This window comes from Nelumbo nucifera, chromosome 3 (assembly GCF_055504915.1).
Source record: "Nelumbo nucifera cultivar China Antique chromosome 3, China Antique-T2T, whole genome shotgun sequence".
Taxonomy (NCBI): domain Eukaryota; kingdom Viridiplantae; phylum Streptophyta; class Magnoliopsida; order Proteales; family Nelumbonaceae; genus Nelumbo; species Nelumbo nucifera.
Genome location: NC_142651.1, coordinates 21,412,983 through 21,464,277, shown reverse-complemented (window position 1 = coordinate 21,464,277; position 51,295 = coordinate 21,412,983). Strand labels below are relative to the sequence as shown.

The window sequence follows — 51,295 nt, the reverse complement described above, 5'->3', positions numbered from 1 at the left end:
GTACAGGATATTGATGGGAAGGGGAAAGGGCCGTTTGCCAAAAATGTAGGAAATACTTTATTTATTGTAGCAAGGGTGGTACGGGTCATTTGAGCAGACATCTGCTCACACATGAGTGAGAGGAAGATGAAGGGAGAGAAACAACCTGAACATAGATTGGGAGGGGGACTAGTTTTGGTACTTTTAGATATTCACAAGAAAAAATGAGACAAGAACTTGCTAAGTATATTGTACATGCAGAACAACCATTTATATTAGCTGAAGATCCAAAGCTAGAAAAATGGTTGCGTAGTTCTGTAAACCCACAATATAAAAAAGTTTCTAGGAATACTATAAGAATTGATGCTTAAAATTTTTTTTTATTCATATAAACAAAATTTAATTTCTTTGTTATCAAATCTTAATTCTAAAGTTGCAATTACTTCGGATGTTTGGACATCCAAATTTAATATTAGTTATATTTGTATTATCGGCCATTTCATTGATGAAAATTGACTTTTGAATAAAAGAATTTTAAGTTTTACTATGATTGAATGGCCACATAGTGGTCCAGCTATTGCTGCAAGTATTTTAAATACTTTGCATGCTTATGGAGTTTTGATAATGCCAGCATTAATGATTATGCAATAAATATTTTAAAATCTCAATTAAAACCATGCTTAAATGGTAAATTATTTCATATTAGATGTGCATGTCACATCTTAAATTTATGTATTCAAGATGCCTTGAATATTATTTCTACTTATATTTCAAAAAGTAGAAATTGTGTTATATATATAAAAAGTTCAGGGGCAAGAAAACAAGAATTTAAATATTTATGCTAAAATTATGGTTTAAAATATAAACATTTTATATTTGATGTAAATCATAGGTGGAATTCTACCTATGCTATGTTAGAAAGTTGTATATCTCATAAACAAATTCTTTCTGATTTTTATAATTTAAAAATGCCTAATGATATGAAATTTGAGCAAGATTGGGAAATGACAGTTTGTATAAGAGATTTTTAAAACATTTTTATGATGCAAAAAATGAATTACTTAGAATTTATTATCCAACTAGTTCTAATTTACCATATCAATTAATGGTAATTTGTGATTGTTTTGTAAAATATAGAAATAATCCAGAATTTCAATGTATTGTTGAAATTAGGGAAAATAGATTTAAAAAATATTGGGAGAACATTTCTCCCTTTTATTGTTTAGCTACAATATTAGACCTTAAGATTAGGAAAGATGGTTTAGATACTTTGCTTGAATCATATTGTGAAAACATGAATATTGATATAGGAAATAAAAAAGAAAAAATAATAATTTGTTATTTGAAATGTACAGTTTGTATGAATATGAAGTTGTAGGAAATATTCCTACAATTTGTTCATCATCTTCTTCTACTTATGACCTTGAGCCCAATAGTAGAAGATAAAAACTTTTCTATTTAATAAGTAGAAGGCATAAATCTGCTAGTTCTACAACAAGTTCATTTACTGAACTTAATTTTTATTTACAAGCAAATTTTTCTAATTTAGGTGAAGGATCAAATAATTTTGATATTTTAGCCTGGTGGAGTGAACTTTCAAAAAATTATCCGGTTCTCGCCGCCATGGCACGTGATCTAGTAACTCCTCCGGTGTCTATAGTTCCATCGGAGTCTTGTTTTAGTGTAGGTACCAGGGTGCTGGATGAGCTGCATGAACGATGTAATTTTGTATTTTCAATTTGTAACCATATTGTATTTTTTATATTTTAGTAATTTATTCCATTTTTATATTTCATTCATCTAAGTATGCAATGATCCAATCATTGTATTTGTAATTCACTAATTTGTACCATTCAAATTTAAATGAAATAAAATTCCTATTTTTCTTCCAATTTGTTATTCCATCATTCTTGTTTCAATTTGTTTAAGTATTTTTTTATTTATGTGTTTAATAACTTAGATTTCTCATTTCTTAAATTTTTAAATAGTTCCCAATTCCCAAAGTTCATAGGAAAGTTAAATATTTCAGTTTTACAATTTTACTTAGAAAAGAAATCAAAATTTTCAAACAAAAAAAAAAAACAAAAAAAAAAAACTGAAAAAAAAACAGTGCAACCCGATTTGGCCTAGGCCCAAGGCTCGCCCTATGGCCAAGCCCGACACGGCCCAAGCCCACGGCATGGCCAGAAGCCCGGCCCGGTCCAGGCCTGCGTGCCGACACAGCATGGCATGGTCCCGCCTGGGCCTGTGCCCTAGACTGTGTCGGGCCGACCCCCAAAATTTCCATCGAGGAGGATGGCATGGCCCGTGGCGGCCTGCGGGCCAGCACGACACGACCCACTTTACACCTCTATTTATGCTGATATGGCAATTTATGTTAAGAAACATTAACAATGCACTAACAGAAGGTGAGTTTTGGAAAATAAAACTCATATGACATGGTAAGTTTTGGATGTTTTGAAAAGTTGTGGTGAGTAAGAGAATTCATAAGAAGTGATGGTGGGTTTTGGACAATTTCCCTTAATTAAAAGAGAAAATTTCAAATTAGTAGTATCTTGTACTTTGGGCCTAGTGTCACTTTGGTCACAGAACTTTAAAATGTGTCAATCCGTTCCTAAATTTTCAAAATGTGCCAATTTAGTACCTACCATTAACTAGCCGTCAGTTATGTGTATCACATGACATCACATGCATGTGACTTAAAACTTTTGGAAATATCAAAATTGCCTTTCAAAATAAAACACTATTCATCATCTTTTCAAACAAAAAACATTACGAACCAGTGGAATTACTACTGAAATTAAGGCCTCGCTCGCATTTCGGTAAGTTACTTACCTGGGTAAATGCACTTACCCATGTAATTGTTTCTGAAGAAAGATTTACCTGGGTAAGTGCATTTACCCATGTTCTTTTATTTTCCATGTAAATAAGGCAATGACCATTTTATTCATAAAAATCTATTATTACAAGGGGCATTTTTGTCCCTTTCAAGTGTTGGCAACTTTTCCCCAAAGTGGGAATGTTATTTATCCACCTTGGAGATGGGTATCACTGATACCCGAGTAAGTGATACCCAGGAAAATAAACTTTGTCCCCACATATATCTGAAAAAAGAACATGTGATTTTTGGTAAATGGGAATCAAAATCTCATTGGCCAACTTTCCCCCCTCTCAAAATCCAGAAAAAGAACACCCCTAAAGCTCTTCACCGGAAAATGCAGAGAGTGGCTGGCATGATAACCATTCTTGACGATGTCAAAGCACGAATCCAAAGAGTACAACTAGCTGACAGGAAAAGGCAAGCTTGGCTACGGGAAGGAGAAGGAGATAATGGCAGCAGAGCTTGCTCGACATTCGACAGGTTCAGCAGTTGAATGGCATGGAAGAACATCTGAATGATCTCAAAGTATACAGAACGAGCAGTTGAATGACTTGTGCTTGCAAGCACAAAGTGAAGCCATGCGAAACAAAAGACACAAAGAGTAGCACCATGCAAATCTCCATTCTTTTGAGTCCATGAGGAGTTCTCTGCTTATCATCCAATAGAAGTTTATCAGGTTTATTTTAAGCGATTAATCTGATCCAGCAGTACTTCTATTGTCTCTTAGTTCGAAACAGAACTAGTTCTCTCTCTCTCTCTCGATTCATCAACTAAGAGCTCGTCATTGGCTCTTGTTTGTCTTTTCCAAGGTTTCCAAAACTGGAGCGGATTGGACGGTCAGACCAGAAAAACTGGGAACCGATCCGTTTTTCCTCAAAACTGGAATTTTCCCAAAAACCGTGGATTTTGGTTAGCAAACCGCTGACCTGGGCGGTTAACTGTTCAAACCATTCGAACGGTTTTGTCCGCTTTTATTTTTTAAATTTTAATTTTTTTAACTTTTTTGTTAGAACGGGCCGACCGTTCTACCTGAGAACCGGACCCCTGACCAATTCGTTCTCCGAGTCGGTTTTAACAACCTTGGTCTTTTCTAGTCCTGATGCTTCCCTTCTAAGACATTTGAGCAGATGGTTGATAAAGAAAATTAGATGATACTCGAAGGACATTTTTGTCTTTTCATATGCCACTTAATGGCTGATTAACGGTAGGTACTAAGTTGGCCTATTTTGAAAGTTTAGGTACTATATTGACATGCTTTGAAGTTTTGGGATCAAAGTGACACTAGGCCCAAAGTATAGGGTACTAATATGAAATTTTCCCTAATTAAAAAGACTGGATTAACAATGGCATGTGCGCAGACCCACTAGCATTCACTACATGAAAAGCTTGCCAACCCGCACTTCCCCAAAGAGGAACTTGGATCTGCTACCCACAAGATACTACAGCTATACATTGGAAACATCTCTCGCGAATGACGATCTACAAATCCTGATGTGCAGCTGTAGAGATCAAATCAGCCCCCACAAGAGGGCACCCCACATCACATCCCTGTCGTGTATTGGGGACACCTGCCAATGATAGTACCAGAAATTATGAGGTATCATCGGAAGATGTTCCTAATTCACGACAGGGATGTGCTGTGGGACGTTGTGGGGCACCCCTTTGTGGGAGGTTGATTTGAACTCACAGATGTAATGCCTCATGGGTAACAAATCCCAACTTATTGAGAAGGAGGAGTGCTGAGTAACCAACTGAACTATTGAAAAGTTCAATTTTTGTAATAAAAGCGCTTCATCTCCAAGTTCTCATTAGCATTGATCATTTGGAAAAGTATGGACATGCTCATTGCAGATTTCTGAATTCCACTGCAGACCTATACATCAACACCCAGTTCAGATTCGGTGCATTTGTATTCGAAGGGATTTTTTCTTCGAGTCCATCAATGTTTTGACACGTCATTCAGTGTTTAATTGACCATCACTTACAACCAATTGAAAAATTATTACTAATAAAAATATTTTTAAATAAAAATTGATGAGTTAAGCTAATGTTGAGAGAAAATTCCAATGCCCTCGTTTTCAGATAGAAACAGAGGTTAGGATGCCTATCATGGCAGAAAATAGAGTGACCGATGTAGGCGAAGTAATCGGGATTAACACTGCTGGCACATACGAGGTCATAGAGGATGATGCGGTAGTGCTGAGAAAAATAGGGTAGTATGCATTGCCAAGCTGATTGATCGGTGCCAAAGCCGTAGGCGAGGACGAAGATCTTCTCGCCGGTACTGGCGACCCTAACATTGAGGGCTTCTAAGAGAGTGTTTTTGTTGAATGGGACCCTCTATGACTACGATTCTTCTTCTTCCCCATCTACCTCTCTACGGCGCTCCTCCTCTTTTGAGTTAGGCTTCTTCCCCTCTTCTCTTGTAGCAGAAGAAACAATTAGGGTTTAATCCCCTTTCGTCACGACCAGTTACAATTAGGGAGCCTAGGTACAGGGTTTATGCCTCTCCCTCTCTCTCTCTCCCCCCCAAGGAAGACAATGAAGAGAAGTCTCTCTCCATGGTGAATGATTTCTCCAGTTTATTGAATGGAAGAATATTAATTAATCAAGGGAGGGTTTCGCACGATCTTCCGCTTATGCTTATGAAAAAGGAGAGAAACCTTTCTCCTTTCAACAAAGATTGCCCGCCGAAGTGAAAGAAGAAGAATTCTCGCTTCTTTCTTATTTAATCCCTCTTCAATTTTTTTTTTTTGTTTAATGGTATAGAGTTATGGAAGAGGGAATTCATCGTGCCAACTAGTTCCCCTTCTCTTACTTTTGATGTGTCACAAAATGGTTGGAATCGAAGGGAAAATCTCTTCGAATCCAAATGCACCGAATCCGAATTGACCTACACTCGCTTGCGAATTGTCATCAATTATGAGCTGGCACCTACCCAATTGTACTTTGGGCCTAAAAGTTTCTGACCCTAGGCTGAACCGTCACTCTCCCTTGATCATTTTGCCATTAGTCTCTTATCACATTAATGTGAGTGACCTCTACATCCATAAAGACTGTTTAGAGATGCAACTTAGGTCTTAGGTCGGATTGGAGTGAGATTTTTTTTAGGGATAAGTGGACTACAATCCACCTCAGAAATTTGAATTACAGTCCCCTCCTAGTCTCCTAGTAGCCCCCCTATAAATCTCATCATGCCCGTGAATTTGACATCAATTCACGGACAGGATTTAGTCCACCCCTAGAAATCTTAGCTCCACCTTAGGGGTGGACTGAACTATAAAACCCCCTTTTTTTTTTAAATTATTAATAGACCCAGATTTTAACCTGATCCAGTGTTGTAAGACTTGGTCCAAACCGGATGGTTAAGCCATAAAAACCAAGGCTATGTTGGGTTCCAGTTGAATGACAGTTTTAGTGGGGTTGCAAATGGATCGGATCATGATCGATCCGATTTGAGACCCAATCCTATTTAGTTGAATTTGGATCACCCCTATTTGGATCTTTGGATTAGATAAGATGATAGGATTCGATTAGAAAATCGGATCGGATTCAGATCAACCCCATATCCTATCCGATATATACTATATATTTATAAATATAAATATATAATACATATATATATGTTATTTATTTATTTATAAATTTTTTATATTATTTATTTTTTATAAAAACATATATATATATATATTATATGATGAAAATAATTAAGAATACTTATACTTTTTGTTTTTACTTTATTTAAATTTTCTTTTAATAATTTATTAATTTTTAAAGAAAACAAGTCAGATTGGATCAGATCCGAAGATCCCACTTACCAATAGGATTTGGATTCAAATAAGGGATGGCAATTTTATGGGAATTTTCGAGTATTCGACCTATCCCAACCCTAATAGGATCTGTTTATCAAAACCCTATAGGGCTTGGGATTTTAGATTAAAACCTTATAGGATTTAGGATGGGTTTGGGTTTTGACTTTAGGGTATCCGATACTTGATACCTTGGATGCATAAATATGAACCTATTATATTATATATCAATGCATAAATTTATAAATTTTAAGTACTAAGATAATTATTCTATTATTAATATTTTATTTTTATAAATTTCTTGTGATTAAAATCATCATTTGATTTAAATTTGGATTTGATAGATTGTTTGTTGCATTTAGTTATAAAATGTTAATTTTAAATACTTTTTCTTTTAATTTTTAGTTAAAATTGTTAATCATATAAATGTATTGATGAAGGCAAAAATTAATAAAATTTATTTTATTTCATTAAATAATACAAAAGGTAAGATGGCTTAGTGATTTAAAGTAATACTAAGAGATTTTGGGCTATTATTAATTGATCCAGGTTAAAGTCACACTATAAGTATTAAGAAACATTTTATTAGTAGAAAACGTTGGTAAAGGGGTTTAACGGGTTTGGGACGGAATGGGTTTAAAAAATTGAAAGGAAAAATTATACGGATTTGAAACATATTTAAAATCAGGGATATATACATGAATTTAAAAATGAATGTGACAATTTGCACAAATACGCTATTCCCATTTCTATCCACAATCTTATTCACTCTGTAAGGATGACAAAACCATAATCCAGTTCAGCATGTTTGGCTGTTATCAAACGGCCCTAAGTGTATTTCTCATGGTTGGTGGCAGATAGCACAAGACTGTGCCTACCATTGTTTAGTAATTAGTAGTAGCAAAACTAGACGAAGCTGGAACTAGGTTTTTTTTTTCATTTTCTGTCCTAGGTGTTGGGTGGTGGTTGGTAAGCGTCAACGTCTTATCTCCCTCTACATTGACAGGAGAAATAAATGAAAAGAAAAGAACATAGTAGGAGAGTATACTATATTGACACGACACACAGCCACACAGGAATAAACAAGAGAAGCCCTGTTTAGAAACTACTTCAGTTGGACAGAGATGGAGATGTCTCATCTTCCACACCACAACAATTGACATTGAGTTATGTCTCATTTCTTCTCTGTTCCACCATGCAAGATATAAATGCTGCTGCTGGCGATTTTTGTTGCTCCAAGCATTCAACATCTCAACTACAAGTCATAGGAAGCAGGTTTAATTAGGGATAAAGAGTAGTCAATAGGAGGAGGGGGGAAGAAACATTAATGAAGTAATGATCAAGGTTGCCCCATTGCTTGCGGAAAATACACAACTGAGCATTAGGAGTAGAAATTCATCAACCATGCTGGGATTGGTTTAATCTGGAATTAGTTATGGTTGTGAATGATGTCGAATTCGAATTGGTTCTGTTAAGGGTGATGTGAGTTCAATCTGTTTATAATTGATTTAATTCGGTTTCATTTAAATATTTAGGATCCATTTGATTTACAGTCGAAATTAGACTGAGAATAATCTATTTCCCTCATTTATTTGGTTTAGATTGGAATTGAAGTTGGAATCGAAATCAAGAATGATTTCATTTTTAGGGAGGGGGAGGGAATGACTATTTCAACAGAAATGAGAATAGGATTCTGATTCTATCCAACCAAAACGTTGGATAATCAGAATGGACCATTCCCATTCATTCTGAACCCCTATTCTTACAAATCAAACGGATCCTTATATTATATACACTTAAAATTTTATATTTTATCTATTAGTGAAATTAATCTGAATAATGTTATATATTCAATAGAGATTCTTCACTTGAATATAAAAAAAATTAGAACTAAGTATAACAGATAGTAAAATGGCAGTTTTGCTAGGTTAAAATTAAATATTTGGTTCCACACTTCCTTTCGAACTTTATCAATTAGTTACATTACATTTAATGGGTTTTCCTCCTAAATTTACAAGACCTTGGCGCAATTAGAACTTGTGAAGTTGTGATTAGTGGAAATCTATTCTACTATGCACACATTCTTCGCTATAACAAGATAGAGATTTTGGTCATCTTTAGTTATTTAGATTGAGTGATAGTAGCTACCTATCCAACACGTGGTGGGAAAGAGAGGCTTTTACTTGTGGGATTCAAGTATTACATTTTCTAAATCTATTGGAGGATCAACTTTGTGCTTATGGGTTTGGTACGTTTGGTAAGAGTGGAAAAAAATAAGTGTAAATTTAGTCAAAAAGTAGGAATATAAACTGATCCAGTTTTACATTAATAAAATTTTATTGTGATGGATAGAGGGCAAAACTTGGCAAAAGGTTGATTCAACTCGCGAATTGACCCAATCTAACCCAACCAAAAAAATAATAGGGTTAGGGTCTCATATTTAATTACTTGAATTTGAGAATGATCTGATTGGATCTTGATGATGCGCAATCCGGTCGGCCTTAGCTGTCAGCGATTTTGCCTCTGAACTGAGTAGCAGAGAACCTAAAACGGAGGAGATGAGGAAGCTCCGGGGAGAACCCTGTGTAAAGGCTCCGAAGCTTAAGTTAGAATCCTTCAAAGGCAAGATAAACCAGATAGCGCGCAGTTTGCATACCTCCTCTTTGGGGGTGGAGAGCCTTTTATAACCACCTCGCGCACTCACTCCTAGACTCCTGTCAGGTCGGGAATGAGTATTTCCGTGCTTCTGCCAGTTCGGGCGTCATCGCCTCTGCTGGGGCAGAACCGTCACTGCTCCTTTTGTCGGAACCGTCTCTGTAACTGGATGTAGTGGTGACAGGTGACGGTGGCAGGTGGCCGTTTGAAATGCGACCGTCTAGCTTCAGATCCCAAGTCAGTCAGGTGCGTCGCCCCTGGATACGGACTCCTTCGGTGTCAGGTACGGCGCGGTTCGTCCAGTTCAATGTTCCGGAAGCGAAGTGCCTGGAGCGGTGCATGAGGCGAAGTCTTGAGTTCGGATAAGGGGGGCCCCGAACTGTCATAAGACGGGCCAGTTTGGGTCTCTGCTTTGTGTGACTCGGGATCAAAGGGAGAGTTCGGGCTCCTCGCAGGGAGTTCGACCACTAAGTAGGGAGTTTGGGCACCTTGCAGGGAGTTCGAGCTCTAAGTAGGGAGTTCGGACCCCTTGCTAGAGAGTTCGCGTTCCTTGTAGGGAGTTCGAGCTCTAAGTAGGGAGTTCGGACCTGCTGGTCCCTTCCCTTTGGCGTTTGTACCCTCGGTACACTGTTTTAAGTGCCGAGCTACTTGCTTTTTTGCCACGTGCTGTGATTTGCGAGGTCGGGTCAAATCTTCCTTCATCAATTGCCCCCCACTCCTCGTGCTAAGGGTCTTGCCCTGGTGCGGGGAGTTCGCAAGGTGTCAGGTAGATTTGTCCTGCACTTTGAATCTTGGTTCTGCAGGCGCGAAGTGCGTTGTCAGGGTTTCTTGGGCTTCTTCAAGTGTCCATTTATGCGGAAAGCGCGTCGGCCTGTCTAAATGCTGATAGATGTGGCGGCGCACGCGTTGCTTCAAAATTTCAAAAAAAAGCGCACCACTTGGGGGCGCAAAAGCGAGCGTTTTTTCAAATTTGAAAAAGATGTGCCGTTGCCGTTTTTCTGAGGAGACATGCGCTGGCGTTCCGTCAGTTTCGAAAAGATGCGCGCTAGCGCTGTCAGTTTCAGAAAGACGTGCACCAATCACGTCTCGGTCTCGGGGGACGTGCGGTCAGTGCGGCCGTAGGCCGTCAGATTAGCTTTGATCTAAGCCGTTGCCTTCCGGTCACTGTGAGCATAAATAGCGGGGGGGGGGGGGACCCCAGTTGTTGTCACTTCTGTATTTCTCTCGAGCTCGCGTCTGAGTTTCAGCTCGCCTCCAATTCGCGTCCAGGTTTTTTCAGTTCGCGCTCAAGGTCTTCCGTTTGTCCGAGCTCCTGTGGTCTACAGCTTTTGTCCGGGTGAGTACTTTCCTGGGTCTCGTCACTCCCAATGTCTAGCTTGGATGGCTCAGATAGTCATTTCAGCGGGTCTGATGCAGGTTCTATGAACCAAGTTGCATCCCCCGATAGCCTTAGCGAGCTGGAGGTAGAGCTCGAGGAAGAGTTCGAGCCTGTAGGCCGTGGCGCTTCGGGTAGTTTGGCGTCCACCTCTCACCGGGGTCGGATGTTAGACAAGTTCGGCCCTTCGACCATGACGCCCGAGGTGCTCCAATCCCTCATTACTTACTATAACTTGCCCGGGGAGTATGCTTATTTTATACCTTCGGGTGGCTTTCCTTGGGAACACGGTCCTGATGAGATCGTAATATTCCGGGAGCAGCTCGCCGCGGGGCTGCGATTGCCTTTCCACCCCCTCTTCGTCGAAGTTTTGAACCACTTCGGCGTGACAGTCGGCCAGCTTCACCCGAATTCCATTCGAAACTTGGTGGGGACAATCTCCCTTTTCTGTGATGAGAGCTTTCCGTTGGACTTGGAGATTTTTTCTTCAATCTTGATGCTTAAGAAGCAAGCGGGTCCTCTCCCCGAGCGCAGGCGGGCTTACTACCTGTCTCCTCGCCCGGGTTTTAAGCTTTTACACGAGCTCCCCAACAAGGTCCCAGCATGGAAGCGAGACTATTTCGGGGTGCGAAGTGTGCTGGGGTGGCCTTTTCAGACTGGGTGGGGGATGGCCGCTCCTCCGGGGTTACGCTTGACAAGGACACGGCGAAGGGCCTCCGGCAATGGGCGCGGCTTGGGCTGAAGTGTCAACAGTATCTGACGGAGGCCAAGCTCATTGCGGCCGGCTTGAGCTCGGGTAGGTTCTTCACTTAGAGACTCTTATCTTGCTGTCTTTCTTGCTTTTTACTGATGGCGAACTTCTTTTCGCAGGTGTGATGGATTCGCGAGGGACCCGGGGTGGGCACTTGTTTCAAGGTATGAAGAGGAGAAAGCGGGTTGCCAAGAGAACTCGTGCCGAGGTGCCGGGCTACCAGCCAGAAGATCCGCCCAGGGGGCCCGAGATGGTCCCTCCGATGCAGGAGCCGACGGGGGGCCCTTATGCTGAGACTACATACACAGGGGCTCCTACATACTCTGGGTCTCCTGCTTACTCTGGGTCTGCTCATACGCGAGCTGGGCCCTCGGGCTCGGGGGCCCCGGGGGATTTCAGGAGTGTGTTGACGCCGACCCATGCTCTTCAAACGAGCAAAGAGGCTATCTTCCCCGAGGAGGTCGCGGCGTGGACTGATCTCCCTCTGCATCAAGTGGCCTGCCTTGCCGTTACCCATGCCATGGTGGTAAGTGTTCTCATTTTTTAGAGTTCTTTGGCTTTTGTTTTGTGGGTTCTTTTGATCATTCGGTCTCTTTTGGTAGGTGAATTCTTCCATTCACGCCTTGGCGGCTCAGGTGGAAAGGAGCTCGAGGCAGGCGCGAGCTGCTGAAGAGGCTCGTCGTGCTGTTGAAGAGACTGCTTGTTTGTCCCGGATCAGGCAGGCGAGGTCTCAGAGAGATGCCGAGGCCATGGGAGTGGTGGTGAAGCACATGGCGGACTTGAGGCTGGATCTGCAGCATCAGGTCTAGTATCTTCAGGAGGATATTAGGGAGAGGACGCAGATCTTTTCTCAAGGTATCGAAGATGCCAAGAAGAAGGTCGTCGATGAGTACACCGCTTCGCCGGGTTTTGATGATCTGATGGTGGATTCATATAGGAGGGGTTTTAAACTAAGCCGGTGGATGATCTGGAATACGTACCCCGAGCTCGATGTTAGCGCCATATCCACTTCACGTATAGCTCAGGAGGTGGCTAATGCTGCTGACGCCGATCCAGACTCCGAGGGCGAGGCGGGGCCTTCGGGTTTTGTCGAAGTGCCTTCTGATGATGAAGAAATAGCTCTTGGCTTGTAAATTTTTTTTTTTTTTTGTACTACCCTACTCTTGGAATGGAATGATTTGTTTAAGTGTTGGTTATTCTCTCCCGAGCTGAGCATATTTGCCGAACTAAATGTATTTTTCGAACTGACTATACGTCCGGTTTGTTTTCTGCTCGAGTTACCGCACTCGCGCGGTCTTTCTCCCAAACTGAGCATATTTGCCGAACTAATCATACGTCCGATCTGTTTCCTGTCCGGGCTACGCACTCGCGCGGCCTGTTTTGGTGGTGATTTTATCCACTTTGCTTGGCGGTCTATAGGTAGTATCGCCTTAGGTTGACAATGTTCCATGCTCGGGGTACTTGTTTTCCCTCTAGGGTTTCGAGCTCGTATGCCCCCCCGAGTGCTTTCTTTACTCTGTAGGGTCCTTCCGAATTTGGTCCAAGTTTTCCTACGCCGGGTTTGGGTACCATGACCTTACGGAGAACCAGGTCGCTGACGCGGAAGTTCCTCTTCTTTACTCGCGCGTTATAGTACCGAGCTACCTTTTGCTGGTAGGCCGTAGTTCGGATGTGCGCGAGGTCTCTCACCTCATCTAGTAGGTCGAGGTTGGTGCGTAACTCGTCTTCGTTTGTCTGCTCGTCATATGCTTCTAGTCGCAACGTAGGTACTTCGATTTCCGCCGGGATTACCGCTTCGGTGCTGTAGGTGAGGTTAAAGGGGGTCTCCCCTGTGGCGGTTTTTTCCGTGGTTCGGTGAGCCCATAGAACACTTGGTAGCTCGTCCGCCCACAACCCTTTAGCTCGGTCTAGTCGTGCTTTCAGTCCGCGGAGGTTGGCTCTGTTCATTACTTCTGTTTGGCCGTTTGCCTGCGGGTGTGCGACCGACGTGAAGTTCTGACTAATTCCCATACTTTGGCACCATTTTTGGAACTTGATATCCTCGAACTGTTTGCTGTTGTGGGAGATCAGTACCCGAGGTAGCCCGAAGCGACATACTATGTTCTTCCAAAAGAAGTTCTATATGTTTCGGGCTGTAACCGTTGCCTGAGGTTCAGCTTCTATCCACTTTGTGAAGTAATCTACTGCCACCACTAGGAATTTTCTCCCACCTGTCGCTGGTGGGAATGGCCCCAGAAGGTGGATAACCGGCCTTAGCTGTCAGCGATCTTGCCTCTTAACCGAGTAGCAGAGAACCTGAAACGGAGGAGATGAGGAAGCTCTGGGGAGAACCCGGTGTAAAGGCTCCGAAACTTAAGTTAGAATCCTTTAAAGGCAAGATAAACCAGATAGCGCGCAGTTTGCATACCTCCTCTTTGGGGGTGGAGAGCCTTTTATAACCACCTCGCGCACTCACTCCTAGACTCCTGTCAGGTCGGGAATGAGTATTTCCGTGCTTCTGCCAGTTCGGGCGTCATCGCCTCTGCTGGGGCAGAACCGTCACTGCTCCTTTTGTCGGAGCCGTCTCTGTAACTGGATGTAGTGGTGACAGGTGACGGTGGCAGGTGGCCGTTTGAAATGCGACCGTCTAGCTTCAGATCCCAAGTCAGTCAGGTGCGTCGCCCCTGGATACGGACTCCTTCGGTGTCAGGTACGGCGCGGTTCGTCCAGTTCAATGTTCCGGAAGCGAAGTGCCTGGAGCGGTGCATGAGGCGAAGTCTTGAGTTCGGATAAGGGGGGCCCCGAACTGTCATAAGACGGGCCAGTTTGGGTCTCTGCTTTGTGTGACTCGGGATCAAAGGGAGAGTTCGGGCTCCTCGCAGGGAGTTCGATCACTAAGTAGGGAGTTTGGGCACCTTGCAGGGAGTTCGAGCTCTAAGTAGGGAGTTCGGGCCCCTTGCTAGAGAGTTCGGACCTGCTGGTCCCTTCCCTTTGGCGTTTGTACCCTCGATACGCTGTTTTAAGTGCCGAGCTATTTGCTTTTTTGCCACGTGCCGTGATTTGCGAGATCGGGCCAAATCTTCCTTCGTTAGATCTAATTCGAAAAAAAACTGAATTGGGTTGGGTTGGGTCATAGATCAACCTATTGATCCAATTGTCAGGTTTAATTAGGACTATTTGTGTATTGTTAGATGTTTCTACTCTTTAATTTTTACTATTTATTATTTATTCTTTGAATTGTTAAATATTCAAGTTTATTTTATTTTATGGGGTAAATTACCAAAACCTCCTTGTACCGTGAGGTCTGTGATAAAGTCCCTCCTATACTTTTTTTTTTATCCTCCTAAATTCCTAAACTTTAGCCATTAGACAAAAACCTCCTTGTACCGGTTAATGCAGGAGCCGGAGAAAAAGTTCCCCTGCAAATATAAATTGTTGAAGTCCGTATATGCGGCTAGATCGGACGGCAATGGACCGGTGAGAGCATTAAGCCGTAGGATAAGCGTGTGGAGCTGCATCAGATTTCCAAAGACTCCTACGGGGATTTGGCCGATGAGTCCATTGCCAGGAAGACGCAAGACGGTGACTCGGTTGTTCTCGCAAGTAATGCCTTGACACCGACAAGGACTTTGCTAGGTCGTATTCCACAAGAGCGACCTTCCACCGACAGCCAACCGGAGGGCGACGACCGCCGTCTGTTCCGCTGCAAGATCTGATTTTCCGACAGTTGTGTTCCACAAGAGCGACCTTCCACCAACAGCCAACCGGCGGGCAACGAGCGTCGTCCGTTCCGCTGCAAGATCTGATTTTCCGAGAGGAAAGAAAACCAGCGACGAGTGCCGTCGTTCCGTTGCAAGATACTTCATGCTTCGCCTGATCTCTACTACAACCACAATCAGACGCTTTCCGCATCCATCAATATCCCGCCGTATAGATAGGCAAAGCACGCCAGGCCATTAGAGGGAGAGGCTCTTCATTTTCCTCTCAGAGACCGGAACACGAGTCAGAACTCACAATGTCGAGTGAGTGATGGGAACGCCATAAAGATTAAAGCTTAAAAGGACAGTGGTGAACGGAAAATACCTTCTGCTTCGCTCGAGCCGTGCCCGTCTGATAGAGCGCAACAAGCGGCTGGATCCCACCTCTCACCAACAATCCTCTGTTCCGTACACTGTCCGCGCATAGTTGCAGAAGCGTCAGTACCGCGAACTCTTTCCCTTTCACCGACCCGTCTTCGATCGCTTCAACCAAAACTGCAATCCCTCCTTCGACTATGGCAGTTCTGCCCTCTGGAATTGCAGCTAAGTTGCTCAGAACCACCATCGCCTTCTCCGTCAAACCGCTCCCCTGCTCTGAAATCAAGTCCACCAGCGGTTTCACGGCTCCTGCATTAACAGCCCTCTCTTTGTTCTGTTTCGTAGAACAGAGCTTGTAGAGCGTCGTAAGCGCGTCTTTCTTCCCTCGAATTCACTCGCCCAAACCCACTCGCGAGGATCTTCACTTTGTTCCATGTTCAGGTCTAATTTCAAGCTTTGATCACTATGTTGTTTGTTTTGTCTATTTCTACTTGTAGAGAGACTGTGATTCTTCAAAACATGTGCTGTTGTAATCTCACCATTTTTGTATGTATAATGTTATGTCAGATTACTATAACTGACTTCATGGTTAAATTTCATTTTGGTATTCATTTATTTTTCAAAAAAAAAAAATGAAAATTTCCCATCTCAACAGAAAATATTTGTTGATATGCTTCATTTCTGTTAATCATGAATTCATTTAATAAAATTACAATTTTTTTTTTATAAGAATAACTTTACAATTAGTTTCAGTCTTTCAGACCGTTTTAATGTCTTGGAATTCAATCCTATGTTCTAGTATTGGTGTTTCTAAGTTTTTTTTTTTTTTTTTTTTTTCTGGGTTTTTAGTCTACATTTTCTAAATTCTGTTTTATTTTTGGTCTGGGAATAATTGTCATTTGGGTCCTTTCCTTTTTGCTTTGTTTTCGTTTTTTCTCTCCTTTAAAAGCTTACCTGCTTGGTGATCACGGCATGGTTCCAGTAAATTGTCACTCAGGAATCAGTATCTAGCCTTCAAAATGAACTTCACCTCATTAAGATATTAATCCAATTTGAGGATACTGATAGTCTTTCACAAAGAGTGGGCTGTTAATGCAGGAGCAAAGAGACCAACGGCGGGATCGCTCTGCAAGCACCGATTGCATCTTGTCTTCGTTTAACGAGAGGTTGAGTAGAGCACATGCTGCGTTTTACTTCGACGTTGTGGAACTGGTCATTCGATTTTTCCATGATTTGTGGAATTGTTATTTTGGTCAGGGGGTTTCTGTCGAAAAGACGAGAAAGGAGTTAAATAAGCTCCGGGGTGAGCCAGCAAGGGCACCGGAGTCTTCTTGTACATGGCCAGAAAAAAAGGATAAGAAAAAGAAAATAGAAAAAGTTAATAGGGTATTTTGGTAATTTAACTTTTTCTGTCATCTTATTTAACGGTCAAGGGGGTCTTTGTCGCAAAAAAAAAAGTACAGGGGAGACTTTATCCCTGACCCCATAGTAAAAGGGGGTCTTTGTAATTTACTCTATTTTATTTTTGGAAATTTAAAGTTAATTCCTTTAATATTAGCATTTTTCATGTATTTATACTTAAAATTTCAGTTATTTTTTGAAATGACCCGAATTGACGCATGGGTAAATCCTAACCTGAACATGTAGGGTTGGGAACTTAAGGTCTAGCATTTGACAACCCAACCTAAAATTCAACCTGACCCAAAATCAATCCAAAGTGTTTTGACCCAATCCGAACCCAATTGCTAAGTCTAGGCCTAATGTATGAGCTCTCGTCAATACAGGGCTTGGAGAGGGATAGATGTGTACAGCCTTATTCCTACACGAATTTTGTTGTGATGGATACGAACATGAATTTCAATTTTTGAAATGTATCCTTTTTTTCTTCTACAATGGCCAACTTTAGTATAAAACTATAAAAGTTTGAATGTAACAACGTTAGAAAAAACAAATTTACTTTCGTTTTCGGTATAAAAACTACTCTTACCAAACAATAGCAAAATCAAACCTGAATACAACTTCTAAATATGTATTCTTCCCAAATGCAACATTACAAGTGAAAGGTTATTGGCTTAATTTCTTTACCACTGGGAAACACCTGTCACACATGAAATGGAAGTATAGGAAATAGCTGGCGTAGATGGAGCAGCCGGTCAATATGATAAACAGCAGCATTCATCAGACAAAACAACATATATCCATCCAACCATGACGCAGTATCAGCGAGTCGGGTTAACTGGTAAAACCGCCTAACCCAACCGTATCAAGCTAGGGTCTTATTTATCGAGTATGAATTGAATTGAAATCTGTATGAAACCCGACCCGTTGACATCCTTATTAGTGACATCGTTCAAAGAGTAAGATCATGTTTCAAAACAATTGGGTTCTATGAGTATTGAGTTAGTATGGATAGAACGTCGTCTATGGACACCTCCTTAGACGAGTCTTCCGGCACGGTTGGTTGTATGTACCCCAGTGGTTCTCTGATGTTTTTTACCATGATTTTCAAATCGTCACTGACCCAGACAGTCAGACCATTTAACCTGAAAATTATTCAAGCAACCGATTCTGTTTTTCCCCTAACCGGAACTTTATAAAAAATGTTGACTTGGGCGGATGACCTGTGGATCCATTCAACTTAGACAATTGTTTTGGCTATTCTTTATTTTAATTATTATTATTTTTTTTATTTTCTTAAAATTGTAACGGGCTACTATTCTAAATTGATTAAGACCTGAAACAATTATATTGTTAATAATATATAGAGAGGTATATATCCTGTAATTTTAGTTATATTTTATGTCTAAAGTGTAACTTTAATAAACAATATATGATAAATTTGGCTAAAAACACTTGTTTTATCAATATATAAACAGTTTAGTATTTTAGTGTCAATTTTATTAAGGTAAATATTATCAAAAATTAAGTTCTAAGCTGTCATTATCATTATAAATTTAAATACAATTAGATAAGACCCGATTTCTTATGATCCTGATTAATAATTGGTTAATGTCCTCCCCCCCGCACCTATTGACAGCTATGGTTGTGAACAAACTTTGAAAGTCTAAAACCAATTTATCTTACATGGTACTTAACCAATATGTCCACTCAGAGTGAAAGAAATAAATCAAACTTTATCAACCTTTTTCCCTTTTATTTAACCCTATGTATTCTTGATTATTCGATGGGTTTGATCAAACATATATATATATATATATATATATATATATATATATACACCGGAACCAACGCATATTATGGTGTCCGGATCTGGTATACATGGATCCATCCTGACCCCGACCCCTTGACACTCTTTTGTATGTTGTATATACAAACTTGTTCAACTGGTATTTAGGTTAGAGCATGATGTGACCGATATGGAGTAGATGTAGATCCATGAATGGATCCAGCTTGATGCCTCTCCTTGAGCAAAGCTATTTGCAGACTGTTCCATAGAATCAAGAACTGATTGACAAGTCTATCACATTCCTAATAGATTAGAGAGAGAGAGAGATTATCCTTGTTACATCCAATGTAGCATTCAGATAATTAAATGATCATTTTTATTTTCTGTTGATTGAACTTTCTCTAATTCCATACACTCAAGAGCAGATTAGCAAGTTTTTTGATTGTGTTTTTAGCATTTGATTCAAAGAAACTGTTAAACCTAACAGCTTAAGTTGGTATATCAGATTCTGGACTAATATTTTTATTATCTAACAATTTGTTGATGCACAACTGAATTGTTTTATTGTCTGAAAAAATATTTTGTCCATTAATAAAAATTGAATTATAATTTTAACTAGTTTTATCACCTCCTTTGAGAAAATGAAGAAATTATTGTCATTTAAGCCTTGTCCCAATTACATGGGATCCGCTACATGAATCCCACTTTGTTATTCTGTTTAGTTCAGTATCATATTCATTGTTAAATTATGAACGTTTAGATCATTTCTTATTACTTATCCACATCCTTTTTGGTTTGCCCCTAACTCTTCTAGCCCCTTTTAATTTGTAAAAGTTCGTCTAAGTGCTGCAAATGATATAAATGAAGCAAATCCGGGTGAAATCAACCTCTGGTATATCAAGAGAGCAATTAATATGCCCATCCATGAAGAACAAACTGGATTAACCGCACCACCCATGCTTGTTATTCTTATCTACCTCTCACCTCTGGCACTGAATAAAAACTAGACCTTGTGGTTTCACCATGTAGTGATCTTCTCTGGTGTTTGGTGCAAGATGAATATAACGGGTCAAATCAGGAAACAGGTTGCAGTTTCATCTACTCCTCTCCGCCCCACTCCCCCCCATAAGGGAGAAAAGCCAAACAAAAGACGCAGTAGGTGGGATAAGATTAATGAAGAGAAGGGAAGGTTTCAAGTGTATTATTGATCTTGTTGCTCCAAATCCAGCCTATATATTTCTTCACAATAATTGACCACAAACTATAACAAATAAAGAAAATTTCAGTTACCTCATTTAACAAATTTTTATTTATTTATTTTTTAAAAACCTCCACGCAAGATATAGTATCCCCTTTGGCTTTTTATTGTATCGTATCCTCCACTTATCACTGTTTCTAATTATAGAAATAGTGTTTTATATAACCATCAAGGAACCCATGCATGTTATCTTATTCCTTGACAAATAAAAAATAACACACACACACAAAAAAAAAAAAGGAAGAGTATAAATAATTAAAAAGAAAGAAAGAGGAAAGAAGCCAAGAGTAACCATGAAGTATTTGCGACAAAGAACTATCCTGTATTTTGAACGTTATAACATTTAGGTCCTCCAATCATTTGTGGACATCTCCTCATAAAATTTGTCCTGGTACTATATCGTACATTTGACTTGGTTTTCAAAGATATAAATGCAAATACATAGAGTAGGGGTGATAATTTTTCACCCAATTCGTCCATTTAAATGGGTTGGGTTGTAGATAACCGTTGAGTTAACTAGTATTAATTTTTTAGCCTTTTTTTATTTTCTTTCATTTGAATTAAATAATTTATAATTAATGCATTAATTCTTTATTAATTATTGATTAAATTTAGTTTTGTCTTAAATCAACATACTTCACCCAACATAAATCCAAATTAATTTGACCCAAGTCCAGATTAGTTCAACGCGGTCTGACTCGATCCAACATATACCGATCCGATTCGACCCGAATCCGAAATAGACCTCGAATGGGATGGCTTGGTACCACTTGCTTTGTCGTCTGGTCCAACCATTATTCACACAGTCCGACTCAACCCGGTACAAGCTAATCCGGGTTGATCCAAATCCAAAACAGGTCGACCGGGTGGGGCCTGAACCCTAAACCGCCTCGCTTGCTTTGCCTAGTGTGGCCCATATCTGTACACTTGACCCGAATCCGGCATGGTCCAATTTACTTCTTTTGACCTACTTCGGGCCAATCAGTTCGGCCCCAAACCCGTGCACAAACCCGATATGAGTCGACCCAAGTTAATCCACCATTTGACTGCCTGGTCCAGTTTGGTCTAACCGCATTGAACCGTCCCGGTTGGGGTATGGCACGACAGAATTGAACTGGTCTGGTCGGGGTCAGGCTCGACTGAATTGAACCGGTTTGGGCGGGGTCTAGTCCGACCAGACTGATCCGAATCTAAATGGTTCAACCACTCTTAAACTTGATGTGATTACCTTGAAGACAATCCAATTAGATAGTTCAAATTGGTTTGACCGGTTTGAACCTATGTGGTTCATCAAATCCGAAACCTGAACATAGTTAAATGGCTTTGTTGCTTGTATAAAAATAACATGCATGTAATGTGATTTAAACCTTCACCACTTGTGTAAATAACTACTATTACTACTAAGTTATGACTAACTTATTTGCTAAAAAAGAATTAGTTTTTTGTTTTAAGTACATAAATATAAGATTAATGGGTTTGGGTGGATTTGATTAGGTTAAAGCGGGTTTGAATTGAACCTAACCCATTTAATTTTATATAACTGGGTCATTAACGGGTTGGCGGGTTAAAATTCAACCCAAACCCAACCCAACCCAACCCAATCCGTCCAATTACCACCACCACCGTAGAGTGTAAAACCTCATATTTTGTATCATTTTCTATATATTTGCATTGTACTTGCTGTATTTAAACTCCTTCCAAACTGAGCCTTTTGAAACATCTCCACACTTACATAATAAGGGTTCGAGTCTGAAAATGATAATTAACTTTGTCCAAAAAAAATAAATTCTAAAGGTTAGGACTGTATCTGGTCCATCCCTCGAAAGACCCAATAATAGCTGTACTAGATCCGGACTCACGGACATGGTAGGGAAAATGCCCCTTTCAACATGCATCCCATTTCAGCAGGCCATCAAGAAAAAACTGGAAGATGGTGTGATCCAGCTCTGCACGTCGCAGGGTAACGATAAGGTCTCTGTAGCTTCATTGTTGGAGTTGAAATTAGCCCCACAAGATAATTTCTCATAACGTTCCATAGCTTATTCTCGCCGTGTATTAAGAACATCTCCCGATAATATTTCATATGATCCGGACATGTTTTCAATACACCGCAGGGATATACTGTGGCATATTGTGGGGGGCTGATTTGAACTGTCATTATTGTTTATTAGTTATATAAATAATAGTTTTATGGCGGCTAGTGATCAAGATTCAGATTTGTCTGAACTACCGACTGTCCTGTGCAAATGTAAAAGTAGGAGCGGTAGGTGGTAAACAGGCGAGACGGTCAGTGCAAACCCCATTCGAGCAGGCTTTATAGTGTTCCATGGAGAATATCTCCTCATGGAATAAGTAAGATGAATTCCTAATGCAAAACTGCAAAAGCTGTTCGAACGAAGTTTGTTGTAGGTGAAACCCGTGAACGTGAGTAGGTAAACAACAGCACACTTTCGCTTCTTACAGTCAACAACCCTATAAAAGACTACGATCTTCACTTTACTCCGTATAATTATTGTATTATTAGTTGAATGGATAACGAGGAGCCTGCGGTTGTAATTAGACCTGTTTATGGGTCGGGCTGGGTTGGGTTTTGACTCTTTATTAATAGAAAAATGTTAGGCTCGAGTCTGAGTTCGGACCGATCAACGGGCCTACAATTTGGGCCCGAGCCCGGCCCTGATAAAAAGCTTGAAGCCCGATTTAATAAAAGAAATTCAAAATTTTCTCTATTCAAATGGACATTTTCTATTTTAATTTAGATGTTTTTTCCCCTATTTAAATGAACAATGGGCCTACAAGTAAATCAACAACATTCTCAAATCAAAAAATTTATTCAAATGAACATCACATAGGGTTTTTACTTAGGTTTAACTATAGGTCGGGCCGGGTTTACTTAGGTTTAACTATAGGTCGGGTCGGGCCGGGCTATTTTGGCAAAGCCCAAGCCTGGCTCGAATTTTATACGGGTTGGACTTTTTGGCCCGAGATTAAGCCCGTGAGTTAAAAAGACTGTTCAAACCCGTCTGGGAATCAGGCCAGACCGGGCCGACCCGTCGGGCCACCCAGCCTATGAACTAGTCGACTTGTAACAAAGAAAATATATATATATATATATATATATATATAAGGAAAACTGAACTATTTCGCAGAACCCTTCATTTGATTGTTTTGGTGGGTTTCGACCCAACTACCATGATTTAATAGTACAGATGATAGTTAATGAAGATAGGTATTTTCATTAGGAGAGTCAAACAAAGTGCGGCTCCCATGAATTTGGTTCTCTGTTTCAAGCCAATTGAGTTGATAATTGGCGTGATCATGCACATAGCTCTTTTGAAAATTTTCTATTCATTTTGGTTTTTAACTCCTTGTTGAATTTGTTTGACATGATTAAATATAAAGTAGGTGGTTGGATGGGTCATTACAGTGAAGTCAATTCCTATTACTTTTCTTTCAACAGCTTTAAATAAAGGGATGACCATGTTATAAATACTTTTCTTTCAAACGCCCCCTCCCCCCGGATCTCTAAATCCTCCACATGAGCACAACCCGTGTTTTATTTGTATGCCTTCCTCTCAAGTGATGGTCGTCAGATGGGAGCACTTAATTGCAGGTCTGGATCTCCTGCACTTTCTTCCTACACATCCGTTCAATCTGTGGCAGGTGTTCCATTATTTAGACCCCATATGGTGAGAAAGCACAACCGAGAAGCTTCATATAGGTGAGGAGTTGGTTAAGAAAAGATGCCCTTAGTAAATTACCGTTTCACAAGCTTCATTTCATTGTTTGGAGCCAGTCAGCGTAAGGAACATTTTGTGCATATTTTGATTTGAAAAATAAAAATATATATATGATACAAATTTATATATATATATATATATATATATATATGTGTGTGTGTGTGTGTGTATGTGTGTGTTAAAAGAAATTGTGGCAAGAGCCTTAGGCCATCTTTGGGAGTTCTTATTAATTGGGCTGGGATTACATCATTAAGTACTTATTGGTATTTGGGAAATAAGCCTGAAATAAGTGTTTATTTTAAAAATAAGGGCTTATTTTTTAAGCCCAAATTTCTAACTTTTTTTAAGTGCTTATACAATAAGCACTTATTTAATGTTTTTTTTTTCAAAATTATCCCTAGTTGAATTTTAAAATACCACTTATAAAATTATCCCCGGTTGAATTTTATAAAAGTACTTTTAAAAAAGGGTTTTTGTAAAAGTGCTTTCATAAAAATGCTTTTATAAAAGTATGCCTGTAAAAGTACTTTCATAAAAGTGATTTTATAAAAGTGTGACCAGAAAAGTACTTTTATAAGGGTAATTTTAAAAATTTGAAAGAAAATGAAGGACAAAATAGTCACAAATGCTCATTTAAGTGCTTATTGGAGAAAAAAGACTACCAAACACCCAATAATTTAAAATAAGCACTTAAAAAGTTGGGTGTCAAATGCAAATAAGTGCTTATTCGAATAAGCACTTATTTTTAACATAAACACTCCCAAACGTGGCCTTATGACAATATCAATTGGGCCAAGTGGTACCAACTCTATCCGTCTTAGCATTATTCTTGGATTATGTACAGTCAAATAAATTAAAAAAAACAAAAATCTAGAAGGGATTAGGGAGAGGGAGGATCACTCTTTTATTAACTTAAATTCAAAAAATTATTGATTTTAATTAAATTATATTGTTATTAATTTGTACCAATTTTAATTAATATTTTTTTGAGTTTGTTAACAATTTTTATTGTTTCTAGTTATGCTAATTTTTTATTAATTATTTAAATTTTATTTTATTATAAAGTTTATAAAATTAATTTTGCTAATTTTAGAGTATGTTAATAAAAATAAGTTATTTAATCTATTCTAATTAATAAGTTAATCCTGTAAAGTATGTAGCTGATTTTTAATTTTCCCTTATTTATATTTTCTAATTTTTAATATTTCCTCAATAAATATTATTTTTATTATACTATTTTTTCTCTTATTTTATTATTTAATTTTAAAAAAAATAAGTATAATTTTTTTTTTTATTTTAGAAAAAAAACCCTTATTTTATTGGTTTTTTGTTAATTAAAAAAATTGTTAATAATTTTCTATATTATCTTCCTATATTTTTTTATCTTTTTATATTTTCTAATTAATAAAATTATTTTAATGAAAATTTATCTCATTTGCTCTTTTGTTTTCAAATTTGCATAATTGGGTCAAATTGGCCAAACCCTATCAATTTAGTATATGAAATGGTAATTGAAACTGGCCAAACCATTTCTTGTTTTGCTAGTTTCCTCAATTTCCTAGGAATTTGGCAAAGTTGAAGGTACAACACAACAACCTAATCCATTTGATCCTACCACTCAATGATTCCAAAAGTTAAGTTCATCGCAATGGCATTATAAGACAAAAGAGACAATTCAAGTTCATAGAAAATTAGCAGTGAAATTTTCACATAATTTATAGAAAAAATTAGTGATTTTTCATAGATTTTTTTTTTGAAAATATAAAAAAAATATTTTTATTCAAAATTTGATTAATAGTGAAATGAATATTTTAACAAAAACATGTTAATTAATAGTGTTTCTAATATTTATTTTCAAGACATTTTTTTTTAAAATTTATATAGCAGATTTGGCAAGTCAAACTAGATCATTCAAGATCTATTCAAATTGGCAAGTAAAAATTTATATCTTCTTGTTGTATTGTTTACCAAATTTCAACATCAATACAAACAATGATGCATGGGGCCCAAAACATCCCATGGAGAGAGAGAGAGAGAGATTTTATAATGATAGTATTAAATTATTAGTTATAATTATAATAATATTTTAATTAATTGTTAAATTTTATGAATTCTAGATTTTTTACTCATATTATTTGAATAATTAAGTTTTAACTTGAAGGATTTTCAAAAATATATATTTAACTTAAACATTATTATTTTAATACATTGATGAAAAATTAAAATGCATGTATTTGGAAGATGGAGAGAGATAGAAATAAATGGAGAGTGAGAGATAGGGGAGGGAAAGAAAAATTAGAATTGGATGAATTATTGGGCATGTGAAATAGACTAATAACCTGGTGACTTGGCTTAGTAGGAGAGTTGGGAAAGGGGAATGTTGGAAGAATAAAGAGTAAAGGAGGAAATAAAAAAGGGGGAAAAAGAGAAAGGGGAGCAAGGGTGATGTGGACAACCTTTCTTTATATATATAGCATAGCTATTATAAAAATCTAGTCGGAGACCTCATCTAACAATTTGAATTTTTTGGTTGAATATTTCTTTGAAAATTTTTAATATTAGAAAACATTAATATATTTGATACTATAAATCATATTTCAAAATAAATCAAAACATCTTATATCATGACATCATATTTTTAAATTGTTTTTAGAATCCTTATTATCATCTTTGTCCCAGGGTGGAATTAAATTTTAAAATATTGCATTTTCATACGTATTGAAAGTTGGGAATACTAAAATAGATTTAGAGGTAAAGATTATCACAAACAGTACATTTTCGAAAAAATTTCATTCATAATTTACCATCAGATAATAACATTAAAAGGCAACCGGATCTCCTGGCCACACTGACAACATAATAATTTACCATCACAAACAGCCGGGCATTGGGAACATCTGCACATGAATGACAATATACAAGTGTCGGAGATATTCCCAATGCACGGCCACCTTAATTACCGAGGGATTCACCACCAATGTTCCAAGTCTCAAAGAAATCCATGTGAGAGGATTCTGATTTCAAACTACCGCTTGTGGGTGAGAGTGCAGATATGGTTAAGGTGTTGTTTGGTTTCATTTAATTTTTAATTAAGTTGTCCTTCTATTCCCTGGGAGCACTGTCCATGAGAACGACTTAAACAAGACCTCACAAAATCTTTATGTCTGCGTTCAGCTTTCCTCTCGTTTTTTAAATCATACGTATTTTGTCAACGTCATTCATAGAAATGATTTGATTATAAAATAAGCCCATCTTATGATTTTGTGGGAGATAATAATGAAACGGGGATTTATTTAATTAAAGAAACAATGTTAAGTACGAAATTGTTATTTAATTTTGAGAGTTTCAAGTTTCAACACAAATTCTTTTTTATTTCCCTGTGATGAGTGTAATGACTTCGTTTGAGCAACCCTTCTGCTTTTTATTTCATTGAAAATTGGATCATCAGGATTTAAATGCTCTAAGGCCCTGTTTGTATTTTGATAAGTTATTTATCTGGATGAATGCAGTTATTTAGATAAATTTTTTTTTTAAGAAATACTTATCTGAGTAAGTGCATTTATCAATGTTCTTTTATTTCTCATATAAATAAAGTAATGATCATTTTGGTCATAAAAATCTATTATTAAAAAGAATTTTTTTATCCCATTCAAGTATTGGTTAAGGGAGTAAAGTTATTTACCCACTTAAGAAATACCTAGTAAAATAAACTTTATTTGATCACCACATAAATCTGAAAAAAAGAAAAAAGAATTTTTGATCAATGAAAACTAAAATCCTATTAACTAAAATTTTCCCTTCTCAAAATCTGAAAAAAAAAAACGCCCTTAAAAAACAAACTAATGAAAAATACACTGTAGCCCACATTAAAATTTTTAAATCATAACTCCCCATAATCTATTAGTAGCCCCTTCCTATAAATCGTATCCTGCCCACCGTCACGATGGATTAAGAAATCTGAGGTGAGAGCTTCATTCTTACAAAGATAAAATATCACGTCAATATCTGACTCGGATTAAAGCACTGGCGTGTTTAAAACTTATTGAGGTCTCGGATATATATATATATATATATATATATATATATTTTTCCCTGAATCGGGGCCGCAGGAAATGTCTTCTCTGATGGCTGCGATTGTTATGACTACAAATGTCTATCATCACATGACTGTACTTGTCCTTGCACTATTATTTGATATTCTATACTATAAGGATGATGAACAGTTTCGATTCGATTCACCGGAGCAATGATAAAATATTAGGCTGACAAGTGTGAAAAACATATATTTAAGTACCAAAAGATCACTTTGATGCCTATGTTTTTAGGATTAAATATATTTTATACAAATATGTTTATAATATTGTTAAACGCATGCACATGCCAAAATACAAATATATATTTTAAATTTTAAATATAAAATTAAAGTTCCAATTTTTTAAGCCTATGTTTTTCAAGATCCAGCCTATTCATCTATTAGGTTTTTTTTTTTCTGAATTAATTATTCATGCAGTTTTAAAATATTGTAATTTGAGGCATTTTCTTTATAAAAAAGAAGACATGTATTTAAATGTGCTAACTACATATCAACGTTTCTAAAAATGGATCGGACAGGTGACCGTTTTGGGTCTGGAACAGTCGGATTGTATGATCCGAACGGATGGCCTGCTCTGAAAAAGAAAAAAAAGAAAACAGTAACTAAAAACCGTTGTCTGAGTCAATGATTCAATAATTTGACTGTCCGGGTTAGCGATTCATTGACCTAATCAACAGTTTTTAGCAAAAGAAAGCGATGTTGGGAATGAAACGGAACCGGTTATGAGCAAGAACAAATTTTTGTTCAAATGATGATTCTTTCTGAAGCTTAATTAACTATTCCAAAAAGGGAAAAAACTCGTATATTTCTTTGTCTGAAGGTTCCATTTGTTGATCTTAATCTAATACAGAGTCACTCCCAAGATATGTATAGACAAACCCATTCTTATTGTCAATGACTTTCTGTAGTCTAGGTTGTATTTGGTATCATTGACGTTAATACTGAAGGTGGATTGATAAATACAATGTTTTTGAACTGTTATTGACCTGGACGGTTGAAATGTTCGGCCCGGAAACAAGCAACCGGTTCCATTTCACCCCTAACTCATTCTTAAGTAAAAAACTGTTGATTTTATCAAAAAACCGCTGACCTGGACGGTCGAATTGTCGACTTGTTTGACCCGGACAGCGATTCACAGTATAAAGTTGCAGGAGAGAATTTGTGTCTTAGATCTGAGGAAGAAGAAGAAGATCTGAGAACTCAGAGTCTGTTGCCACCGCTTCGCCATTGGCATTATTGTCGTTGGTGAGCATCGAACCACCCTCCTCTTCCTTCTTCTTCCCTCCTTCCTTTCCTTTCTCTTCTTTTCTTTTTTCCTCTCCTTTTTTTTTCTCTTTCTTTTCTTCTTTCTTTTCTTCTTTCTTTTTTTCTTTCTCAGCGACAACATCACTTTTTCTCCTTACTCAAATCCCTAACTCATAAAATATTTTCCCTAGTAGAAAACCGTTTGACCCAGAAACTGATAGCTAGAACGGTTCCGTTTTCACATCGATTTTTAAAACCTTGGATGAATATAAATGGGTGAAAAGTATATTTGTCACATCACATACGAGAGCCATTTCAGCTGGAAAATGTATATATGAGACTAATCATGCATTGGAATTAGCTAAAAAAAAAATAAACATTTGAAATATAGTTGAATTGTTTAAATTGACATGCCAAGTAAGCTTAGTTTGGAAAGAATGCAAATACAAATACGTACCCTACAAATATTTGTATTATACATATTTATAGTTGCACTCCTCCCAAACCGAGCTGTAGAAATAGTAATTTGAATTAAACAACCCAAAGCTTTGGATAAAAACAAAAAAGATACCAATCACAACCTAGAGTTAGTTGGCATCCCTCCCTTTATGAAGGCACTGGTTAAAACTTGTGGATTTTGGTCCTATCCAGTCCAATCCAATATAAGTCCATTATAGATGGATTAGGTCCAATTCAATCCAATGAGAATTTTCGACTATTTTGAACCAGTCTAATTCAATATTTGGATCATACAGTCTATTTAAATCGGTTTTAATTTAGATTGGTTTCAACTCAAATCTAGTCCATTGACACCTATATTCTTATCTTTTTATCAATGGACCAGATATTGATTTAATCTGACCCAATTCAGTATAAATTTATTATAGATGGACCAAGGTCCAATCCAATCCAATAAATACTTTGGACCATTAAATATGGACTGTTCCAATTTGATTTTCCATACTGGTCCATCCAGTCTTTACAAATTGATTTTGATTTGGACAGGGTCCAACACAAAACCAGTCCATTGACACTCCTACTTTCTACGATGCTGTGGGTGGGCCAAAGCTGCATCACTCACACATACACACATACAAAATCCCTTTCTTGTTCTACAAAATCTAATAATAAATTAAAAAAAAAATAATATAGCCCAAATTATATAAAAGTTTTACAAATTATTTTTCCTCCCTATTAGACATGAAATTATATATGCTAGAAAATATTTAAATACCCACATTCATAATGTCTAATTCACGACCACCCATTTTCTTCTTCCACACTTCAAGTGATTTATTTTTTAAATAAATTTCACCATGTTAATAATATCTTAACAAAGCTTATGTGTGTATGCCGTGTATATAACATTGACAAATGAAAACACGGGTTTGAATCTTAAAACACTGAGCCTTTGGAAAAAAATGCCTAAGGTTAGATTTTTGTATCCAACGCACTCGTGGCAAGCCTCCAGATAACTGAGAATATAGCATTAGGTAATGGCATTTAGATATACATCGTTTTCTTTCATGCATCATCATCTCTAGACCTACTACTACTACTGATGAAATTAGCATAGTCAACATTTTTCAACCTGCTTTCACACATACCCACTTCAATTCAAAATATTAATTGATTGAAATAAAAATTACAATCTCTTGTATTTTGCATTGACTCTCAAACAAAAAAAAAAACAAAAAACAAAAACGGGGCAGAAATTTCATGGTTTGATGTTTATCTGCCAACCTAATTCATTAATTAATTAATTTATTTGTTTGATGTGTCTACACAATGGAGATTTATATTCATGATAATTTTTTTACTCTTATAGTCGCAAATTATAATTTAATAACCTTAGATCTAGCTGGAGTAAAATTCCAATACAAGCTAGGATATATGGATACTGAAGACAGGGGAAGCAGACTAGCATAAGACATTCAAGAAATAATATAAATTTTTTATTGATCTTTTGAATATATAAAAATAATATGAATTTATTACAGACATATTTTTTAATTGTCTATTTCTATCTTTATTGTTTTTTGACAATTATCTAAAATATCCCTTATGTTAACTTTGTAAAACAATAAAAAAACAGTAACAGATATAAAGTGCAAATATAAATTTCTTCAAATACACATTTCCTCGATAGAAACAGTAACACTTGAGCACAACCTTGAAATTCACATTTCTTCAAATGCCTTAAAAATGCTCATTACCTATTTAATTCTTACCTATATTTTGGTCCCCCTACCCCTTCTTTGTTAACTTTTCTGGCCCTCTTTCCATATTTACTAATTTTTGGCCTCTTTTAAGAAAAAAATCCTAGCTCTGCCCTCGTATACATCCATTTATGAATATGGCATAGTGCTTTATGCACTATGTATGTATGTATGTCGTATACTCCTATTACATATAATAATGTTAAAACGTAATTGACCTTCAACCCTTGAGTCTATTTCCTAGAACACTTGGAAAAAGTAGAGAATTCAAGTCAACCCGAGCACAATCCAACGTGGAAAGGCCGAAAATGGTGGGTTATGGTTTAAAGTACTGATACATCTCCATACACTCACTGGCAAGGTGTTTCGATATTTTTTTTCCCTATGTGTTTTTTTTTTTTTCCAATTTCTTTTCAAAATTTCAGTTTTATATATTTTAATATTATTTAATAAATAAAACATGGTTTCCTGAAAATACCTTGAACCTTGTGGTGATCATTTCAGCACGTTACATGATATATATGATACAGGATGTATCATATGATACTTTGAAACTTGTGGTGGGTTGGATTAGGATTAGGGTTGAGCTCAATCCGACCTAACCAGGCCCAACTCCCCCCCCAAGGGGTGATCATTTCAGCCCGGCCCGGCCTGGAAAATCCAGGCTTGGGCCTAGTTTTTTATTAAAGCCTGGGCCCACATTAGGCCTAAAAAATTTAGGGCCAGGCTTGGGCCTAATTTTTTAGGCCCAGCCTAGATATTTATAAATAATATTATATATATATATATATATCTTTATGCATATATGTTATTTAAGAATATTTAATAATTGATGTTTTATATATTAAATAGATATTAATAGAGATTTGTAGGAGAAAGGTTTTAATCATGCGGTCTTAGATCTTACCAAATTCTAATATAGTATTTAATGAAATATAAAAATTCATAAAAAAAATTACTAAACCCTAATCTTCTTGCCTCTCTTTCTCTAACCAATTTCACAAAACCACTGTCGCCCAATCTCTCTCCAAAAGATGAATCTTCTAGTGATGAAGATAAATCTGAAGTTTAGAGTGGTTGCAAGTTTTTGGTAAAATTGAAACCATTATCAATATTTTATTATTTATTTATTTACATTAATTTGAATTATTTTTTCTTACTTTGCTAATATCTTATTTATTTCACTTTTTATTTGTAGGAGTTGAATGGAAGATGGAGCCCCTTATAGAGATGTTTAAAGTTGTTTTGTGGAAATTATATGACATGGATGATTATTTTTTGATAGATATTATATGTTCTAGGTTGATTTTTTGTTGATAGAAAATTTGGTTTGTTAAAATTATCATTTTTAGCATACTAACGACCAATTGAAACTTATAAATTACAAGGTATAATTATTTACTTTCTTTTATTTAGAATCTTTTATCTTGATATTAAGTTTAAAGTTTCTTAGGGTTACTATAGTCTCCACAGCAATAAATGAAAAAAAAAGTACAATTATTTAATTTTGGAACCGAATACAATAATTGGGTTTGGAATCTTAGGCCTGCCCAACCCTTATTTTTTTAGGCTCATAATGCAGGCTGGGCCGAGCCCAGGTCTAACCTAAGCCTGTTGTTATGAAGGCAAAACCCGGCCTGGCCCCGCACATGATCACCCCTACCCCCCCAACCCAATCGTCACATTCAGGCCCCGTTTGGTTCGTTGCCTAGTTCTGCCATAACTTGGCTGCCCATGAACTCAAGCCCCAATTCCTATCTACCAATCTTCGGATCCAAATAAGGTCAGACCCGAATCCACTCAAACCATCAGAGCACATCCATTGCCCCCATTTAAGAGCAAAACATTCCAAGTCAGTAGGGTAACAAAACATTAATTATTTAATTTGTCTCCTAGCAGTCTAACAAATATTATATGTATATTCGTTGTTTTACGTTGGTCAACGATATGGTGATGTTTGGTATCGTTTAGGTTTATTCAGTTTATTGATGGTGTCGCATAGGTGCTATTTCATTACTTTCTTGTTTTGTATCGTACATTGAAAATGTAAAAAAATGAATTTTGGTTTATATATATATCAATGTATAAAAATTATTTTTTGAAGTTTTTACAAACGATTAGATATTTATTCATTATTTCGTTGAAGTGATACTTAGTGGTGCCTACTGATACTCAATTGTCATAAACGATTATAATTATTGAATTTTTTTATTTTACTAACAAATAAAATATAAATATTTATTTAATAAACATAAACTGAACCAAACACATAAAAGATAACATCCTCCGTCCCCTCCCTATCACTACCAATGCACAATATAGCTCTGAGTCTTATATTCCTGGTGATCGTAAATTTATTGGGTTAACCGGGATTTAATGTTAATTAATTAAATAAATTACTTAACACTTAATTACTGGCCAAATAGTGTGTAAATTATATATTAACTAGGTTTTAGACATAAAATAATCCTTGATATTTACATTTCTTTGATAGCCATTGCAAATTGCTGATTACAGTTGAATGTTAACTAAATGTAGGAAGCGGCCACGTGCAGATGGAGGATCCACCATTAATGAACTCTTGCAGGTGAGAGTGAAGTAACTTAGGCCCTTTTCGGTGCCTCTGATCTCTTAACACTGAAGTGGTTTCGTATCACTTTGTGTTGGGAGCCTAATGATAGCCCAAGAAGTATAAATGAATCACGTCATGGATTTTAGCCCCTTTAGTGCTCAATAACTTATAACATCTCATATGAAGGCCCATGGGACCCACCACCAATTTTTTTCCCATAATATTATTATAATGTAATATTATAATATGCTATAATATTCATATTATACTATTATAATAATAGTTTATTAACTATATTATTCATTATTGTCTTATAGGGCTATTAATAATTGCTTATTTTAATTATTATAGCTAATTAATTATTTAAAATATTATTTACCAATTATAATATTATAATGAAACCAAGAATTATTTATATTAAATAGTATTATAAATTATGAATAGTAATAATAATAAACTATTATTATTATTGAAATACTATTAATATAATATTCATAATACTAATATTATAATATTCATTATAATATGTTATAGTAATATTCTAATAGAAAATAATTAATTACAATCATATAGTTTCATTAATTAATAATAATAATAATTCATAATTAAGTAATAATTATTCAATCAATCAATCATTATTAATAGTGGTTAATTAATTATTAATAATAGTTATTCATTAATTGATCAATCAATTATTATTAATAATAGTTATTCATTAATTGATCAATCAATTATTATTAATAATAGTTAATGAATCATTAATAGTATGTATTATTTAATCATAAAAATATTAATTATTAATTAATGAATTATTAATAATATTTCATTAATTAGTTAATAATAGTAATAATTAATTATTATTACTTATTATTAATTAATTAATCAATTATTGTTAATAATAAATATTAATTAATAATAATAAGTATTAATTAATCATAAAATAATTAATTAATAATTAATGAGTAATCATTAATTTATTGTTAATTATTAATAGTTATTATTAGTTATTGTTAATTAATTACTAATAGTAATTATTAATCATTAATATTTTTTATAATATTTTTAGTATTGTTTATTTATTGAATTATATATATATATATATATATATATAAATAAAAATTCTGTTATATGAGGTTAAATTAAACATTTAACATTAGAATTCGGAGCAACATTATCTACATTCAGAGTTTAGAGGAAATAAAAGTTCACTAATACCAATATACCTCTTAATGTAATTATTACACTTTCAGATGTAAAACTTCAAAGCAAACGAACTAGCCTTAGGGTGAGAGTCAAAAGCTGTGCGCCCCTGTTTTTTAGGGCAGCAGGAAAATTCTAATAGTAACTTAGGGTATTATAGGAAATTCATGTGCCCATTTAATCCTAATTATAATTACTTTTTTTACCTAATATCCATGCTGACGTCAAGGTACCATGCAAGCCCATGAGTTGTCATTGGACAATAAGGATTTGTAGGCACATTTGCCATCTAGGTCTGAACCTATAGCTATGTGACGGTCACGTGTGAACCATCGGAATAGTGTACCCTGTCTTACTTTTATATATATATATATCAGAGTGAGAGGCTGCTTTCAAGATTTAAATTCTGATGACCCAAGTTGCAATGGATGAATCCAACCTTTGTGCCAAGGCCCACCCTTCTTATATACTTAAAACCCAGATACCTTATGCTGTTTGGTAAGAAAGCAAAAAGCATATGTATCATTTTTTTTTATAAGGCTGCGCAACCAGCGGTTCCAGGATTCCAAATCGGCATCTATACTGGAAGAATCCAGCTAAACTGAATTGGTTGGTGACTACGGATTTGATCCCAAGTCTATTTTACAACCAATATAGAGAACTTTATCAACTAAACCATGGTTGCGAAAAGCACAATGCAAATGTAAATTTGGTCAGAAAGTGAGAATGTAATGGTTTTATTGTATTTGGTTGTGATGAATATAAACACGAATGTCAAGACCAAAATCTACCTTTTCTATATTAACAATTTTGAGTGCCAAGATTTGCTTCCCTTTCTTGAAAGCAAACATTTGCTATCATTTTGAATGCAAAAAATTCAGGAAAAAAAAAACAGATTTACTTTCATTTTTGGTACAACGATGAATTTTTACCCAATATAATTGAAAATCAAACTGGAATACAAATTAACCCCAAATTACATAATTGGTATGGGTCTTATACAAATGTATTAAAAAATAAAAGAAAAAGAAAAAATGATCCCAAGTTTCCAACATAACTATAATCGGGGCAGAAAATTCATAATTAGAAGTTTAGAACCAACATAATCGGTTTGGTCTTATTACTAGACCCGATCCATTAACTGCTATGATTCTTCTCCTTGAGGAACGAACGAACGAGGACAAATGAATTCACTTTTGGTAAGATATATGGTGTCGTAGCGCAGAACTAAATGTATTGCTACGACTAATATGTGGTTTGAACTTTGAAGCACATTTGCCATCATGTCCGGACTTGGTGGGTTTGTGGACTCGGAGCATTTATCGTGTTGAGCGGTGTGTTGTCCATCTACAAGTCCAAAGTCCAAAAGTGGGTTGAGGAGGAATAAGAATCTAGAAGCACATTTTACATCTTGTCTAGACCTGATGGGTTACACACTTACATGGACTCGGAGCATTTGTCGAGTGGACCCGGACGGACACGAGGTTGGGCCGGTGTGGGGTTATGGTGTCGTCGTTCATCTACAAGTCCAAAGTCCAAAACCCAAAAGCAAGACCCACACCCTCGCCACGACGCCACCTACCCTTCATTCCAGAGAATGGGGTTGAATTGGGGGCTATCTACAACAAACATTTGAGGCATAAACACTACTAATAATCCCTTACGTTTATCGGGGGTAGAGTTAAGAGTTAAGTGTAGACTGTTCGGTCGTGTTCTTCAGCCCTTCGCCCTCTGGGGGTTAGCTTAGATTCAAAGCCATCATCTAATTCCCTCCGTCTCTCGGACTCTCGCCTTTATTTATTCTCTCACTCTCTCCTTCTCGTCACCCTCATCCAGATCTCCTTGTCTCCTTCTGTGTCTTTCTCTCTCTCTCTCTCTCTCTCTCTCTCTCTCTCTCTCTCTCTCTCTCTTTCTTCTAGTCTCTTACGTACGAGAAGTAGAAGCTAGCAGACTGGAGGAGTGAGTGGACCAAGGAGAGAGAGGGGGTGTTTCAGATAAAAACCCTTTTTATTTTTCTTGATAAAACTTATAAGCTTCGTTTTCCTTCTCAACCAACAGTAGACATTAGCGCAAGAACAACAAAAAAAAAAACAAAAATGGCCGAGAGTTTCCCAGCAGAGAAGATGGCTAAGGTCTGCCCGGAAGAGCTGGCAGAGAATGGCCCGGCAGAAAAGATGGCCAGGATTTGCCCTGAAGAAGAGGTGACCGAGAGCTTCCCAGAGAAAAAGATGGCCAGGGTTTGCCCAGAAGAAGAGGTGACCGAGAGCTCCACAGCTGAGAAAAAGATGCCCAAGGCTGACTGTACTCGAACACTCATTATCGGTGCCACCGGTTTCATCGGTGGCTTCATCGCCGAAGCTTGCCTCGCCTCCAGCAGACCCACCTATATTCTCGTCCGTCCCGGTTCCAACTCCCCTTCCAAGGCCAAAGCTATCAGAGCTTTGCAAGACAAAGGAGCCATCATTCTTCACGTACATCTCTCTCTCTCTCTCTGTCTAAGAATCTCAGTTTGTCTGACCATGCAAACTTCCATCTGATGTATTAACTTTTCAGGGGAGCATCGGCGACCAAAATTTGATGGAGAAGATACTGAAGGAGCACAAGATCGATGTGGTGATATCAGCTATAGGTGGCGACAAAATTTTAGCCCAGCTTACCCTCATCGACGCCATGAAATCGGTCGGAACCATCAAGGTAACAGTGCAAAACACAAAGCTCACCTCGCTAAACTCCATAGTCCATACTCCACACAGCTAACGTACGCAATGTGCGTAGATTCGCTACCTGTCGTCGTTGTCGAACGACGGAATAACAACTTATTTATTTTTTCTTATTTTTTTTTCGGGTGGGAAATAAATTAATATTAATCGTGCTATTTATTATGTGGGACAGAGATTTTTGCCATCGGAATTCGGGCATGACATTGATAGAGCTGATCCCGTAGAACCAGGGCTCACCCTCTACAACGTCAAACGCCGTGTTCGACGGATGACAGAAGCCGCCAGCATACCTTTCACCTACATCTGCTGCAACTCCATCGCCGCTTGGCCCTACTACAACAACACTCACCCTTCCGAGGTTCTTCCTCCGTTGGATCACTTCCAGATCTACGGTGATGGAACCGTCAAAGGTATTGTATCTCCTTAGTAAGTCCCTACGAACACATAATTATGATTATAATTATTTTATTGTTGTTTCCACATCACATCAGGATCAAAAGGTTCTAATCAAACGGTCTAGAGTCTTTACATAAACAAGTGTGTCCCCTCAAATCCACGGATCTTCTCGCCTCTTCCTGCCTTTGAAAAAGTGGAGTCTGGTGGAACAAGATTTAATTGAATGACACGTGTATAGAAATTTACTATTTCAGTGGGTGGTCCGAGTGAGTCTGGAATAATTCTGGATCCGCTCCTTACATAGGGACTCACAACGACCTCACAGGATGCCCTATCCTAGAATATTTTTCGTACTTGTATTTATCATGGAAAATATTTCCAATGAGACTGGATCTGCTCCTCACCCCTGGCGCCTCACACGCACATCTTATTATGCATTGATATCATCTTTCATATTTATCAATTATTATTCACAGGAGATGTTCTCAATGCATAGTAAGTATATATGTGAGACGCCCATTTGTTAGGAGCAGATCCGGTCACATTTCCAATAAAGATGCGATGTAGTTGTGACTTGTGAGGTATGCTCAGTGAGGAGCAGATCCCAATTGGCCGAATAGAACCGTAAACTATTCAAACTCCGGCATGAAAAGAGTATCGTCAATTCGTCACCGAGAAAACCATACGAAGGAGGTGGTCCCGTGAAAAATGTATCCTACTCTTAGTATACATTGCTTAGTAAGTGTGTCAACTCAAAATGAAACGTGAAGAATCTGGATTTAGTAAATTTGTTATCACATTGTCTTGAAAAAAATATAAATATAGAAAATATTTCAAATGCATGGCCAAGTGTTGTGAGGATGGTGTGACAACAATTTTTGTGAGGATTAAATTCGGGGTCCGAAGGCGCTTGCCCGAGCGCAAAACTGATTCTCACCAGTTGAATCGAGAGAAAACTTGAGTGAGACATATATGTCCCATACTCATTGTGCTTAGTGTGCTCGTCAAGTGTACCTACCCTAAGAATATATCACGTTCTTATTTGGTGTTATGCATGGGGAGATATGTACAGGGTAGTGTTTTGTGGGTAGGAAACATACAAGTGATGTGTGTTCAATAGGCCCTAGGTGTACTGGTGTATTCATTTTTGATTAATTACGTAAGAATATAAAAATCTGCCTTCCACCAATCCTTTTCCCATAGGGGAAAAATAGTGTTAGGATTCTTTTTGGGTGTTGCAAATGGGACTACAAAAGCATGGTTTTCAAAATCGGATTAGACCGGACGGTCGGACCAGAAAAACTGAGAACCGGTCATTTGATTGATTCCGTTTTTCCCCAAACCCACTTTTTCCCCCAAAACCGTTGATTTGAATCAGCAAACTGCTAAACCGGCCAGTTAACCGTTTAAACTATTCAAACGGTTTTGATCATTTTTCAAATTTTTTAATTTTAATTTTTTTTTATCAAAATGGACTGGCTGTTCGAGTTGAATGATCGGACTGTTTGAACCAGTAACCGGACCCCTGACCGGTTCGATCACTACTTAAGTTTTAAAAACCATGCACAAAAGCAACAGAAAGGAAAACAAGGGCACTCTTTTTTTTGTTTCTTTATTGGGTTAGGAAAGAAAGACATTAATTTGATAAATGGGGCACGTGTAAGGATACATTTATAATTAATGGAAAAAAGACTATGTTTGGGACTTTTCTTTAGGAAAAGAAGGTATATAATTACTTTTTTGTTTTGCAGTGAAGCCTTTTTGGTCAAGATAAAATTTGAAAATCAAATGTTTTTGGTACTTCGTCAATTTTTTTCTTTTGTTTAGAGAGAGAGAGAGATCAAAATCACAAAACATAAGAAACTATCGGATTCTCACCTACCACCATTACAAGTAGAGCAACCATTCCACACCATAAGCGCATTTTTTGGTTTCATTTTCTAATAAAGTATTCTTATTTTCCTGTTCTCCTCCTCAAATGAGAACATAATCCAATCCAGATGTCATTCATTTACTAAAGAAAATCCAAATGTCCTGTCAATTCATAGAGGGGATTTTGATTCCAAATGAGATTTTAATACAATAGCATTAATAGAGGCAGGGTTTTGTCTGTAGCAGAAACAAGAAACCAGAATAGAAGATGGGGTTTAGTATACAAATACACTGCACGTGCCCAACAAACTAATTTTAGTACTTTTCGGCCCACTGGGCTCTCCAATCTTGGTGGGCTCCCAACCTTCTTCTAGACTCTGTTATTCTACTTTTAGTTACTGTTCTGGGTCTTGCAGGTTGTAGTAGTATGAATTTTCTTGCCTGTTTGTGCTTAAAACTTAATAGCAATGAGCCATGTTTACGGTGTGGTCCTCTGTGTATTGCACAGCTTATTTTGTTACCGGTGCCGACATCGGAAAATTCACCATAAAAACTGTTGATGACATCCGCACCCTCAACAAATCAGTCCATTTCCGGCCACCCTGCAACCGACTAAATATCAATGAGCTTGCTTGTTTGTGGGAGAGGAAGATCGGAAGGACCCTCCCTAGAGTTACCATCACAGAGAACGATTTACTTGCCGCTGCAGAAGGTGAGATAATAATTCTTGAACGGCTTCTTCTGCTTTGATCTTCTTCACTGTTTGTTAACTTGTTATTGATTGATCATCATTCATCAGCATTAATGGCTTCCTGATATCTGCAGAGAATTGCATCCCGAGCAGTATTGTTGCGTCCTTGACTCACGACATATTCATCAAGGGTTGCCAGATTAACTTCTCCATTGATGGGCCGAACGAGGTCGAGGTGACCTCCCTTTTCCCAGACATTCCATTCCAGACTGTGGATGAGTGCTTCGATGAATTTGTGGTCAAGGCGGTGGGAGAAGAAGAGGGAGTGGAGCAGCAGCAGCAGCCAGTGAGCAATGGCGAGATGGGCAAGACAAACTCGATAGTAGAATCACTGAGCAGCGAAGATGGGCTGAGCAAGAAGAACCCTTTAGTAGAACCATTGGCTATTGCAGCTACATGTGCTTGATTCATCATCCAATGTCATTACATCTGTGGATTGATTGCAATTTCTTGGACTGAAAATGGAATTGTTGGCCCAAAATCCTCCTAGAATCATCTCGTTTCCAACCACCGAGAATTCTTGTTTGGCTAAGCTACTCGAATAAGCTTTAAGTTCATTCTCTCATTTTGATTTGGCTGTATTAGGTAATATATTAATTATGTATCCAGAAGTTAAGAGCATTAATTTGATGTTCTGAAAATATTATTGTAGAGCATACGAATAAATTCGCCCCACTTTGGTACATCAATTTTCGGCCTAAGGTCTCTCTGTCAATGATTCGTTCAACTTAAAAAGGTTTATTTTCAAGTACAGGCCCTATTAAAATTTAATTAATTACCATGAGGTGACGAAAACAATAGACTATTTGGTGAAAAAGGCTCTAATACCATATTCAGGAACTGTTGAACCTACTAAGTCGTGAGGTCATCATCATCATCATCATCATCATCGTTCAAGCCTTTTATCCCAATTATATGAATCTTGTTTTATTTAAAGTTATTCACCATTTGTAAATCATTTCTTACTATCTTTATGCATGTCCTTTTTGGTCTACCTTCCCTTTAAACATGGCTCTTCACGCAAATTAAGTTCACTGGGCTCCAATACCATGTCAAAAGGTGAGACATTCTTTCCCCTGGCGTGGGATTTGAGCACACATCATATAAAAAAGGTTGTCCCTTTAAAGAACTAACTCATCTGATAAGGGCTAATCACTGTCCTAGAGGCATTGATTTGCAGTCTCTCAGCTATCAAAGCTCCACAGACCATAACTTCTACGTACTCCACCAGCCTACAGATGTGCTTTATAATAAGACTCTCTACTTCCTATAACAAGTCGGTGCATAGATAACTCTTATGGAATTGGTCCAAAGAACTTCCATTGTGTGTTGAGGCTTGGCTCTGTTAGCTAAAATCTATCTGTTTAGGTTCACTAGTAAGTGCGCATGTATCTTTCATGTGACAATTTGTATTGGTGATAGTAAATAATATGTTTGCAAAATGATTTTTCTATTTTATAAAAATTATTCTTATTTGTCACATTTAATATTGTTTAATATGATGGATATGTGATGTTAGAGAATTTGTGTTTTTATACTTTTGTGTATTTTCGTCTTTTTAATTTTTATTATTGTTTAACTATGACATTTAAGGGTTGATACATCTTGACCCAAAAGGTTGAATTGTTGAATCACCACTAAACAGGAAAATAATTCTATTTGGAGTTAGTTTTAAATTTGTATTTTATTTCTATCACTAATAAAACAATTATTCTTTGTCACATTTATTTTTATTTAACGTAGTTAATTAATATAGGTTTCAATGAAAGAATGAGAGTTAATACCTAAATATAAGACTCAATGAGAGTGAATTGAATGAGGAGAAATGTAACATTTTAAATTACACTTTGTGACAACCAAATTCCAAAATGGGGATATTCTAGCCAACAATAGTGATGGTGCGCAATCCGGCTGGTCCTAACTGTCAACGACCTTGCCTTTGAACGGAGCTACAGGGAGCCTGAAACAGAGAAGATGAGGAAGCTCTAGGGGGAACCCGGTATGAATGCTCCGAAGCTCAAGTTAGAATTTCTTTCAAAGGCAAGATAAAACCAGATGGCGCAAAGTTCACGTACCTTGTTCTTGGGGGTAAGGAGCCTTTTATAGCCACCTCGTGCACTCACTCCTAAGCTTCTGTCAGGTCGGGTACGATTACCTCTAGTCTCCTGCTAGTTCGGGTGTCATCCCCTCTGCTGGTCAGAACCGCCACTGCTCCCTTTTGTCGGAGCCGTCTCTACGACTGGTGATGACGGTGGCAGGTGGCGGTGGTAGGTGACCGTTGAAGTGCGCCTGTCAAGTGTCAGATCCCAAGTCAGTCAGATGCGCCGCCCTTGGATACGGACCTCCACGGTGTCAGGTATGGTACGTTTGTTCAGTTCGGCGTCTCGGAGGCGAAGTGCTGGAGTGGCGAATGAGGTGAAGTCTTGAGTTCGGATAGGGGAGTGTCCTAAACTGCCATGAGGCGGGCCAATTCAGGTCACTGCCTTGTGTGGCTCGGGGCCTAAGGGAGAGTTCGAACTCCTTGTAGGGAGGTCGGGCTCCTCGTAGGGAGTTCGAGCTCCTCGTAGGGAGTTCGAGCTCTTAGTAGGGAGGTCGGGCTCCTCGTAGGGAGGTCGGGCTCCATTAGGGAGTTCAGGCTCCTCGAAGGGAGTTCGGACTGCTGGTTTCTTCCCTTTGGTGCTTGCGCCCTGGGTGCGCTGTTGTGCCGAGCTATTTGCTTTTGCCACGTGGAGTGATTGCGAGGTCGGGCCAAATCTTCTTTCATCAATTGCCCCCACTCCTCGCGCTAAGGGTCTTGCCCTGGCGCGGGGAGTTCGCAAGGTGTCAGGTGGATTTGCCCCGTACTTTGAATCTTGATTCCGATGGCGCGAGGTGCGTTGTCAAGGTTCCTTGGGTTTCTTTGAGTGCCCAAAAGGCGGAAAACGTGCCGGCCTGCCTAAACGCTGATAGATGTGACGACGCGCGCTTTATTTCAAAATTTCAAAAAGCGCGCCGCTTGAGAGACGCGACAACGGGCATTTTTTTCAAATTTGAAAACGTGCCGCAGCCGCTTTTATTGTGAGGAGATGTGTGCTGGCGTTCCATCAGTTTCGAAAAGACGTGCGCCCGCGCTCTGTCAGTTTCAGGAAGACGTGCACTGGCGCTCTGTCAATTTCAGAAAGACGTGCGCCAATCACGTCTCGGTCTCAGGGGACGTGCGGTCAGTGCGACTGTGGGCCATCGGATTGGCTTTGATCTAAGCCGTCGCTTTTCGATCACTGTGGGTATAAATAGTGGGGGGGGGGGACCCCAGTCGCTGTCACTTCTGTATTTCTCTCGAGCTCACGTCCGAGTTTCAGCTCGCGTCCAGGTTTTTTCAGTTCGCGTCCAGGTTTTTTCAGTTCGCGTCCATGTTTTTTCAGTTCGCGTCCAAGCTTTTTCAGTTCGCGTTCAAGGTTTTTTTTGCTCGTCCGAGCTCCCGTGGTCTACAGCCTTTTTCCGGGTGAGTACTTTCCTGGAATCCATCTTACTCCCCGTTGTCTAGCTTGGATAGCTCAGATAGTCCTTCAAGTGGGTCTGATGCAGGTTCTACGAACCGAGTTGCATCCCCTGATAGCTCTAGCGAGCTGGAGGTAGAGCTCGAGGAAGAGTTCGAACTCGTAGGTCGAGGCGCCTCGGGTAGTTTGGCGTCCACCTTTCGTCGGGATCGGATGTTAGACAAGTTTGGCCCTTCGACCATGACGCCTGAGGGGCTCCAATCCCTTATTACCTACTATAACTTGCCTGGGGAGTACGCTTATTTCATACCTTCGGGTAGCTTTCCTTAGGAACACAGTCCTGATGAGATTGTGATATTCCGGGAGCAGCTCGCCAAGGGGCTGCGATTGCCTTTCCATCCCCTCCTTGTCGAAGTCTTGAACCACTTCGGCATGACGGTCGGCCAGCTTCACCCGAACTCCATTCGAAATTTGGTGGGGACAATCTCCTTATTTTGCGAAGAGAGCTTTCCTTTGGACTTAGAGGTTTTTTTTTCAATCTTAATGCTTAAGAAGTAAGCGGGTCCCCTCCCCGGGCGTAGGCGGGCATATTACCTATCTCCTCGCCCGGGCTTTAAGCTTTTACATGAACTCCCCAACAAGGTTCCAGCGTGGAAGCGGGACTATTTCGGGGTGCGAAGTGTGCTGGGGTGGTCGTTTCAGACCGGGTGGGGGATGGCCGCTCCTGACTTCGGGGTCACGCTTGACAAAGAGACGGCAAAGGGCCTCCGGCAATGGGCGCAGCTTGGGCTGAAGTGTCAACAATATCTGACGGAGGCCAAGCTCATTGCGGCCGACCTGGGCTCGTGTAGGTTCTTCACTTAGAGATTCTGTCTTGCTGTCTCTCTTGCTTTTTACTAATGGCAAACTTCTTTTCACAGGTGTGATGGATTCTCGAAGGACCCGTGGTGGGCACTTGTTCCAAGGCATGAAGAGGAGGAAGCGGGTTGCCAAGCGAACTCGCGTCGAGCTGCCCCGGGATGCGGAGCCCGAGGTGCCAAACTATCCATCAGAAGATCTGCCCAAGGAGCCCGAGATGGTTCCTCCAATGCAGGAGCCGGCAGGGTTCCCTTATGCTGAGACTACTTACACAGGGGCTCCTACCTACTCCGCTGCTCCTGCTAACTCTGGGTCTGCTCATATGCGAGCTGGGCCCTCAGGCTCGGGGGCCCCAAGGGATTTCAGGAGTGTGGTGTCGCCGACCCATGCTCTTCAAAAGAGTAAGGAGGCCCTTTTCCCTAAGGAGGTCACGGCGTGGACTGATCTCCCTCTACATCAAGTGGCCTGTCGTGCCGTTACCCATGCCATGGTGGTAAGTGATCTCCCTTTTTTAGAGTTCTTTGGCTTTCATTTTGTTGGTTCTTTTGATCTCTCGGTTCTTTTTGGTAGGTGAACTCTTCTATTCACGCCTTGGCGGCCCAGGTGGAGAGTAGCTCGAGGCAGGCGCGAGCTGCCGAAGAGGCTCTTCGCGCTACTGAGACGACTTTGCGAGCTGCTGAAGGGGCTGTTCGTGCTGCCGAGGAGGCTGCTCGTTTTGCACGGATCAGGCAAGCGAGGTCTCAGAGAGATGCCGAGGCCATGGGAGTGGTGGTGAAGCACATGGCGGACTTGAGGCTAGATCTGCAGCATCAGGTTGAGTACCTTCAGGAGGACATCAGGGAGAGGACGCAAATCTTTTCTCAAGGTATTGAAGATGCCAAGAAGAAGGTTGTCGATGAGTACATTGCTTCGCCGGGCTTTGATGATCTGATGGTGGATTCATACAGGAGGGGTTTTAAACTAAGCCGCTGGATGATCCAGAATACGTACCCCGAGCTCGATATTAGCGCCATATCCACTTCACGCATAACTCAGGAGATGGCCAATGCTGCTGATGGTGAGCCAGACTCCGAGGGCGAGGTAGGGCCTTCGAGTATCGTTGAAGTGCCTTCTGATAATGAAGAAGTAGCTCCGGGCTTGTAAATTTTTTTTTTTGAAATGTACTACCGTACTTTGAAATGGAATAACTTTCTTTTGGTTAAGTGTTGGTTGTTCTTTCTCCCGAACTGAGCGTATTTTCCGAACTGACCATACGTCCGATTTGTTTTCTGCCCGGGTTACCGCACTCGCGTGGCCTGTTTTGGTGGTGATTTTATCCACTTTGCTTGGTGGTCTATAGGTAGTATCGCCTTAGGTTGACGATGGTCCATGCTCGGGGTACTTGCTTACCCTCTAAGGTTTCGAGCTCGTATGCCCCCCGAGTGCTTTCTTTACTCTGTAGGGTCCTTCCCAATTTGGTCCGAGTTTGCCCACGCCGGGTTCGGGTACCATCATCTTACGGAGAACCAGGTCGCCGACGCGGAAGCTCCTCTTCTTTACTCTGGCGTTATAGTACCGAGCTACTTTTTGCTGATAGGCTACTGTTCGGATGTGCGCGAGGTCTCTTACCTCATCCAGTAGGTCGAGGTTGGTGCGTAACTCGTCTCCATTTGTCTGGTCGTCGAATGCTTCTAGTCACAGTGTAGGTATTTCGATTTCTGCCGGGATTACCACTTCGGTGTTGTAGGTGAGGTTAAAGGGGGTCTCTCCCGTGGTGGTTTTTTCCGTAGTTCGGTGAGCCCACAGGACACTTGGTAGCTCGTCCGCCCACAACCCTTTAGCTCGGTTTAGTCATGCTTTCAGTCCGCGGAGGATGGCTCTGTTCATTACTTCTGTCTGACCGTTTGCCTGCGGGTGTGCGACCGATGTGAAGTTCTGACGAATTCCCATATTTTGGCACCATTCTTGGAACTTGATATCCTCGAACTGTTTGCCGTTGTCGGAGATCAGTACCCGAGGTAGCCCGAAGCGACATACTATGTTCTTCCAAAAGAAGTTCTGTATGTTTCGGGTTGTAACTGTTGCTAGAGGTTCAACTTCTATCCACTTTGTGAAGTAATCTACTGCCACCACTAGGAACTTTCTCCCACCTGTTGCTGGCGGGAATGGCCCCAGAAGGTCGATGCCCCATTGTGCAAAGGGCCATGGACTGGTGAGGTACTTGAGGTCGGCAGCAGGCTGATGGTGGATATTGGCATGTTTCTGACACTTGTTGCATTTTCTGACGAGCTCGACGGCTTCTGCCTTCATCGTTGGCCAGTAGTATCCTTGTCGAAGTGCCTTTTGGGCGAGGGCTCTGCCCCCCAGGTGTCCCCGCACAGACCTTCATGAGTGTCGTGGAGTACGAGCTCGGCTTCGGCAGGCCGCAAGCAACACAGGTAGGGGAGTGTGTAGGATTGTCGGTACAACCGTTCGTCTATTATGACGTATTTGGCTGCCTGGCGTTGCACCCTCTTGGCTGCATTGCGGTCCGCAGGGAGGGTTCCATCTAGCAGGAAGCTCGCGAGTGGGTCGATCCAACTCGGCTATACTTCAAGAACGGGAGCGACCTCTTCTGCCCCATCGAGAATGCTGGGCCGAGGTAAGTCCTCAATGTACACGGTTCTCATAGCGTTGTGACTCGTGCTGGCTAACCGGGACAGGGCGTCGGCCTCAGTGTTCTCTGACCTCGGGATTTGCCTGATGAAGTGTGACTGGAAGTTGAGCAGAGCCTCCTTTACTTTTGCCAAGTATGCAATCATAGTGAGCTCGCGTGCTTCGTACTCACCTGTAACCTGGTTGACCACGAGCTGGGAATCACTGCAGATAACTATATGCTTTGCTCCGACCTTGTGCGCTAGGTTCAGCCTGGCTATCAGTGCCTCGTACTCCACCTCGTTGTTGGATGCCGCGAACTCAAAGCATAGTGCGTATTCCAATTTCATTCCGCTTGGGCCGCGTAGCACTATTCCAGCCCCGCTGCCCTGCTGGTTCGAGGAGCCATCTACGTGAAGGATCCAGGGCACCTCATCCCAATTCGCGTTTGGCCTAACCAGAAGAGATGCTATACTGGCTGCTACTTCACGGGGTTCGGACTCTATTGGCTTGAGAGCTCCGAGCTCGCCCGAACTGGGGATCTCGGGCTCGACCAGCTCAAGGGCTTCGAGGCTAAACGTGCACTCGGCGAGAAAATCTGCCAAGGCTTGGGCCTTAATAGCAGTTCTTGGCTTGTACTGGAGGTCGTACTCGCTGAGTTCGATGGCCCATTTCGTCAGTCGACCGGAAACCTCGAGCTTGAGTAAAACTTGCCTCAGAGGTTTGTCAGTCAGGACGATGACGGTGTGAGCCTGGAAGTACGGACGGAGTTTCCGAGCTGCTATCACCAGTGCGTATGCTAGCTTTTCTATCTGCGGGTACCTTGTCTCTGCTCCCTACAAAATTTTACTAACATAATAGATGGGTTGTTGGACCCGGTCTGCTTCTTTTATTAGTACCGAACTGACCACCTCGTCGCTTGCCGAGAGGTACAGTTCTAAGACCTCGCCCTCCTCGGGCCGGGCTAAGGTTGGCACACTAGCGAGGTAGCTTTTTAGCTTGTCGAACGCGAGCTGGCAGCCTCGGGTCCACTCAAACCCTTTGCCTTTGACTGCTTTGAAGAAGGGCAAGTAGCGGTCTGCTGATTTGGACATGAAGCGGCTTAGAGCGGCTATGCGGCCGTTTAGCCTCTGAACTTCTTTTACTTTCCGGGGTGGTCTCATATCTAGGATGGCTTTTATCTTGTCCGGGGTGGTCTCATACCCTAGGAACTTGCCAGAGGTGACACCGAAGACACATTTGTTAGGGTTCAGTTTCATGCTAAATTGACGCAGGATTTGGAAGACAGAATCTAAGTCTTGTATTAATTCCTGTGAAAATTGCGTCTTGACGACCATGTCGTCTACATAATATTCTATCTTCGTGCCAATCAAGGGCCGAAACAGCCTATTTACAAGTCTTTGGAAGGTTTCCCCGACATTTTTTAATCCGAAGGGCATGACCTTGTAGCAGTACAGGCCGAACTCAGTTATGAAGTTGGGCGTCCATCCTGATTTGGTTGTAGCCCGAGTAGGCGTCCAGGAAGCTTAGCAACTCATGTCCCCAGGTCGCGTCCACTAGGCGGTCAATTCTAGGGAGGGGGAAGCAATCTTTCGGGCAAGCTCGGTTCAGGTCGGTGTAGTCGACGCACATGCGCCACTTGCCATTTGCCTTTTTCACCAGCACTGGGTTGGCTACCCAGCTCGGGTAATGGACTTCCCTTATGAAATCTGCTGTGAGGAGCTTTTCGACCTCCTCGTCGACCGCCCTCCAGCGCTCTAGGGCTATGTTGCGTTTCTTCTGTCTAACGGGTCTGACTACAGGGTCAGTATTAAGTTTGTGAGTTATCAGGTTGGGGTTAATACTGGGCATGTCGGCCGCGGACCAGGCAAAAATATCTAAATTTTGAAGTAAAAAACTCACCAGTTCGGTTCGTAGTGGTTCCTCGACGGAAGCACCAATCTGTAGTGTGCGAGCTGGGTCTGTAGTCGAAGTCGGGACTACGACCGTTTCCTCTGTGGGCGAAGCTCGTTCCTCGCCTTGCTCTGTAGGCCACTCTAGTTCAAGGTCGTCGGCCACCTTGGATTTTCCCTTCAGGGCGGCAACATAACACTTAAGGGACTCGAGTTGGTCGCCCCACGCTACCCCCACACCGAAGTCTGTAGGGAACTTCATTGCCAAATAGTATGTGGAGACCACTGCCCGCAGGATATGCGTAATTGGCCGCCCTATTATGGCATTGTATGGGGAGGGGGTCGCGACCACCAGGAAATCATGGTTGAGTCTAACCGCACAAGGCCATGTGCCGACTTCCACAGGTACTGTTATTTTTCCGAGGGGCCTGACTTCCTCTCCGCTGAAACCCACCAGAGGAGTGTTCATGGGCTTCAGCTCGCTCCTCTATAACTGTAGCTGGTCAAATGCTGACTTGAAGAGGATGTCCGCTGAGCTGCCCGAATCTACGAGTACGCGCCTGACCTCGAAGTCGCTGATCCTTAGTTTAATGACAAGCGCGTCATCGTGGGGGTAGTGGACCCCTCGCGCATCGTCTTCCGTGAAGAAGATCGGCTCTTCAGTCTTTGGTCTTTTTGGGGGGTTCTGTTCCTCGAGGGCCGCTTCGCGAACTGACGTCCGGGCCGCTACCGAAGTACACCCTACTACCACCGAACCTCCCACAATTACATGGATGGTTCCCCGAATTGGCCTCTCTTCCAGAGGCTGTCGCTGCAACGGTTCGGCTGGTCTGCTACTAGATTCGGGGGCATCCTTTCCGTGCTCCCCTTGCCGACATGCCTTATTGTTGTTATTATTGTCATGCTGTACAAAATTCCTTAAGTATCCACGACGGATGAGTCCCTCTATCTCGTCCTAGAGATTATTACACTGTTCGGTACTGTGACCGTGGTCTCTATGGAAACTATAGTACAAATTCTTATTTCTCTCGTTCGGATTTCCCTTTAGGCGAAGTGGCCACTTTACATATGGGGCGTCCTTGATCGTCATTAAGATCTCGGTCCGCCTCGTGTTTAACGGCGTGTAATCCGTCCGAACTGCTAAGGGAGCTCGGAACGACTGGTTCAGCTTCGGCTCCCGGGCCGGGTTTTTTCTGTCGACTGGGTTGGAGGGCTCGCCTTCCCTCTTTCTTTTCTCGTTCCCGCTTTTGGTTCGTTGGTTGATTTCTTCCTCTGTTCTCATGAACTTATCGGCGAGCTTGAGGAATTCGGCCACGGTTGCAGGCTGGTTAGCTACCATGTGTCATTTGAACTCTTTGTGTGTTACTCCTCTCTTGGCCGCTGCGAGCTGCACCGCGTGGTCTAACCGCGGTATCTGTAAGCACGCTTCATTGAACCGCTTGATGTAGCCCCGGATGGATTCTCCTTCTCTATTGACTACTCCGAAGATGCTTTCCTCTATTCTAAGACACCGCTTGCTGGTGACAAAGTGTACGGTGAAGACTTGCACGAACTGGGCCCAGCACCTTATCGACCCGGGGGCCAGGTTCCTGTACCAAGTGCGGGCTACCCCCCTGAAGGTGGTGGTGAAGGCCACACACATGCACGATTCACTGGCCCTGGCGAGGTGCATTTGGGACTGAAAAGCGTCAACGTGGT

At 39.8% G+C, this 51,295-nt stretch overlaps 1 protein-coding gene and 1 long non-coding RNA gene across 2 annotated transcripts; both read left to right on the top strand.

The window, feature by feature from the left end:
- Positions 1–7,428: 7,428 nt before the first annotated feature.
- On the top strand, positions 7,429–17,057 carry LOC148801006 (uncharacterized). The gene is made up of 2 exons (XR_016084765.1): positions 7,429–15,946; positions 16,604–17,057. It is a non-coding gene; the product is annotated as an uncharacterized LOC148801006 (long non-coding RNA).
- A 19,900-nt stretch (positions 17,058–36,957) lies between these two features.
- Positions 36,958–41,447, top strand: LOC104601230 (leucoanthocyanidin reductase-like). The gene is made up of 5 exons (XM_010264501.3): positions 36,958–37,490; positions 37,573–37,713; positions 37,912–38,149; positions 40,516–40,719; positions 40,833–41,447. The coding sequence occupies exons 1-5, from the start codon at positions 37,116–37,118 to the stop codon at positions 41,162–41,164; spliced, it is 1,290 nt and encodes a 429-aa protein (XP_010262803.1). The 5' UTR covers positions 36,958–37,115; the 3' UTR covers positions 41,165–41,447.
- The last annotated feature ends 9,848 nt before the right edge of the window (positions 41,448–51,295 follow it).

Bases quoted from the DNA above. Each gene is read 5' to 3' on its own strand.
- LOC104601230 (XM_010264501.3), top strand. From the start codon at position 37,116: ATGGCCGAGAGTTTCCCAGCAGAGAAGATGGCTAAGGTCTGCCCGGAA. The intron at 37,491-37,572 runs GTACATCTCTCT...TTAACTTTTCAG, and splicing joins AAGGAGCCATCATTCTTCAC to GGGAGCATCGGCGACCAAAA. The intron at 40,720-40,832 runs GTGAGATAATAA...TGATATCTGCAG, and splicing joins TTTACTTGCCGCTGCAGAAG to AGAATTGCATCCCGAGCAGT.